Source organism: Gossypium hirsutum, chromosome D05 (genome assembly GCF_007990345.1).
Source record: "Gossypium hirsutum isolate 1008001.06 chromosome D05, Gossypium_hirsutum_v2.1, whole genome shotgun sequence".
Classification (NCBI taxonomy): Eukaryota; Viridiplantae; Streptophyta; class Magnoliopsida; order Malvales; family Malvaceae; genus Gossypium; species Gossypium hirsutum.
This window is the reverse complement of record NC_053441.1, coordinates 1,647-65,065: the sequence shown is the minus strand read 5'-3', so window position 1 is coordinate 65,065 and position 63,419 is coordinate 1,647. Positions and strand designations below refer to the sequence as shown.

Sequence of the window (63,419 nt, the reverse complement as noted above, 5' to 3'; positions counted from 1 at the left end):
TATATAACAGCATAATATTCTAATCGAAAAGTTAATTATATTAATTATTTGAATTAATTAAAAATATTATAAAAATATAGAGATCAATTTATGATAAAAATTAAAGTATATAGATCAAATCTCAAACTTAAGCATATTACAAGGACCAAATCTAATATTTAACCGTCTTAAAATACAAAAGAAAAAAATGGAGTTGTAGGCTTACCATGTGCTAGTAAACTAACATTTGTCACTCATGTTTCTGTGTTTGTTAATTTTCTTTCATTAAATTATAGAGTAAGAATTTAAATATTAAAATATATTTTAAGTCATTATACACTTTATACATTTAGAATTTAATCTCCTATTTTTACTTTAAGAATTTAATTTTTCTATTTTTTAAATTTAAAAATCTATTTTTAAAATATATATAATTACATAACATTTTAATTAAAAATTTATATTAAATATTCAAACTAATTAATAATATCATAAAAATATAAATATTATATTATATTAGAAATTAAATTTTAAATTTAAATATAATAAAGAGAATAAAATTAAAATTTAACCATTTCTTAATGCAAATGAAAAAAAGAACACCGTCGTGGTGCATCCAAGAAGAAAATCCCTTTGGACTTTCCTTCCATATAGAATTGTGTAGATTAATTTTTCAAACTTAATGGCGTTCGAAATTTTTTTTTAATTTAAAAATGATTTTTAGTGTTTGGTTTTGTAAAATAAAATGGCTTAAAGTAAAATATTTTACATGCGAATGGAGAGTTTTTTCTTGTAAAGTGACTTGAGAGTGTAAAATTTCGAAGACATTTTATACAATTTTAACTCTCTCTTCTTTGATTTTTTTTCTTTTAGAAATAAAAGCCCTCTATGGTTGCTAATTTCAATCTAGGTGCCACCCCTTCGATGGCCACTGAAGTTATTTTTTATTTTAACAAAAGTTAATAAATTAAGTATATAATTTGAATCCACATAAATTAAAATAGTAAAATTTTAAATTTATCATTCAACTAAAGTTTCATTTTGATATATTTTATAAATTTTTATTTTAATATAAACAATTTATTATTTCCATCAGTTGTATATTTACACTATTAATAAAATCACTAACCGAATTTGTGTTAAAAGTCAACTCAGTACTAACTCACAATGACAAAACCATAATAAATAATTGCAGCACATTTAGTATTGTTCGTCAAATGTATTTCTATGTTTAAATTTCATTTTATTTAAAATTTATTTTTTTTATTTTAATATCATACTTATTTCATGTGTTCTTATGTTTTTTTAGTTTTAAACCATACGTTTCATTGTTCATTATATGTTATTTTTAAACTCACATCTGTGTTCTAAATCTATAGTGTCCACACACATATGTGTATGATAACAATTTCTAAATATATGTAATTGCACTAGTGTCACAAGTCAACTTGATATTTAATTTTTAATAAATATATTTTTAATATTGAAATTTCTCTTTACTAATTTTATAACTTTTTGACGAGCTATAGGAAAATAACAATGTCGTGATAAACAATTGAAGTGCATTTAGTATTCCTTAATATGATGTATTTATCTATTTTGAATTCCTTTTACCCGTAAGTTAAACAATTTTTTATTTTAATTTAGTACATATTGAACATGTATTATTATTTTCATTATAACCGAGGAAACTTATAGCACAAAACATTACCATTCACACATAATTCACATTGTTTTTTACTAATAAACCTAAGTACATGTCAAACAAAATTCCAATATATATATACCAACGGCTTGAACCTGAAGTTGGTGGAGTGGGGCGATCCAAACTGAAATAACTGAAGTAGTAGTCCTCAATTATTTTCAAAATTTGTGTAATAACTCGTTTTCAGTGAAATCGAAACAGTAGTTTCGGGACCACAAATCCGAGTCAGAAATAAAATTTATTTTAATATTATTGGATGGTCTGCATTATGATAGGAAAGACATATGAAAATTTTGGTATAAAAATTTTACCGATTACATGTTTAATTATAAAAAATGACCAAATTGCATAAAATGCAAAAGTTGAGTTCTAGTAGCTATAGGTATTAAATAGCTATGAAATTCAAAACTTGAGGTCCTTATATGGCAATTAGACCATTAAATGGAGTTAGTATATAATTATAATGACTCATCCATGGAAATTCAAGAAAAGAAAAATGACTAAATTGGAAATTGAAATAATTAAAGATGATAAAAATCTAATATCATCTTATTTCATCATCTTCCCCAATTTACTTTTAATGAAACCCTAGCTAAGAGAAAAGACATCAAGCAAGCTTAATTAGGTAAGCAATCTTGTCCCGTTTTTAATAATTTTTACATTTTCGAGATTGTAATAACTTAATCTATATATTTTGGGATCAATTTGCAAAGCTATCAAAGTTTTAAAATTTTACCATGGATGAGTATGCTGAAATTTTGAAATTTATAGAGAAAATGAAAGGTTGTTGATAGATAAACAACTTTTGCAAAGATAATTTTGATGAAATTGAGATTTAGGGGCTAAATTGTAAATATGTAAAATTCATGGAAAAATTCTAAATTTTTATGAATTACATTGGCTGTAAATGTTATATGGAAAATTTGGCTAGGCTTGAAATAAGAATTAATTTGCATGAATTTCATTTCCTGGGCCTAGGGACGAAATTGGACTTAATTAAAAGTACAAGGGCAAAATGGTACTTTTGCCTAAGATGTAAAATGGATTGAATTGAATATGAAATGTGTTAAATTGATATTAAATTCATTTATATAGATCCAAAAAGATTAAATAAAGAGTTAGATCAATAAAAAGAAAAAGTATTGGATTAGTAGATTTCTTTATACAAGCAAATGACGAGGTAAGTTCATGTAACTAAATCATGTATATTAATATGTTTGAATTGAAAGTTTTATATGTGTGAATTATATAAATGTCTTATCTTATGTATGAAATGGATCACATGTTCAACAATGTCCGATAAGTAATAAGTCTCGTTTGAATAAATGAAACTCGATGGAGATGGTATTTCTCATATTGGTTGTGATCCTGCATATGTTGCGGACACACCATAGCTCGAAAAAGTATCTTGTTATAAGCCCTCTCGAGCTTCCTGTACATGGTTCCTGCGAGCATCCCGATCGGTATTGATCCTGCATATGTTGCGGACCTACCGCAGCTATTTGTGAACGTCCTATTATATGATCGATATGGATCCTACATATAATGCGAACATATCGTAGCTCTTTATGAACGTCCCGATATAGGCTCTTTATGAGCTTCCTAATATGGCTCGCTTGAACTTCCTGTTATATGGCTATTCGGAGCTCCCTGATAATAACACTTCGGAATTACCTGTTAAGCTTAATGAGCTTTCTGTTTTAAACTCTTATGAGTTTCTTGTTATAACTCGGATAAGCTTCCTGTTACATGGCTCACATGAGCTTCTTGTTACATGGCTCGAGAAAGTGCTTCTTGATTATGTGCTTTAAAGAGTACCCTTGAATATGAATTGATGGATTACAGTTTTGTACACTTTAAGTGTACTATATGTGTGTCCACCGATATTTCAAATAAATTCAACGGGCAAAGTTCTAGCATCACTAAAATGAACTTGAAATGATTTTTCATAGAAATGTACATGTTATATGGAAATATGATAAGAAAAGTATATGTATATGAAAATTATTACATGATGAGCTCATTCATGTTTCTTGACAATTGTGTGAATTACAATGACTAACATGTTTTGATGAAGTTGGATGTTTAGGCTATTAGCCAAATTTCTTGGATGCATTTTGTATGTTTACTTTAATAGAAATGAATGGTAAGTTAAATTTCCAGTTGTACGAACTTACTAAACATTAAATGCATACTTTGTTTTATTTTCCTTTGTTTTATAGTACTCGGAAGCTCGTAAAGGTTGGAACTTGGTCGAAGACACATCACATTATCTGTAACGCCCCTAACCCGAATTCATCACTGAAATAGGGTTATAGAGAATTACCGGAGTTTACAAATTAATTATCAGACATTTTATTTCCTCTATCATTCATATTTGAAACCAATCAAAATCATACATATTGTTCCTTAAACGATCCATCGAGGCCCAAATTTACACATTATAAACACATAAAGGGCTAAGTCAAAAACTTAGAAAATTTTTCAAAAATATTTAAAGTTTCCAACACTGCAGAGGTCACACGGCCATGTGGCCATGCCGTGTGACTCACGCGATTTGGAGGCACGCCCGTGTCTCAAGCCGTGTGGGTATAGGGACACACGACCGTGTTTCAGCCCATGTCCGTGCCCGTGTGAGCATACTGACTTAGGTCACACGGCCAAGTTACACGCCCGTGTGCTAGGCCGTGTGTGTAACACCTCAAACCCGGCCCAGACGTTATGGTCGGATCTAGCGATGTCACATGATAGGGTGTTTGAAAACTGTGTCATCACATTAAAACCATTTCCATTGAATTCCTTATCTTAATATCTTATTAGTTCCAAAATTGTGTAGCTCATTTAATCGATTTTTTTAAAACGTTATTTGTTTTCAGAAGCTTTTAAAACAGATTAAACAATCATGCGTTTAAGAAAAACATTTGTTTCTTTTTAAAACCGAGGTTTCCTACTACTAGTAGTTGTAATCCATAAGGTAAAGATAATTAAAACCCAAAACCAAAGTTCGAAAGTCCAATTACAACCCAAAAATTGAGCCAGTAAAAACAGAATAGAAATAAAACCAATTATCGTAAATATGGGTTAAAAACCATGATAGTCCAAAATCGTGGTCACCGCTGGGTCCTCTGTAGCACCGATCTGTCTATATCTGGGGATTACCTGTGCACATTTAAAAAAAAGGGTGAATTTACGAAAAACTCAATGTGTAATCCCACAAAAAATAAACAATAGCAAATCACAGTGCACAGTTTAATCAGTCCTGGGCCAACCCCATTTTCAGTATCAATAACAGTTTTGGCCTTAACCCATCTCAGTACATTATCAAATATGCAGTAGGGCCTTAGCCTATCACAGTATCAGTTGCATTCATGCAGTATTCAGTAACAAAGTCCTACCTAACCAACCTCTATACACCATCTCCGTCCAATCCAACACTCCATGTGGGGATCAAATCAACCCACCCATCCCTATAGTCCAGGTAGTACCAAATGCGGCAAAAAACAGTAATTTACAGCTGAGCTGCCAGTATGTTAGGCTTAAGAGCCTTTCAATACACTTCCTCCAAATATAATCAACCCAACCCCATGCAATGGAACATACAAGTCATAACATGCTATCTCATGACATCAGTACATGTAACCAGTTCAGTATACAAGCATACTATCATCATGCTCAACACATATATAAATCAAACAGTCAGTTCGTATAATTAAAGGTCTAACTAATGCTTACCGACACTACAGTAGGTTCACAATCGACTTGGGTGACCCGTGCAACCTTAGCAATCAATTCAATAAAAATGGGCTCACACGGCCATATGGTCTGCCCATGTGGGCCCACACGCCCGTGTGGCCCACTTGGCCCAAATTAGCCTTGGCCGTGTGGTCCATTTTTAATGTAATCCGTGCTAGCTAAATATTTATATATGTTTTCACTATTTACTTATATGTTCCTTCAAAGCTGTCTACTTGAGCCACAGTTACTAAATTATTTATATCTTGAGCTACAGAATTCCAAATTAAGATCCGCTTTATGTCTTTGAAACTAGACTCAAATACCTTTCTACCATAAAATTTTCAGAATTTTTGGTTCAGCCAATAAGTACAGTAAAATCTTCAAATTTACCCATGTTCTATTGTCTGACAGCTTCGACCTTTCTTTGCTAAAAATTAATTATCCCTCAGTAAAAAATTTGGATGATATTTCCATTTGTTTCTATTGAAAATAGACTCATTAATACACTACACCAAAATAGGCTTTTAGCGGCGCTTTTTTAGGCCTTTAGCGGCACTTTTTAGCGCCGATAAAAGTAAAGCGCCGTAAAAAACACCGCTAATGACAGCATCGCTAACTGTAGCAGCGTTTTTAAAAAAAACGCTGCTAAAGAACAAGACCTTTAGCTGCGCTTTTCCCACAAACGCCGCTAAAGACCATGACCTTTAGCGGCGCTTTTCCTACAAACACCGCTAAAGAACAAGACCTTTAGCGGCGCTTTTCCCACAAACGCCGCTAAAGAACCTGATCTTTAGCGGTGCTTTTTTGTCACAAATGCAGCTATAGATCGAACCTTTAGCGGCGCTTCTCACAAAAACGCCGCTAAAAACATAACCTTTAAAAAAATTATTTTAATCTAATTATATTTATTTTTATGATAAATATTGTATTATGTTTTATTTTCTAAATTTGAACTTTAAATATACTTTTAAGGATAAATAAAAAATATTATTTAAATTAAATTTTCTATGAAAATTTTAACTTTAAAACTAAATATAAAAATTAATAAATTTAGTTTTAGAATTTAAAATAATAAATTAATAACACAATTAAAATTCAAAAGTTAGAACTCAAGTTGTCGTAAATATTAAAGTAAAAATAAAAATTTAGAATCAAAACTAAAATAAATAATACATATGAGAAACTTGTATGGCTTCTTCCTTTTGGATTGTGCGTTTTGGAACAACTTCCTAATTACATTTCAAAATGGCGATGGTAGGCATGAGTCAGTACAACTTTAAACAACCTTAAATAGTTTTCCCATAATCCACTTAACGAATCCACCAAACAAACTCTGACAAGCACTACCTGAACCTTGCCTACAAAATATTTTTTAAAAATCAATAAATCATCAATTGAATTACAACTAAAATTCTTGCATCTCTATAAGTAAAAAAGGCCATACCTAGCTATAGCAGAAAGTTGACCCTCATCTTCACTGACATTCATAAGCTTTGCAAGTGCAAAAACTGCATCACACCCAAAACCATTAATCCTATAAACTATATTAAACAACAAAGTAAAAAAGAAAAAGAAGGTTAAAGGATCTGCACAAGGCTAGCTGAATTTATTCCACTGCTTAGCATGGTTTGTATTAACTTCATTGATCAGATTCAAAGAACAACATATAATCTGTAACTAATTGAATTTATTTCTTAAACACGGAAAGCTACAAACTGATATATGGTCGATATAAAACTCACCGTTAGGAACCAATAACGAGACCTTCCCGAGCGATGTAAAACTCACCGTTAGGAACCAAATCCTAAATTTATAATATTATAATATTATATATTAATTTTGCATTATAATATTATATATTTAATTTAATTTAATGTAAATTACATCACATATAAAATAAAACAATATATTATTAAATATAAAACAGACTAGGTTGGAGTCCAAATCTAACCCTACAGTACATATAAATTTAATATTTTAAAAATAAATAAATTTGGTTGATGTATCAAACTTAATATAAGAAATGTAAGGAATGAAGAGGTAATGGCAAGGAAGAGTGGGTTGGGTAATGAACAAATATCGGGATGGCATTAAGGAATAAGAAATTTATATTATTAACATTTATGCTATTCTATTTGATAAAAAAAAAACATCAGTTGTCAAAAATTATAACAATTAAGTATTAGTGACATACAACTAACGATTAAAATAAAATAAAACATATATGTAACAAATAAATTGTTGGTGAGAAAAAGTTGTAAAAATGAAAAAGAATTGCACTCAACTGGCTCATGTAAACTGCAGACTTTGAATATGCCTAAAAATGAAAAGGCCAACAACGTTATATATCGAATGGAGATAAAAAGGCTATTTTAGATGGATTGCAATTGAAAATTGGGAATTAGTATTAGTACCAAAATCTCAATATGCATGGCAAAGCTGATAAAATAGGCCAAGAAATAGCAACTTACTAGTTGGTGTCAAACCACTTGGTCATTTCCATGGCAGGCACAGAGGCATTTCCTCTCGCCATTGAGAAGTAATGATTTCATCATCAAAATAAGCAATTCAAATCCATTTTAACGACATTTCCTCTGGTTGTCCCTCTTGACGGGTGATCTACATTAGAAATATAAAGGTGTAAAGATTACAAACCCTCAAATTATAAATTACTTTATGTTGACTAGTTTTCAACAATATCTGTGAATTCAATAAACAAAATATAAAAGACAGTTTACTGTAATTTTTAAATTTTAATTTTTTTAAAAATTACGCCGCTAAAGCCCCATCAGGTAAGAAAACGACGCCGTTGGGCTTTGGTTTTTTGTGGTGTTTTTTTCTAAAAACGCCGCTAATGTTCATTTTTAGCTGTGCTTTTCAAAAAACTCCGCTAATGCTCGATCTTTAGTGGCGTTTTCCTTGAAGCGCCGCTAATGCTCGATTTTTATCGGCGTTTTTTTTCCAAGCGCCGCTAAAAGAGCCGCTAAAAGCCTGTTTTGGTGTAGTGATAATTTAAACATGTAAATTTTAACACCTAATTATTTTCTCCAATTTTCGATGATTTTCCAAAGTCAAAACAGGGGAACCCGAATTGATTCTGACCTTGTCTCACAAAATCTATTATATTTCATGTTTTAAAATTTCAATACTTACACTGTTTCTTCTATGAGAAACTAGACTCAATAAGCTTTAATTTCATATTTTGTTCATTCTCTAATTAAATTTCTACAATTTATGGTGATTTTTTAAAGTTAGCTTACTGTTGCTGTCCAAACAGCAAGCAATTTCAGCTTTTCGCCGAATCCCATTTTCTGCGTTTCGGGTACACACCTGGTTTCGTTTGATGCTAAAACAGTCTCCGAGCACTCCAAAGCCTATAACGTGATACTAAATTGAACTCGTATCGAGGTTTTAATCCAGAAGCGACTAAACATTACCTTCAACCGATGAACAGTAATTCCCATACAAACTAAGACTTCGATTGGTGATTACGAGTCCTTGAATCCTCCCCTAATTGGCATCAACAAAACACTTCACAAGAAAGTTAACAAACGAAGACAAATTACTTATCTAAAACTTACCGAACGATTGCGACAAATATGAAGCAACACGAGGCAGAGTGGCAAAAGAAAAATCAAGAAGATGAAAGGTGAAAAAAAGTAGAAATTCGGCAAAAATAAAGAGAAAAACGATAAGAGGGTGGAGGGATTTTAGGGAAAGTAAAAAAAGAGAAGAAAAAAAGAAAAATAGAATATTTGATAACTACCCCAATCCCTTATTTCTCTCCATCAAACTCCCCACTAAATTCACTACTTAGATTTTTAGTCAATTTCAAACTCTCCTGGACGCACGAGCAAAAATAATGCCTACTTCAAGATTCAAACACAGGACCTCCTTCACACCAACACTCCACTTATCCACCAGACCAACAGGCCCATTCTATTAATTATTTGCCAACTTTTATTTAAAAGCCTACTGACCAAATATAGGGTTTATTCATAAAAATACCAAAATTTACCCAAGTCCTGGCTTGAACTTGGGACCTCTCAAACACACCCAGAACACATAAACATTAAAGTAAACAGATATCTTGAGTCACACATTCACAATACCCAAAATTAAAATTTTGGGGCGTTATAGTGTGAGCATTCTGTTTTGTGCAAATTTAAGATACAGGGGACACATGGCCGTGTCACCTGGCCGTGTGTCACACACGGTTGAGACACACGCTCGTGTCTCTGCCCGTGTAAATGAAAATAGGTCATTTTACAAGCCATATTTCTCACCCAATTTATTGTCTATCTACAATCAACATTACACATATCAACAAGGCATAATTAGACATTTAAAACAAGCCAAAATAAGTGGCTAAACTCAACACACTACATATAAGCCATCATTAAACAAAATACTTATACATGCCATTATAACCAAAATCAAAACATTCGAAAATACCAATAGAATCAATGGATAGTGTGATATATCTCCAACAAGCTTCCAACCCAATCGAGCTTCTGATAATCTAAAAAGTAGAAGAAAACAAATACATAAACAATGAATACTTAGTAAGCTCGTATAAACTTCAATCATAATAATTCCTTTTCATATATGAAATTTATACTTAACAAGAATAATCTAATATTACTACCACAATACTCATGAAGTTATATTTAACAACTCACTAAGTGAATAAATCTATAGTATCACTTATACGTAATATTCCTAGCATAGTAGGATTTTAAACAACTTTAAATCTTCCAAAATTTATTTATTTTCATTTATGTTTCTTTACTTTTCACACTTATTCCATATGCATAACACACCATTCATAAGCATATCATTCAACCATAGATACAAGCTAGTGCATTTAAACATAAACCTTTTTTGAATTAAGCACACGATAACTCATTTTATAAGAAATTGCATAACTTAAAACTTACCACTCTTTCATGAGCACAAGTATATTTTCATTTGAGCACTTACCCTTTCAACACATCATATAATAAACATATTACCATTTAACTAGTAACTTGGTACTTGTCTAAGCGTCAACAACAACACTTGTTAGCATACTTGAACATATTTCATATTTAACATTGATAAACTTATTTTATCAACATATCACACTTGAGTTTATTACTCATCACAACTTACATAATTTCCATGTATCAACATATCAATATATTGATATATATACATATCATGACACATATCATCCTCTTACTGTTTCTTCATATACATATATCATCCAATAACAACTCCTGTTATTTTACCAATCGAAGAACGACTTACGGATATGAGTACATCATTTTCAGAAGCCTGAAGGCTAAACAGAAGCTCATGAGAGCTAAACAAAAAGTAAACACGAAAGTTCGCAACAAATGCTGAACCTCGATTTACTTAAGTAATTTACCGTCAATTCATCCTTTACATTCGTAGTGTCATAACCCAGTATGGTCTTATCATCAGAATGCCATAGCCCAGCTATGGTCTTACATATAAACACTGCCATAGTCCAACCATGGTCTTACGTTCATAGTGCCATAACCTAGAGATTGTATTATCATCAGAATGCCATAACTCAGTTATGGTCTTACATATAAACACTGCCATGGTCCAACCATGGTTTTACGTTCATAGTGTCATAACTTAGTTATGGTCTTATCTGTCAATTCATCATTTTCCATAGAACGATTGTACTCAATCCCGCGTTCCACTTGTTTTGAACATTTAATTCAATTTAATAATTTAACAATCATTTTGTTTTCAGTAATAGATATGAACAAATACATAATATCATTCATCAATTTGATAAATAAACATTAAAATTTAACCATACAAACTTACTTGAATTGAATTGTAATAATTGCAGGAGTTCAATGACTATTCCGCTATTTTTTCTTTTTTACGAGTATCTACAAAATCTTGATCTAAAATATAAAATTACACATTCATTAGTATATATTTCAGTTCCAATTCATTTCACTATTTATACCCTTCATTTTCTTTAATTTACATAATTACCCCAACTTTTACAACTTTTACAATTTAATCCCTTAACTAATTAATCTATCAAATCAACTAATTTTCATCAATTAATAATTTATCCAAATATTCTAGGCTATCAATAAACCCTTAATAAAATAGAAATTTAATACCAAACCCTAATATTTTAACCATTTTCACAATTTGATCCTAACATCAATATTTAACAAAATCATTTTATAATATCATCATACAACAAAATTAAAGCTCTAAACCCACTTGATATTAATGATTTCTTTCAATATATTAATTTAGACAATAAAATAATTCATTTCATTCAATTTGGTCATTTTTACAAAATTACTTTTAAAATTTTACTTTTATTAAATTTTGTCATTGAGCCTAAAACATGCAAATTAGCCATTTTTAATGAAAACCTATGCCAGTTGAATATTCATATATTTTCTTCCTCCTCCCATCCATTCCACATCCTTAATGTATATAACATGCTTATATGTAATATTATCTATAATTCTATTATTTACTTATGTTCATATCAAAGATGTCCACTTGAGTCATAGTCAATAAATCATTTATATCTTGAGCTACAGAATTCTAAATTAAGATTCACTTGATGTTTTTGAAACTAAACTCAAATATCTTTCTACCATAAAATTTTTAGAATTTATAATTTAGCCAATAAGTGCAGTAAAATCTTCAAATTTATCCCTGTTTTGTTGCTTGATAGCATTGACTTTTGCTTACTAAAAATTAATTATCTCTTAGTACGAGTTTTGGATGATGTTTCCGTTTGTTTCTCTTGAAAACAGACTCATCAAGAATTTAAACATATAAATTTAAACTCCTAATTATTTGTTTACAATTTTTTATGATTTTCCAAAGTCAGAATAGGGGAACCCAAAATCAATCTCACCCTGTCTCACAAAAATTCATATATCTCATAATATGAAATTGTTTTGCTTACACTCTAATTTAACATCATTTTCATACTTTTTCAATAATATCAAACTCAAAAATATATTGAAATCTTGATGTTCTTATCTTTTCTTATTGATTTCAATCCTTAACTTGATTTTCTCTCTCCTCCAGCTTCTATTTATTGAATCTAATTTGATATTCTAGCTCCCTATTGTTTCCTTATTATTTTTCTCTATTGGTAGCTATGGAAATTCTTTTGATTTCTAAGTGAAAATGGAGAACTTTTGGAAAAAGGACCAAATTGTAAAGAAAGAAAATTTTCTTTATTCTCTTTTCTTCCCACGTGGGTGTATGGAAAGATTATGAAAATTCTTCATCTTTCTTTCCTTTTATATTAAATAAAATAATAATAATATATCTCATTAAAATAATATTTATCTAATTATATAATTATAAAATATCATCAAAACATCTCTAATATCATCATTGCCTTCTAGAGTTCTCTCTCTTTCTAATTAACCATTTTTTCCTTTATAATATTTTAAAATTCCATCATTGAGTCATCACTTAGTTTGCTAAAATTGTGATTTAGTCCCACATAATTCTTCACCTATTCAATTTAGTCTTAATTCATCCAATTTCCTTATTTTCTAGATCATTCCACCCTTAAAATATTTGCACTATTAGTCCTTCAACTTTTTCATATTTACACTTTAACCCCTTAAATTTTAAGTATTTACTCTTGGGCAACAAAACTTTTCTCACTTTTACAATTTAATCCTTTCTTGAATTAATATGTCATAATATACTTCCCAATGTTAACATAATTCAAAATTTCCCTTTTTGTCACTTTATTTCCTTATTTTACTATATCAATGATACTATCTTACTTTCTTACTGTAGTAATTTTTGGGGTATTGCACTATCCTTTGAACTTCTCGGTATATTAAGCAAGCTAACTTTTGGTATAATGACATGTATAAGCTAAGTTAAGCATGATGAAGAAATATTTTGGTTGGAACTAGCCATTGGAATGACTTGTAATAGTTATATTTTGAAGTAAAAATATATATAATTGTGTGTAGCTTTTTCATGCTTGGTATATGTTTGAAATGGTTAAGTGATGCAAAGCATATCATTATATTGATGGCTAAATTGAGTTAGCACATTAAGTCAAATATGCATATAGGTGATATTATGTCATACTTAATACATGAAATTGGCTTGATTTAAATGGTTTGAACTGGTTGGTGAACATGTTTAAGTGTTTTTGTAGGTGGAAGGCAATTTGGGTGAGAAATAAGGCTTGGAAATGACCTTATTTTGTCCATACGGGCAAAGACACGAGCGTGTGTCTCAGTCGTGTGTGACACACGGCCATGCACACAGGCGAGTGGTTTGGCTGTGTGTTCCTTGCATCTTAAAATTTGAGAAACAGAATGCTTGGAATTGTTCCCATGGGCAGAGACACGGGCGTGTGTCTCAGCCGCATGTGTCATACGGCCTAGCACATGGGCGTGTGACTTGGTTGTGTGACCACTGCTCCTAATTTTTGAAAATTAAATTGTCCACACGAGCGTGTGTCCATTGCACCTAAGAAAATTTTTTAAAATTTCACAAAAAATTATCTAAGATCTCGATTTAGTCCCGACTTGTTTCAAATGCATAAATTGGACCTCGAGGGTTCATTTAAGGGACAGTATGATTAGTTTCAGATATGAATAGTAAATAACATGAATTAATTGTATTTGTTCTGTAAACTCCGGTAATACTCCATAACCCAATTCCGGCGACGGATATGGGTTAGGGGTGTTACAATTTGTCTAAAACCTACAAGTTTAAAACAAACGAGTTAAGCTACGTGAATAGTTTAGTAATTACTCAATTGAATTCAATCTTATTGTCACATCCCCAAATTTGAGGTTAGTATAATTGGGTTTGTGAGCTGAGAGTGAGAGGTCATGCCCTAATTTTTAAGACTATCTGTGCAATATTAGGGGAAAAAATGACTTACTAGTATGTTGGTTAAGTGTTGCTGAAATTGTCCTTGAAACTCAAGTTCAAATTCCTTCATTTACACCATTTTTATTTTTATTTTTTTTGCAAATTTTGCTTCAAACCTGTGACATCCCAAATTTTTTGTTTAAAGTTGATAAATTTATTTCAACAATAAGTAATTGGCCTAGTGGTTAAAAGAAAATAATGAGATAATGCAATTTGCTTAGAAATTTAAGTTTTATTTCCTTCTCTTGCAAAATAACTGAATTTTACTAATTTTTCTCCTTCCCCCTATTTTTGTACTGCCCATGCCTTTTAACCTAGGTATAAATATCACATTTTTCTCCTACCCTAGTCATTCACCTCTCCTAATTTGATTTCATCATAGTTGTTCCGCTCTATTGTTAGTTTTTATTTTCCAGTCACCCTATTGAACACCTAAACCTCCTAAACCAACCCTTGAAATTGTTCTTTTTGGTTTTCCAAAAATCCCTCCTTGTGCCGCCCCAGATATGCCTTTTCTATCACCTAAAGTGGTGTTGCCACCCTCCTTAGGACACCATTGTTTTGAGTTTCTCGTTTCTTTTCAGTTGTCGCCTTACTATTGTATTTTTTTGGATTTTCCATCTATTTGGATCTAATTTAGACGTTCCTAATTGAATAATTAACTAAGACGTTCATCCGACAACTCATATATGTGTAATGGGTAGTGCAAAGTGCAAACTTGTGCGAGGTGTTGCATTGCTTCACTTTGTTAATAATTTATCTTTTGGCCAATTGCTTTAAAGTTTGAATGGGGGGTTTTTGGTTACTAATTTTTGTGGATTAATTATGTTAAGGTGTTTATTTAAATTTCCCGGATCAATAGTGACTACATATCTTATTCGCGCGTACGTTTCACATCAAATCAGTGTAAGTAGCTTAGTCAATTTAGATCTGAAAATTATTATGGTAACATTGATTTTATTGAACCTTTAAGATAGTGTTTTAGGGCTGATTTGGAAACGTTTTGACTTGATAAATATTGTATTTTAATTTAGGTTCAGCTTAAGTCTAAAGGAGGAATAGTAGGTTTCACAAGTAGTGCTATGGTTGTGTGAAAATAAGGGTTCTAACCTATAAAATTTAACTGTTAAATAAAATTTTTAATACTTAGAACAATGGTTAAGCTTGTTGTCCAGACTTAGTTAAATGTCCACGTAAGTGATTTTAATGTGGACGAATTAGGTACATTTCGAGCCCTAGTTAAATAGCATGTTTGCAATGTTGCATGAGTGATTGAATGTTTGAATGTTTGGTACTGGTATGAATTAATGTGAATTGTTTTGTGATGTAATCCATGTTAGTTGTATGAGTAGTATGTATTAGTGTAACACCCTCAACCCGTATCCCTCACCGGAAAAGGGTTACGGAGTATTACTAGAGTTTACAAATCAAACAGACAGAAATTTCAAACATTTCATATCATCAAAACAAGTCATCAAAGTACCATTTTAATCCAAATTATAAACATACCAAATCCAAATCAATTTTGTCTAGTTCATGAGCACTTAAACATAGAATTAAATTCACATGCACCTATCTAGATTTAGTTCAATTTATCATGCCATAATATGGCTTCAAAAACAAACACATATTTATATGTATAAAACCAATCAAAATTAAAATTATAACCTCATTTACAATCAAACCACAAAATAACTATTCTTTAGACACCCTAAGTACATACCGACACAAATGATAAACATCACCACATTTGAGTTCTGGATCGTTGTTGGATGCTGAATCAGCGATCAAAATTTAAGTACCTAACCTACGCACGGGAAATAAAACCGTTCGCTGAGTATAAACTCAATGGTATTTCTATAATCTGAATATTTAAAGATAAGAAATTAAAAATATACAATTAAAATATAAACACATGTTAATATTTAATTATTACAACAATCATATCATATTTCATTTGTTTCATAAATATCTCAATTCTCATACTTGCTATATAAATAGCCTTTCACAATTTATTTCACATTTCATTATACAATTGCAATATCCATTCCATAGTCATTTCATGAGTATATAACTCATATATTCCATATATTTGCAATATATTTCACATTCTATTTTCAATTCACTGTTTCACTTCCATTTCTCATACCATACCATTTCAATATCAATTATAAAACTTTATCATTCATTTACCCCTTTTAATACAACTCGAACTCGGACGGATACACGAACCCAACCAAAACACACCAGTTTGGCACCTAGTGCCTCATCGGATAATTCGAAGTAATAAATTGACACCCAGTGTCTCATCTGCTAAACCGAAATAAATTGACACCCAGTGCCTCACCGAATTAATCCGAAGTAGTAAATTGACACCCAGTATTTCATCGACTCAAAGTCGAAGAAATCCTAGAACTCTTCCAATCCTATGGCATGGCATCTATATCCGACTCAGCCTGATACAATAAATAGGGTTTCAATTCACTTTTCAAATACTATCAATATTCATTTCAACTCCAATAATCAATATATTCAATATATATACTAATTCAATCAATATAAATTCAATGAATTCATCACATGCTAAATCAATCCATTTCAATTGCAAAACACAATAATTCTCACCTCAACATTAAATTGAATTATAACAATTAACAACTAAAGTTGGATTATATAAATAGAAACCAGAAATTCCGAGCTATTCCTCGTCAATTTTATCTTTCCCTTTTTTAGTCGAGGATTCCGGTACGACGTTAGCAATTGAACTTGGAACTTTGAAACCCTAGTTTTCCCCTTTCTTTCTTTTTCTCCTGCTTCGTTTTTGCTTCTCTGTTTCTTTCTCTATATCTTTTTCTTTTATTTATTTGTTTTATTATTATATAATATAATATATAAAATATATATACTTAAACATTAATATATAATATTATAATATTATAATATATATTTAACTTTAAATATTTTAATAATAAACACTTATGCCGCCTCATTTATGAGCAATGGCATATTTCTTTTTTAGTCCTTTTACTTTTTCTTTAATCTATAATTCAACTTTTACCCTATTTATAATTTAGTCCTTATACGTAATTACTTTTAATTCAAGCAAATTCACTTAATCAAAACCTAATTAACTACACAACTAGCTTCATAAATATTTATTAAAAATATTTACGAGTCTGATTTACGGGAACAGAGTCTCGGGAATGCATTTTTTTAATTTGATCCTTTTTAATTAATTAACCATCGAAACATTAAAATTTCTTAACGAAACTTTAATACCACCTTAACGACACTTCATAAATATTTATAAAAATATTTACGGCTCAGTTTATAAAAACAAGGTCCCGATACCTTATTTTCTAAAACCACTTAAACTTAATAATTCATTTATATAACATAAATTATCAAATCAAAAACCTTTTTAAAAATCACATTTGACTCATAAATATTAAATAATAATATTTACGAACTTACTCGTCGGATTTGGTGGCCCCAAAACCACTGTTTCCGACACCACTGAAAAACGGGCTGTTACAATTAGAATGAAAATGGAATATATATGTTTGGGTAAAATGCTGTGAAATATACTGAATGAAAGACTACTACACATGCACTGGAAAATTGCTCATGAATAATGGCATGTTGGAATGTCACCGTATTGATAGTGAAACTAAATGATTGATGTATGTTATTACCAAACGAAAGTGAATGTTGTTATTAAAGCATGTAAAACATGCTATTGAAATGGGAATGTAATGGAAACATGATTTTGATTGAAATTTGTATGACATATCGCATGTGCATGGGGTGGGATTATATGGATGACACAGGAGTTTCGTGGAGTAATGGCGGCATATTAAGTCCGCATATATGTTGTCAGTGCACTGTACTGGGAGTGTAATGGCCCAAATTCAAAGTTATCGAAATAGTGATTTCGTAACCACAAATCTGATTTAAAGATAAATTTATTTTAATATTTTTGCATGAATATTGATATGATAGGAAAATCGTATGAAAATATTGATAGAAAAATTTTACCGATTTAATGGTTAGTTAGAAAAAGAAATTATTGAAGAAATTGGGTAAAAATAAGGTATCGAGACCTCGATCTCGTAAAACTGAGTCAAAAATATTTTTATAAATATTTATGAAGTGTTAGTAATATGGTATTAAAATTTCGTTAGAAAATTTTAATATTTGGGTAGTCAATTAAGTGAAAAGGACTAAATTGAAAGAGGTGTAAAAGTTACTAGAAGGATTAAATAGCTTAATTGTTAAATGAAGAGGGACATAAATTGCAAATAAGCCCAAAAGAAGATATTTTGGGCGGCATACGTTGAGAAAAATCAGGAGAATTGAAGAATTAAGGGTAAAATTGGAATATTGCAAAAATTGCTTTAAAAGTTAGGACTAAAGTGGAATATCTAGAATTCTCTTCATATTTTCTGCATTATCATCAGCCAAAAATGTCCCAAGGGTTTCTTCAAGCTGGTTTTTCATAATTTTTGCACCAAGTGAGTTAATGCTTGCCTTTTTCTTGTAATTTTTGTGTTTCTAAGACTTTTACAACTAGGTCCTATTACTAAATTCATTAGCTTTTGATTTTATGAAAGAAATGGAAAGTTTCTATGAATATGTGCTGGAAGTTTATGATGAAAGAGGATGAAAGTGAAGCTTTAATTTGTTTATGAGATGATTTTATTAGGCGATTTCAATAGAAATTGATTTGTAGGACCTAATTGTGAAAAAGTTTGGAATTAAAGTCTAATGCTAAAATTCTGATTTCCAAAGGTTATAAAGTAGTTTAAAGTGATGGATAATGTGTTAATTTAGGAAAAATAAGCTCAATTAAGAGGTTAATTGAGCAAGGATGAAATTATCATTTATTGAAAGTTTAGGGAAAAATGGTAATTAACATCAAACACTAAAACAGTTTTGGACAGCAGGAGTAGGTTAACTTTGAAAAATCACCAAAAAGTGTATAAATTGAATTAGAGGATGAATAAAATATGAAATTAAAGCTTATTGAGTCTAGTTTCTTACAAAAGAAATGGTGTAAGCAATGGAATTATAAATCATGAGATATAATAGGTTTTGTGAGACAAGGTCAGAATGAATTGGGTTCCCCTGTTTTGACTTTGGAAAAATCATTAAAAATTGTACAAAAATGATTACGAGTTATAATTTATATGTTTAGAATCCTTAATGAGTATATTTTCAGATGAAATAAACAAAAACATTATCTAAATTCAGTACAATGAGATAATTATTTTTTAGTGAAGAGGGGTCGGAACTGTCAAACAATGAAACAGGGGAAACTTTAAAGAATAAACTGTACTTATTGGCTACACCAAAAATTCTGAAAATTTTATAGTAAGAATATATGTGAGTCTAGTTTCAGGGAAAATTAACGGATCTTGAGTTGGAGTTCCGTAGCTTAATATATAAATAATTTAGTGACTGTGACTAAGTGAGACAACTTTGAATGCACTATAAATAATAATGGAATTATAGAGAATCTTACACATGAACATGAAATGTATTAGATTAATGATTAAATTTATTTATTTAGATCTGGAAAATTCAAATACGAAGCTAGATCGAGGAAAAGAAAAAGTTCGGGATTAATAGATTTTTATTTACGAACAAGTATCGAGGTAAGTTCGTGTAACCTGAATTATATTCTTAAATGCTTGAAATGTTTGTTATTGATGTGAATATGATTTGGATGTTTATTGTATGGTAATTGATGAAATATTGATATTATTGATGAAAAGAGGAAATAAATCTCGGTTGAATGAAAGGAAAATTAGATGAATATCTAAAAAGGAATTGACGGTAAAAAGGATCTAGCCCGGACGGGTGATCCTATCCTGATATAGCCCTCCCGAAGAATATGTAGAAAATGGATTTAGCCCGGACGGGTAATCTGAATTAGGGTCTGAATTTAGCCTGGACTGGTAATTCAGATCCAAGCTCATTAGAGTAATTGTCGTTGCAGGGGATTTAGCCTGGACTGGTAATCCCGACAATACTCTATGAGTTTATATTACAGGGGATTTAGCCTGGACTGGTAATCCCGCTGTAAGGATGAGGTTCGCGGGAGTGTGCTTTTTGAAATGGAAATGTGAGCACATGAATATGAATTGACGGGCCCGGAATTTGTACACTTTGGTGTACCTCTGAAAATCCATCGAAATTCCAAGTAGTTCAACGGGATAAATATGGAAAAATAACAAGGAAATGGAAATCATGGAATTGATGAGCTCATCAATCATGATATAAATTATTGATACATGGAAATTATTGGACTAATTTGAATGTTGAGTTTGTGCATGATAGGGGAATAATGTATGGAATGGGTGTATGAATTGTTATTACATTGTATGGAAAATATTAGGTAAGTATAATTCTTATTACATGAGCTTACTAAGCACAAAGTGCTTATTCTATTTCTTTTTCCTCTGTTTTGTAGTGTTAAGAGCTCAGAGGTCGGATTTGGTCGGAGAAGCATCACACTATCAACCTCAAGATCTCGGTACATAAAGAAACTTATTTTGGAAATCAATGGCATGTATAAGCTAGTAAAGTAGATGTTAATATGGAATGAATGTATGGTTAGCCATTGGTATGGCTAACAAATTTTGGTTTTGGCATGTGATGAGATTATCTTATGAATACAATAAATCTATCTTGAAAATATGTTGAAATGGATTGGTTGTGTTGGCTTGGTATCGGTTTAAAATTTGCAGGGAGGATTAGATATTTATAAAAGGGGTCATATTGAGTTTTTTTAAAAAAATCAGTAAAATCTGGTAATACCTCGCATCCTATTCCGGCGACGGATACGGGTAAGGGGTGTTACAGGAAGTAATGAGGAGAATAACGATTATATCGCATTTATTTTGAATGGCAGTATATGTGCATTTCATATAATGGTGGTTTAACCACATCAAGCTCAGCTTGCAATGTATGGTGTTTGGCAGACGAGTTTTTTGGAACTCGTGGTGTGTAATGGATGGTTGGGGTAGGAAATAATTATGCATTATGTTATGTCCATGACACTTTCGAATGATAATAATTAGACTATGGTTGTGTTACAATGTTATTAACGATGAATGATATTTGAATGAATATTTGAATTTTCTTATTGTTTAGACTCACACTGGGCTATTTAGCTCACCCCATATTTTCAACTATCTTAGATAATGCTCAAGACTAAGATCGGACATAGCATTCAGATATACGACAGACTTCGAACTTATAAATTATTTTGCTTACGATTTTCCTGAATTTATTTGGTTTTTGGATTGTAAAGTTATTTGGTCTGCGGTTTGGGCTTTTCTATTTGTTTGGGGGCTTTTATGCATGCATGTTCGACTTAAATTAAATTCATTGTATTTTTTCGTTGCAAAATTCATACTTAAATTCTTGAAAAGTAAATTATAAGTCAAATATGTTTCCAAAATTAATAAGAAATTTGGTTTAATTGAATCTTATTTTAAACTCGGTAACATTAACGCTTTTATAAAATAAAGCCACTGCAATTTTCTAAAAATAAGCAAGCACTTTAAAAATAAAATTTTGAAGGTTTGATCTTTTCTACTTGACTATTTCAGTGGTCAATGTGACCTCCAGAATCTGGTCGTAACGTCTAAGTTGGGTTTGGGGTGTTACACTTACCTTATATGTATTATTTAATTTTAATAATATTTATTCACACAATTTCTTTCACTAGAATGCTTAAACTTTTAATTTATTTCCAAAACATAAAATCGTTTAAATTAACTTTATAACTCACAGTTTTTTATTTTAACACATATTGTCACTAATCAACTTTCATATTCACATATTAAAATCTTTTTCTCATATCACAAACATAACATAAACATTTAATTCACATATTTCATTTAACACTTAATTCAAATGTATTACTAAAACACATATATCACCATAACATTTTTACTTTCATATATCATTTTTACAGTCATTAGTGAATCTTAGAGGAGTTCAATAATTTCGATACATTGCAAATATCCATGCCAAATATGAACTTTCGACCTATAACGAAACTCCGATAACGGGAAGTCCAAAAAAATATACAGGAACTCTAGTAAACACATCATATAACTGAATACTCCTCTCCTAATCCGCTTCAAACCCCCGTATCACCAACCCTGTTCCCATTTGATCTCCCGCCCCTCTCAACTCCAAAATCATTTCATTATCTTATATCATATTTCCTCTAAGTTCACTAAGGCATTTATTCACATATCTCTTTCATATAACATACTTGATATATATCACTTTGTATCATATTACTTATTCACTTTCAATCATATAAACACATTTAGTATATTTTTATTTCACATATTCACTTTATTCACAATTCACTATTTTAACACACTTAGTAATTTTGAAATATTTTATAATTCAGTCCCTAAGTTCATGAAAATTCAATACTTATTTTATAACACCTTAATATCATTATTCACTTTATTTAAACCTTTAATCACAATATTTATTTCGCATATCAAAATTTAAATTATTTACAATTTAGTCCATAGTAATTTCACCATTCTACATCTATTCACGTATCGATCAATGACAAATAAAAAATTTTTCACTCCTTATAACTTAATCATTAGTTTCATAAATTTCACTAATCACTAAATTATCACTTTATCACTTCTTACATTACTAAGAAACCTTTAATTACATATTCACTATTAAATTCAATATACATATTCAATAATATTAATAATATATTATTTAATTATTTCATATTAAAATTTAAATACTCAAATATTCAAATCAAAATAAACTAACTTGAATTCAATTGAGTACTTACCTATTTCTTCACTTGAAATTAACCTTTCTCCTCACTTTCTCAATCTTTCCATCCACTTTCATCTTCATCTAAGTTGCTTCCATGATTTTTTTTTTCATAACACTCTAGGTGACTGCCACCTCTACGTGCGTGCGTCGGGGCTTAAAAATGTGCAATTAAATGTGGAAGTGAAACTGTGGTATCTGCAAGCGAATATGTCAAATTGTAATATAGTTATGTGTCAATGGAATACCAGAAAGTATTCCGAGGATCCTACCCAATGGATCGCAAGATTGGAGAAAATTCCTATTAAATTAATTACCCAAAAATAATTACTAATCAAATCAATTTACGAGTTAGTAGTGTCGAATAATCAATATTAAATTAAAGTAGAAATAATAATTAAAACTAAAAAATATATTGAATTAAGTTATCGGAAATTCCTATTCCTAGTTTTGACAATGCGAGCTACTTAGTCTAAAATCAATTGAAGCCCTAGTTATTAACTAAGGAATACCCTTTCGGTATTATCTTCACTAAGGATTATCACCTAAGAAACCATTTTGGTCTCACATAAGTAAACATATATCCTTTTAGTCTTATTGCTTGGTACAAGTCTACTTAATAGGATACCCTTTCGGTTTCACTTGTCTAAATATTCTACCATGGTCATCAATCCTACTATACTAAGTTCTCTTCAATAAATACTCAATTTTAGATAATTATTTACTTAGTTAATTAATAAGGTTTAACAATTTAATCATGCGAAATATGTATAAAACACGAGTTTGTTCTAATATTACACAAACATTCAATTAACAAAATTAACGAAAGAAATATAAATAAAAGAATAAGAAAAGAGAATGCTCATATATATGGCAATAAAGCACGTGTTTGAAACACTCTTTGCTCACGATTGTCTAACTTTGAAATAGAAATCACCGATTAAGCAAACATGAAAAGATAAACTAAAAACTAAAATTTAAAGTGTGAAGTATGAAAGTTGATCCAGGTCTGAATCCCCTTATTTGTGGTTACAAAATGAATTGTATGAAGTGATAAAATGCCCCTCTAATTAGTATGCCAATTAAGGCTTTAAACTCGAAAAAACCCCTAAATTGCCTCTGTAAAACGCAGTTGCTGCATTTAGGATTTTTTCGCGACGTCGCGGTTTAAAGCACTTGCTCATTGTGACATCTAACACTGTTTGTGGATTTTTCTCGTTTCGATGTTTGGTGTCGCGACGTCAATATCTTGGTGTTATGCCATTCACTCCCGTGTCAATCCAAAAGCTATTTTCAATTCGATCTTTGATGTTGCGACTTCCATGCTTCATTGTCGTGACATTGGTAGTAAATTCAACCCAAAGTTACATCAGCTCCCAAATCAACCTATGTGACCACATAACCTTATTAACTATCAAAGTAGAATAAAAAACTATTAAAAAGCGTAACATACTACTTCAACTGCAAAGTCATAAATAAATGCTAAAATGACTTATTCAATTTCTTAAACAATCTAAAATTATGTGAAAAGTGATGTAAATAATAATCTAATTCGTGGCAGATCACTAGGATATGAAATTAAGCTAGGAATAACTCAAGAATAATGCATGAGTGATTTTACTTTTCTCTCTCTCTCTCACTCACTCACTCTCTCTCTTTTTCTTTTTCCTTTTCTTTCTTTTCTTTCTCATTTTCTTTCTTTTTTTTTCCCTTCTTTCCCTTCTATTTTCTTATGCCCTAAGCTGCTGCTATTCAGCCTTCCAATTATGTAAAAAATTCAACACTTTTTTTTTTCAATTTACTCCATTTATTCCATCATCCAATCAAATTTCAATACATTTCAACCTTAATTTCCATAAATTTTCTCTCTCATTTACGTCTTATAGCTTAGAATTTTTTTATCTCATCATTATGTCTTTGGATATCAATTAGCTTTATACGAACTTACGGAAGCTCTCTTAACGATAAATAATTGAGTAATGACTAAATTATAAAGTTTTTAATCTATCGGGTTTAAGTCGTGACGTTACTCACCGTCTATATCTCGTCGCGACATGAAGAATTCGACATCGTGACGTGTGTTATGTTTCCATGAAAACAATATATTTCAATTCACGACACTTAAAACAATGTCCAATAAGTACCTTTAAACCAAACCAGCCAACATACCATTCATATATACCTATTTCCAAAGTTAAACATCACAAAATTCAACTTAAAACTCAATCAAATATAACTAAATTTGCAAGGTTAAAAAAGGTGTTCAAAATCCATCAAAAGTTTCTATTAGAATTCTTTCATATACATACTTGGTTTAACCTATATACATGCCATAAACTATTGCCAAAAATCAAAACCGTACTATCTTCCAAGCTTCGGTATGTGATAAGATGAGTAGGGGTTGATCTTCACTCTAGAACTTCAAGTCTAGCCTTCACCTATGCGTTGGAAAAATAATATGCATTAAGTTTATAAAAGCTTAGTAAGTACCTCAAGAATTAAACTTACTATTACCTTAATTAAATTTAACATGCCAATTCTCTAAATATAACATAATGAAATTAATTAAATGATCATTTCCACTTACAATCTTACCATATTTCATTTTTTGATTCACTATTGATTTCACTTAATACCGTTTGTTTAGCCCACAGTAGACTCAACTAAATAATTAAGATGTGAAAAGAGCACGTAAATGTACCGAAGTGTGCAGAATCAATGAAATGCTCCGAAGAGCCACTATCACCGAATTGCGTTGAGGTGCCACTATCACTGAATTGCACCAAAGTGCCACAATCGTTAATTTGCACCAAAGTGTCGTTTGCACTATGCACGTTGAAAGTTTCCTAATGGCATGCCATCTATATTGTCATTTTCATTACCATTACTTATTAATTTTTTTTTTTTGAAAAAGGTTGCAGATTGGGCTTCTATTAAATAAAACACACTAACATAAAATAGTTTTTAAAAATAAAGAAAAGAAAGACCAGACATGGGACTTGGCCCATTCAAAAGAAACTAAATCATAAAAACTAAAGCTCCTAGGAAACCGTAAAAATCAAAACAAATCTAAAGCATTTATTGTTGCTTGCTCACTTGCCCAATCAGTGTCAGATCCATCGTCTTTTCATTTCAAATCTTCATTTTCTTTTTCAAGACGATTTCAATCTAGCAGACTTTAATTAATCTGTTTCTGCCCTCTCATATTCTCCTTATCTGCCTTCCTCCTCATTTTCGATTCAATCTGGTTCTCTTACCCTTTCACTTGCCGCTTGTTCTTCCGCCACTTCAGGGACCCCTACGACCAGGTAAACTCCTATCTTTCTCTTCAGCGTTTCCTTTGCTAGGATATGTGCAAGGCTATTTGCTGATCTCGGGATATATTCAAATCTGCATTCTTTAATTTTTAGCTTAAGTTAGTGAATATCATAGATATATGCACTTACCAAGGATTTATCTGGACTTTTTGCCTTGCATTTTCTTATAATTGAAAAAGAGTCACCTTCTATAATAACACTTTCCCATTTCATGTCAATGGCGAGTTGGAGAGCTTTCCGACATGCGACTGCTTCCGCCTCAAAAGCTGATGATATTCGGTGGTGATTCTTCGCACATGAGAGAAGAACTGTACCCTCTCTATCTCTGGCCACTATACCCACTGCCGATCTATTTTGTATATCGTCATAAGCTCCATCGAAGTTGATCTTAACAATCCGGTCAGGTGGCTTCCTCCATTTTTTGACAGTTATGGTAACTTTTGGTCTTCTTTTATCAACCTCATTTAACTCTGTTATGTAACTCTGAACATATCTTGCCATTTCTTTTCCAGATTTGCCCCCGTTCTTATGAACCCTAGCATTCCTATCTCCCCAGATAGCCCATAGTGCGCAGCAGAAGATCCGGCACTGGGATGTCGAACTCTTCGAGAAAACTCAGGTAAGCCATTGAGAGAATTAATTAATAGCATATAAAACTTCACATTCTTTACAATTTATTTATTATTTTCATGAAAATCAATATTCATTAAATTATCACTTTTATTTCACTTAGAACTAATTTCACAATCATAAACTATTCATTCAAACTCTCAATTCAAGTATTTTTATTTCACACTTTTAATTTTTATGCTATTTGCAAATTAGTTCTCTTTACATTAATTTCGCGACACTTAACTTTTGAACTTTTGCAATCTTTCCAATTTAATTATTGCTAACATATAATTCAATAATCAGTTTATCAATAACTATAAAAAAATTAGAGTAGCTCCCCCACCCCATTAGCAATTGTATGTAACTATGCATCAAAGTTTTTAGGCTTTTATCGCCGTCTTTCTGCTTCTATATCTCTCGCAACCATCGGTTCCATTTCCCATATTTGTTGGAAAACTCACTGGATGCGACGAACCGATGACGAACGGCCACCAGAGGCGGGAACAAAGAGGCGCTTGATTTTCTTGCTAAGGAATTTAAGCATGGTTGATAAGCGGGCGTTGAACAAAATGGGTTCTAATTTCTAAAGCTGTTGAAGATTGCATGTGAGAAGAGTTGCATGGTGTTTAGGATTTATTTTTTTAATATTTTTTTTCTGTATTTCCTTTTTTTTAATAAACTTTTGAAATTTTTAATAATTTCCTTTATTTTTATTTTTTAATATTTTTAAAAATTGTAATTAATTAATTATGCGACATATAAAACAAAATCCATCAATGCTTGAATGCTACATCTTCACATTTTCTATCTTTTTTCCGATAATTTGAAAAAAACACAAAATTCAAAGATTAAATAAAGTGCATAAAAATAAAAAGTGCTAACATTTTTGTATAGTATGTGGGTTAAAAGTGTTATATACCTTTAACCCGGGTAGGACTTCCACCAAAAGAGCCCGTCTAGGGCCCGACGGAGAAAGAAGTAGATTCCATTTGTGCAGCCCAAATATTCTTAGCCTAATGGCGTAGGATTCTTTGTTGTTTGGGCTGCTTAGGGAAGACATGATTACGCCGATATTATTAAATGACTGGACGGTGCAGTTGTAACATGAGATCTTATAAATATAATTATGCTTGTTTATTATATATATTAAATTTTGATTATGTTAATAATTTATGAGAATTGAATAAAAAAATAGTGTATAATATTAATTTTTTATGCTTTTTAAGATTTTAGTTTTTTAATAAATATTATATGCGAGTATATTTATCTAAGTGGTATGCTACGTCTCATTGATTTTATCAATTGCATTGATAAATAAAAATTTTTATTATTGAAAATGTCTAGTTAATTTTTTTGGTCATTTAGGGTTCAACTAAATTCATTCTTTTAATGCTTTAATTGACTTTTTTTACTAAAAATTTTTTTATCCTTAAGCTTAAATATAGTATTTTCTATATTTAAAATTTATAAATAAAATAAAATTATTCAAATGTAAATTTAATAATATAATAAATAATCTTTATATGCGAATCATATAATAAAAGATATTACATACAAATTTATATACATATTCTATAATAATATTAATTATGTTTATAAATTTTTATATATTAGATAATCACAAATGTTATCTATAAAAAGCACTTTTTAATTATATTATCTAAAGAAAATCAGTTGATACCAGAATTAAAATTATGCCAAAAGTTTTCAAACACGATACATATTAAATGATGCGGTACCTATACAGCATTGAAGTTCGAAATTCATCAATAACCATATGATAAATTTTTATAAACAAAAATAAATTAAATCATGAAATAAGAATTTATTTATATGTATTTCCATTTATTTTACCGTCTCAAAGAGTTATACCTCCGAAATCTCAACCGGGTTGCACTTCTTTCAAATGAATTAAGAATTAAGCGTAAGAACTAAGAATCTTTGTCAAGAATATCATTAAAAAACTTCTTTCCGGACGGGAAAGCCAAGTTGTCAGTCCTGCTGAATGCCCAATAATATAAAATGATAAAATATTATTGAAGAATTATAGTATATTTGTGCTATTTTCTTTGGATTCCTTTTCCATGGTTGGTTAAACAAAATCAAATGCAAATATTTTAATTCAAGAAAGGGGACCCCACTTTACTCGTTTTCAATAAAAAATTCCTGACCCATGCTCAAATTGGAATCAGATCCCGCTACGCTGTAAATATTTCAAACAATTCATATAATATTGGATAAATTAAAGGGAATACGATTTTTGGACTAAATTTTACAACAAAATCTATTTTGGTACAAATTTTTTCACTCTAGTTCTTAAATTTGATAATTAGGTCTATTTTAGTCCCTGAACTTGGACTATGTTAAGATTTGATGATTTAACTAATGTTACTGGCCATGACCAAATTCGACGAACCAAGAACTAATCGATATAATGGTCCAAACAAAGGAGCTGAACCGATTGACTCGAATATTGCTTGAAATTGATGAAAAAAATATGTCAAAAATGAACAGTTGATCATGTTGAACTGATTTAGTAAAAAGAATATTTTTCAATATTTTTAGATGTTATGAATTTTAAATAATTTATTTAATTATTGTTGGTCCGAGGATTGAACCATTCGAACTGATTCAATCAGAAACTAGTGGTCTGACTAGTTTTATCAGCTAAAATACTGAATGTGACATTCTAAAAATATATCACATCGTCACCTAAAATTTTATATAATAATTATTATTATTTTCAAGTGGCTATGCAACATAAACTCTGAGTGTCATATTGTCAAACTTTTTATGATTTTCAAATTTAGGGATTGAAATGGACTTAATTGTCAAATCTCAACACCAAAGTGGATCAATAAAGAGTATAGGTAATATAGGTCCATACCTACCATTTCAGTCTTCAACCAGTACTAAGTAGTCTAGGTTTCATTCTAGATAAAATCTCAGTACGTTTTAGCTGTTTTGATGTATTTCGACTTGTTTTGGCCAATATCAACTTGTATTGGTCTATATTGATTGATACAATATTTTGTTATTTTAAATCGAACTTTTAATTTTTTTATCTTAAAGAATTTAATTTTTATAATTGTATTTAAAATTAAACTACACTTATTTAATTAAATTATTGAATCTAATTAATTTTTTTTCTTTTCTAGGAAATCTGATTAACTATTTTAAAGTTTATATTTACATATAAATATATTTATATACACTTAATTAAAATATATTTACACGTTTATATAATAATATAATATGATATGATATATATTTATAATATCCAAAAGAAAAAATTACGATATAACAGTTGAATATTTGAGTGTTTTTTAAAGTTAATATTTGGGTTAATATTTTATATGTATCATGCGAGGATCAAGCATTTTTTTTTGTAAAAATGTTTATTTCTTTTAAGAAATCAAATATCATCTAATTTTTTTAAAAACAATACATATGAGTAAATTATGTTTATGATCACTTCAAAATAAAATTTGTTTTTATCTTAATCACTTTAAAATTTTATTTTTAATTTAAACATTCAAAGTAAAATAATGCTCGAAATAATCACTCGTTAAAAATTCAATTTTCCACCAACTATTGCTGACTTTGCATTCCACGTTTTTCACTTTTCAACAAAATAGTGTTTCAGAGTAAAACATGTCCAATAAAAAATACCATTTTTGAAACTCAAAAAGCTTTACACTGTTCCCCTGAATCTCAACGCGATTTCATCGTAGGCTCTTGTGGCGGCTTCAGCTGTATTGAATGTACCAAGCCAAACCCTCTTTGCTTTGTTAGGGTCGCGTATTTCCGCCGCCCATTTTCCCCACGGCCTTTGCCTAACCCCTCAATATCTTCTTCTCGGCTCACCTGCTTCAACTGAAGTCTCCATTGATGTGGTTGCCACCGTTGCAGCTTCTTCAATTATCGTTAAAAAATGGATTCATAAATTGGATAAATAAAATTGTTAAAGCTAATTGTTTCATTGCAGTTTTGACTTTTTACATGTTCTTCCCAAGCTGCTCTAATGGAAACTTGTTGAATTACACAAAAGTTTTACACTAATTCAAGTTGCTTGGACCGCATTCTGCTAGTGTTGTGACATTACCAATTATGTAATTTATATTTAATAAAAAAGGGTTTTGATAGAAAATAATAATAGATACCAGAAGTTGCAGGGGATGATGAAAGGGCATGAGAGCTTCTTTGAACCAAATGAGCAGTAACGTCGTCTTCACAACCTCTTTCTTCTTTTTTTTTTCAACAAAACTGTGTTTTACAGTCTGCCCAAAAAAAATACTATTTTTGAAACTCAAAAAGCTTCTATCTCTATCGTTGTTTACTCTGCAATCCATTATCAAATGGTTAAATTGAAAAAAAAATGTTTAAATGATCAAAATAAGATAAATTTTATTTTTCGAGTGACTAATGTAAAAAATTATATTTTGTAGTGAAATATGAGTATTAAATATTTTTAAAAGTAATTATGAAAAGTAAAAATGATCAATAAAAAAATAGAAATAAGTTTAAAACATAAATTTTTTTATCAAATTGGTATAAATAAATATTGATTCGAGAATAGTGTATAGAATTAATTTGTCATGAATTACACTATTATTTACATTTTTTTACATATAGATTTAGCTTGTTTAATAGTTAAACCAAAGCATTTTAATCTATATTTAAGTTTTCATGCTTAAAGTAGTAGTTTGTGTTTTTTTTAGTAGTTTTTATTACATTTTATATATCTAAACAATATTACATCGTATTGTAGAAAAAATCGGGAGCTAAAAATACATTTTCGAGCCGAAACTAATGTTTATGTTGTGGCACAAAGACACTAATGTTGCAACATCAAAGATAGAAGCAAAAACAAGTTCTAAAACGAAACTGCTTGGTATATCGCGACATAGTCGCGACACTATATTCGATATTGCAACACTGTAGGCTTATGTTGTAACATTGCTTCTGCGCGGCTCAAAAAATCCTTACACATAAAAGCTACGTTTTTTAGGGAAACTAAGAGTATATTTCTTAATAGAACTTTAAGTATTTAAAGGATAGTTTAGGCACTTTAATATTTCAAGTTTAGCCTATATAAAAGTCATTATAATTAGTTTAAACAGACAATTTGAGGGATTGATTCTTAAGTTTTTATTTCGTTCTTGATTTCTACTTAATTTATTTTGTGTTCTTATAATCAGAAGATCCTATTCCAAATGGAGACTTTTGCGAGCGATATTGTTTCAAAGCCACGCTTTTATCGGTAAATCTATGAACATCTCTTTCCTTTATTCTATTTTTTATATTTCTTTCTTTAACATTGTTAATTAAATGTTTGTGTAACTATTAGAATTAATTTATTGTAACACCCCTAACCCTTAATCGTCGTCAGAACAGGGTTACGGAGCATTACCAGACTTTACGAACATTTCATATCATTTAATACACATATCAGAAACCAATCACAATTCACTCACATTATCCCTTATATGAGCCCTCGAGGCCCAAAATATGCATTAGAAACAAGTTTGGACTAAACCAGAAACTCAGAGACTTTTTCTCAAAATTTCAAATTTTTGCCTAGGTGCAGAGGACGCACGCCCGTGTGGCCAGACCATGTGACTCACACGGCCAAGAGACACGCCCGTGTCTTAGACCGTGTAACTCTTTGACTTAGATCACGCGGCCAAGTCACACGCCTGTGTGCTAGGTCGTGTGCAAAAACCTGGGCATTCTATTTCTAAATTTTAAGATACAGAGAACTCACAGCCAGAACACACGCCCATATGCTAGGCATGTGTGTAACAGCCCGATTTTTGGGTCTAGTTGGAATAGTGGTTTCAGGACCACAAATATGATGAGGAAAATTTTATTTTAAAATTATGACATGGGTTGCATTATGATAGGAAGGTTGCAAGAAAATACTGATATGAAAATTTTATCGATTTAGTGATTAATTAAGGAAAGGACCTATTTGTATTAAATGTAGAAATTGAATTCTAGAAGTTAGAAGGGTTAAATAGTTATGAAATTCAAAACTAGAGGTCCTTATATGGTAAACAGACTATAAACCAAAAGATGGTAGATTTTTATGGATGAATCATCCATGGAATTTGAGAAAAAGAAAAGGACTAAACTGGAATTTGGGGAAATTAAAAGATGATAATTAATTACATGGACATATCATCTTTTTCTATCATCTTCTTCCCCAATATTTACATAGAAACCCTAGGAGACAGAGAAGAGACTTTCTTGGCATAAATTGGTAAGTAATCATGTCTCGTTTTTAATAATTTTTATATTTTTGAGATCGAGATAACATGTTCTCTTTATTTTGAGGATTTACTTGAAAAGTTGTCAAGGCATGGAAATTGTGTCATGGATGAACATGCTGAAAATTGAAAATTTATGGTGGAAATTGAAAGGTTGTTAGTAAATAAACAACTTTTACAAAGTGATTTTGGGTGAAATTGAGATTTAGGGACTAAATGATAAACTTGTGAAATTCAAAGGAAAAATTATGATTTTTGTGAAATCTATGAACTGTTATAAATACATATGAATTTTTTTTAGGATTGAAAAGGGGATTGAATTCCATGAATTTCATTTTTTGAGCCTAGGGACGAAATAGGAATTAATGAAAAGTTTAGGGGTGAAAATGTAATTTTTCCAAATAGTGATTTTTGAACTAAATTGAATAATGTGAGTGTTAAATAAGTTAAATGTATTGTTATAAATCAATAAAGACGAGAAATTGACCTTGATCGATAAAAAGAAAAGTGAGAAAAAGTGAAATTATGAAAGAGTACATTTAGCAACAAAACAGTTTAGACAGCAATAGGTGTGTGACTTTGAAAATTTACCAAAAATGATGGAAATTGAATTAGAGGCTGAATAATATATTAAATTGAAGCTGAATGAGTCTATTTTCACATAAAAGAAACAAAGCAAGCAAAAGAGTTATATATTTTGGGATATTTGAAGTTTAGTTAGACAGAGTCAGAATGAGTTTAGAATCTCCTGTTCTGACTTTGGAAAATTGTCAAAAATTGTACAAAAATAATTATGGGATAAATTTTATATGTTTAGAATACTCATTGAAACTATTTTCAATAGAAACAAACATAAACAATATCCTAAATCTTTATAATGAGATAATTAATTTTTAGTGAAGAAAGGTCAGAACTATCGAGCAGTGAAACAGGGGAAACTTTAAAGAATAAACCGTACTATTTGGATAAACCAAAAATTCTGAAAATTTTGTGGTAAAAAGATATGTGAATGTAGTTTCAGAAAAAATTAACGGATCTTAATTTGGAGCTTTTTAGCTCGAGATATAAATAAATTAGTGATTTTGACTCAGATGGAAAACTTGAATTTACATACAAGAAAATAGTGATAGTATGGAAAATGTTGTTTAAATGTGTTATACACATTAAGGATGTGGAATGGAGAGGAGGAGGAGGAAAATTGGGAAAATATATGAATGATTTGTGTATAATTGGTCATATGCTTGATTATAATTGATAAACGATGAAATAGAAATGATGCTTATAATTGTGCATTATTGGTCATGGTTTAAGCTCTTGTGTGAAAATAAAGTTTCATAGTATGTATGTGCATCAAACCATAACGAGTTTTAGATAGAATTACTATATTCTATTGCTTATAAGTAAATATTTCACAGTCAAATATTTTGCTTTCAATCCCTTAATGGCAATGAGGACAAAAGATCACAAAAATAGTCACAATCAATTCAATTTAATAACAAGAGTAACCAATAACTCAACCTCCCTTTTTTCATCCATTCAAAATAGATATTTATAGCAACAGTGATTTATATGAAATATAATCTTTTCTTCATTCACAATCTCAATATGATATCCATTATAAAGAGTATCTTTTAAAACTAATACATTAACCATCACAAATTTTGTGCTTTTTAGATATTGATATATTAGCTCTATTGGATCTTTCAACTAATTTTGTACTATCAAATATTGAAATAATATTTGTTTGTTTCAGAACCAAATAAGATAAATATTTTCTATCTATAATGATAGAATTCATTACTACATTCTCATATCCTTCCTTTGAATATTAACAGAAACAAAATATTTGGTCATATGCCACATATGTGGTCAATAATCTTTCATATCACATTGATAACATAGGTTATCTTTACCCTTTGAAGAGTTATTGAGAACTCTCATTGTTCTTACTGGTCCATGATTATATCTTTTATTTTTTTATCTTTGCATTTACTTCGGGGAATGCAACAAATCTGGTAGGACAGACGTCCAACGCCTCCATTGATTATTTATTTTTTAATCACCATCGCAAAACATGTATGGATTTCAAATCAAAATCTATCTATTATAATTAGTCTCAAATTATAATAAACATGATATAATAAATCATAATAAAATATACCTGAGATTCTTTAACATCATTATTATCACCCTAGCTATTATTATGAGCACTATTACAAGTAGTAAAAGAACTTTGTTTTTGTAATAATATTTATAATCTAATAGAAAAAAATCATTTAATAAGAAAAATTAAAATTTTCGTGTACGATGCTTGAAAGTTATCCCTACACATTGTACCAAATTTTAATACCACATATATGTTTTAAAATCTTTTGATGCTCTAATCAAATATTTATAAATTCAATTTAAAAGGTATAATACAATAATTTCAAGCATATTTAATAACAATAATTTAATCATCAAAATTTAGATACTTTGACAAAAAAATGAGTTGGAAATTTGTTGGTAAAAGTATCACAGATGCCCCTGTATATTATGAGTTAGATTGCATTTTATTTTTGTACTTAAAAATGAATAAATTAATTCATGTATGTTAGATAAAAGAGCAAACATATCATTTTTTGTTAAAAATTTCATCTATTTTTATTTTTATAAATTGACATGATAAAATAATTAGATAGTTATGTGTCACGTGTACCTAAAATGACTAATTTTTAATAGTATAAATAAATAAAATTTTTAATTAAATGATTAACTTACTATTTAATTTTTAATTAGATAGTGACTAATTTATCAATTTCTAAATAGAAATAAAATATAATATGATTTTTAATATAAAATTCCCGTGATACTTTTATCAAATTTATTTGTTTGCATATGAAATGGAAAAAGATAATGATGTGTACCAATTTAATTGACTTGTGAGAAATGTTTATATAATAAAATTTCCCATTTTTGTAGTTTAAAAAGAAAAAAACATCAATATACATTGATTATAATATTTTCAGAATCCATTATCATCCCTATCATGGGACTTAAGACACATGGTTTCTCTCTGTTATTGCCTCAGTGTAATTAGGGAGAAAAAGGCCGAGTATCTGGACAATTGTGGACCTGACTATCCTTTCAAAAACGACAAACGATGCTCGTGTGCCTACAGTAGTCCCCTTTGAAAATTGTTTTTGTCTCACTATTTCCATCACTTTTTTCACCACTTTCCCACAAATTTTTTCTTCCCCTAAAATCCAAAATTCTAAAAGTATTGCTTAAAAAAAAGCCTTGGGAGGAGAATACTAACACCCCCCCCCCCCAAAAAAAAATGTAATATTTGATTTTCAATTGGGAGAATTTCAAGAAAAGGTGCCAAAAAGTGTTGTAGTTATCTTATCTCTTTTTTTTTAAGTTATCACGGTCCAGAATAATTGTAAGGTAATAACAATTTGTATAGTTAGTATATAAATGAAACGAAAATTATTTTAATGCTTCTACCGTTCAATGATTATAGAATCACCACTGGTAGAGTTTATGTGAGAAATCTGTTTATAAAAAATTAAATAAAAATTTAAAATATTTCTTTTAGTTTCTCTATATATTTATTAGAGTGAATTTAGTAATTGATTTTTTATATTTGATAAGCTCGATAAATATTTATTATAAATTTTAAAATTGCTCCAAATTTAAAATAATTTTCTATTAAGGTAAAAAAGACTTATGTCATTTCATTTAAGTTATAAAATAAAAAAATTTAAAATTATTTTATTTTAAGTTTAAATTTTATTATGTGTTAAATTTTATTTATTTTATAAAAAATAAAAAAATTAAAAATAAAAAAAATTATAACTTATTTCATAAAAATATAATCTTTTAATCGTTTATTGAATTAAGTAATATCGAATTAACTCATAAAAATCAAAATTTTATTCATTATGAACATATATTCATAATCTTTTAAAAAATCAAAATTTTTATTCATAAAAAATGTTGATTATCAATATATTATATGAAGACAAATACGAATAAAAAAAAAGCGAATAACATAAGCGGGTACTTACTAAATTTTTGTTGGCAGCAGAAACATGGTTCAAATCCTTCTTGTTATTCCATTCCTCATTTGTTATATGTGAAAAAATTTAAAAACGATATAAACTTTTAGGTTTTATAAAAATATTAAATAAAATCAATATTTAATAATTTTTTAGTAAATTTCTTAAATAATCTTTTAGTAAATAAAATCCATTCAAATGACAAGTTAAAAAATGATAATACCATCATAATTGAGTAAACTCAAATATGTGATATTCAAAATCCTATTGAAATCATAAAAGTGAATAAAAAATATTGATTCTAAAGATTGATTGTATAGTACTAATTTTTAAAATTATTCTATTACCTTTTTATTTATTTATTCATTGACATCTGGTTTTTGAGAGAGAGAAACCATAAGCTGGTGGGGGAGAGAGGAAAATGAAGGAAAAAAAAAAAAAGGTGGGGAGAGGGTGTGAAGAGAGAGAAATAATTTAATTTGGATTCTAGTGGAAAGTCAGGAAAAATCACTTCTTCAAAGTTTAAGGGACTTTTAAGGGTTCAATTCAGCTCCAACTTTCTCCTTCGCTGCTTTTGGTTTATGGTTGTCGATACCGCTGCTTGAAATCTAACCACCCTACACTGCACGAGGGGTGCTTAGGATATCGAGCATTAGACCATACAGAAAAGAGGAAAATAGTTTGGGTTTTTAGCAAAAAAAAAAAATGGGGGATGTGCATTTTAGCAGAGAGAGGGCAGGAAAAGTAGTGGTGCTAATTTTTTTCTGGATGCTGAGTTTGATCTCACTATCTTGCGCGGCTAGGCTAAGTGTGTCGAGACAGAAGCTCCAAGTGCAAAACCACTTGAACCGCTTGAACAAACCGGCTGTTAAAACCATCCAGGTAAACTTTTCTTCCATTATTGTTGGTTTGGTTCAAGGCCTTTTCGAAAATGAGCCCTAAAATCACTTAAGGGAAATGCTTCTTTCTGTTTTGATCTAATCTTCTGCCCCCCTTTTTTTTTTACAAAAAAAGCAAGCCATTTGGGGTCTTTAAAAGTAATTTCATGTTAATCCTGTGAACCAGCCTTGATTTATTCTTTTCTTTAGCAAATTTGACAGCTACCAAACGGGAAATAAATACAGATGTTTGTTGGTTTTCCGTGAAAATCAAGTGTTTTTTGGAGCTACCATTCTATCCGTGCATTACAAACAATGTCTTATTTATCCAAACTCTTTTGTGCATAAATTAGTAGTAGTAAAAATAGTATGTGTTGAGAATTTTAACAAATGGTGTAGTTTTGTTTTGAATGGTGGTGTACAGAGTCCGGATGGGGATATTATAGACTGTGTTCACCTCGCTCGTCAGCCAGCTTTTGATCATCCTTTTCTCAAAGACCACAAAATTCAGGTCCGTTCTTTGGCTCCTTTTTCCATTGTTGTTGTGCAATGGGCAGCTTTTCCATGTAGTTGGTATTAGGAAGGATTGAATTTTGTGTTTTGCGTTTTGATGCATTAGATGAGGCCTAGTTACCACCCAGAGGGTCTTTTTGACGAGAACAAGGTCTCTGACACTGAGAAACCCAAAAAGGGCTCGAACCCCATAACTCAGTTGTGGCACATGAATGGTAAATGTCCTGAAGGAACCATTCCCATCAGAAGAACTAAGGAAGAAGATGTTCTGAGGGCAAGCTCAGTTAAAAGTTATGGTAGGAAGAAGCATAGGGCCACCCCTCAGCCCAGGTCTGCAGATCCCGATCTCATCAATGAAAGTGGTCATCAGGTAATATACAGGTGTTTCTTTTATCCGCTTAACAATTTAACTCATTCATGTTTATTATCATTTTTATTTTTACTTCTGTTATGATTGTCTTGTTGGGGGCGATTAGCATGCAATAGCATATGTGGAAGGGGATAAGTATTATGGAGCTAAAGCAACCATAAACGTTTGGGAACCCAAAATACAACAGCCTAACGAGTTCAGCTTATCCCAGTTGTGGATTCTTGGAGGTTCTTTTGGTGAAGATCTTAATAGTATTGAAGCTGGTTGGCAGGTAAGTACTATAGTCGTTTTGCTCTGAACAATTGGTCTACCTGGTTTCAATTTTTTATGTGCCAGCCATTCATTTTAATTCTTATAAAAGGTGTATGCATGTCAATACAAACAGGTTAGCCCAGATCTCTATGGTGACAACAATACAAGACTTTTCACCTATTGGACCGTGAGTCTACTGCTTATAGTTTTTCACATTTTCCCTTAGATTAATGGTCATATTTCTCAGTATTTATTAGGATTTCCTCACACCGTTTCATGGTTAATGTGTGTTACAGAGTGATGCATATCAAGCTACAGGCTGCTACAATCTCCTCTGTTCTGGTTTCATTCAAATTAACAGTGAAATAGCAATGGGGGCAAGCATATCTCCTGTTTCTGCTTATCGAAATTCCCAATATGACATCAGTATACTTGTATGGAAGGTAAAAGGGAAAAAAAGGTTCAATTATTAAGATTCTGAACACTGATGATAGTTCATTATTATGATTTTAAAAACTAGCCAAAGGAGGATTGGTACTGCCAACTATGCATGTGAGCATGAATGGAATTTGTCCTTTGAAACGAGCTAACTTCGCCTTATGAAATGCATTATTATATTTTTGCAATACTAGCAGCCAAAACAGTGCCTCTCTCTCGCTCTCTCTATATATATATAATTGAGGGTTAGGAGACCAGAAGAAACACAGTGGCGATTCAGAGGTTCTATAATCTTTTGCGTGATCTTTCTGGTTCGTTTGTAAACTTTATGTGATTGGTTGGGATTGCTTGCGCCTACCCATTTATTTTACTGCCACAACATCTCTTGCATCCTTATTTTTGGTTTTTTACATAATAAATGTGCTTATTGGCGCGGTTTTCTTAAAAACAGTGGCTTTACAAGTAAACTGCCCTTGCTTCTGCTATGCATCTAAATCTATGTTATGAACATGACGTATTTAACTGTGTGGGAAACTGCTTTGTAGGATCCTAAGGAAGGGCATTGGTGGATGCAGTTCGGTAATGACTATGTGTTGGGTTATTGGCCTTCCTTCTTATTCTCCTACTTGGCAGACAGTGCTTCGATGATTGAGTGGGGAGGTGAGGTTGTGAATTCAGAACCAGATGGTCGTCACACTTCCACTCAAATGGGCAGTGGCCGTTTCCCCGAAGAAGGTTTTGGCAAATCTAGTTATTTCAGGAACATACAGGTTGTCGATGACTCCAATAATCTCAAGGCTCCCAAAGGGCTTGGCACCTTTACAGAACAATCAAACTGCTATGATGTACAAACAGGGAGCAACGGGGATTGGGGCCATTACTTTTATTATGGGGGCCCTGGTAAAAACCCCAATTGTCCTTAAGAGCAAGAGGGAAAAGCACCTTTTTCTTTTTGGCGTTGTGTTTTCTACCCTTGTTCCCGTGTATCATTCAAACCGTAGTGTACTGTCTCCTCTTCTATATCTTTTTGGTTTTTACTATTAGGTTGGGTTAGTAACCTCTCTAGCGGGAAAATTAGTTTTGACTCTGGTTGTTTTACTTGAAAAAGATCCCATCCCATGTAAGTGGTCTGGAATTCGGCCAAGTTTCTGAAAAAGCCAAAGAGGAACTGGCCTTTGTTGTTACTCTTTGTAATTCTATTTCTTTGTTTACTACTTTCTCGGAGCGGTTTGGTTTGTTATTGTTAATGAATGGAGCTCTTTAAAATATTGCTCTCGCCTCACCACAAATAATACTTGAATCCATTTCCATTCTATGAATTACATTCACTGTTAAGAAGCTTGACGTGTTACTCAAAGCCAACAATTATTTCGGGTTGAGAACCATAGTGATGGGATGGTGGGTCCCGCGTACGTTACCTGTAATTTTTTTAGCTCATCAGAATTTGGTACTATTTGAAAAAGCTCGTTTGTAATTGTATTGATAATGGGAGGTGCTGCATGTGAGTGGATGACAGTGCTTTTTCCATCCCATCACTGATGATGACCCGGCCTTTTTCTTTTGTAAAGCTAGCCAACCCCACCCAACTTCCCAAAAAGCCCCCATCACGGTCACTAATGCATTAAATCCTATTGTCTATTCCTTTAAATTAGGCTAGCTGCGGTTTGGATTCCTTTCATCATATTTATGAGTACAATAACCACTTAAACTTTTCCTTTTTTTTTTTCTTTCAAAATTTACTCGAATAAATTAATTATTTAAGAAAATAATTTAGATGTAAAATCTTGTATAAAAATGACAATTTTTTTATAATGCATATTAGTATCGACAATCTCACCGTCAGTATCACCTGCCATCATCCCGTAGTAATTATCCGGTCTATTAAAAATGAACTTTTTTTGGGCCGACATTGTGTTCTCTGGCATTACTATGTATTTTTTTTCAACTACACCTAAAAATACGAGTATTTCAGTATTAAAAAAAGAAAAAAATATATATATTTTTTCATGTTGCTGGCACTGGTGAGTTTAATTTTTTTTTGTGTCGAAGTTGTCCTTGCCAACACCTTTTTTCAATTTTTTTTTTGGGTACCGGTGTTGAATTGAATGAGAAGAGAGATTTGAAGAAAAAACACAATATCAATAGAGAAGAAGCACTAAATATTTGAGAAGAAAAAGAAAATATTTTTAAATTTAATTTATTTATCATAGTACTTAGTAAACAAAAAATGTAGTGCAACCTTCCATTTTCTTCTTCACTGTTGGATTTTTTTTTTCATCTTCTTCTTCTCTTGTTTTCTTTGCCTACTAGTACTATTATAAGTAAACTAAATTCAAAAGCTTTTTCTTTTTCTTCTTAAATATTCAATGCTTTTATCTTTACAGGCAGTGTGTTATTTTCTTCAAATATATTTTCTCATGCAACTGAAGGTGTAAGAGTCACATTATCTAAAACTTAAAGAAGAACCAAGTTGGTTTTGGTAGAAGGAATATATACCCAATATTATAACATTTAATTTGGCTAAACAAACAAACCTCCCAAACTAGCCTACTTGAAACAGAAACCTTAGAAATTCTGGGCAAGTTGTGACAATTTTAAATGTTTTAAGCCCCAAGTTCTTAGGTATTTGGTTACTCTTCTTAATGAAACGAAGTTGCTTTTTTTCAAAATTACATTTGAACTTTAAATTAATATCCTTAAAATCACCCAATTTTTGAAAGAGCATAGAGTTTGGATGGCTTGAAATGAGATAAAAAGTTAACAAAATTCTTATATATAGAATAAAATTATTTTTGATTTTATTTTATTTTAATATTATTGTTGGTCATATTATGTTTTATTAAGTTAAAAATCATATTAAATTAATTTCCAATTTTTAAAATTTTTAAATTTATATATATTATAAAATTGTAGAATTATCACACTTGTTTAATTACTCAGGAAATTACCGCACAACTGAAATGTTTTGGAATCGAAACCTTAAATTGAAATTGAAATCGAAAGTCTAAACTAAAGTTGAATCTAAAACACTAAACTGAATCCCTTAACTGAAATCTAAGTCGAGACCCAAACCAAAAGGCTTTCAACATACTTGGGTAATTAAATTTAAGGCATTTTAACCATCTATTGTTGTTCATTCTAGTCCAACTTTAATTAGTTTCTATTGTATGAAATGAGATTTTTCCATTGTTATGTTTATGTAGCCAAATTGAGTTCTATGTTAAAAGAACTAAGTTCCAAAAATAGTCTACTTGAAACTGAAAATTTAGAAATTCTGTACAAGTTGAGACGATTTTCAATGTTTTAACCCCCAAAATCATAGGCTTTTGGTTACCCTTTTCAATGAAACTAAATTTATTGTTTTAGAATTACATTTGAGCTTTAAATTATTATTCTTATAACCACCAAATTTTTGAAAGAGGATAAAGTTTTGATGGCTTTAAATGAGTCAAAAGTTATGGAAGTTCTGAAATATAGAATACAGACATATTCGATTTTATTTCATTGTAAAACTATTGTTGGCCAAGATATGTTTTAATAAGTTAAATATCTTATTAAATTAATTTTCAAAATTTCTTGTTTAATTTTTATATTTATACATATTACAAAACTATAGAATTACCGCACTTATTTAGTTACTCAAGAGGTTATCGCACAATCGAAATGTCTTGGAATCAATATCCAAAATTGAAACCAACACCAAACCCCCAAACAGAAATTGAAATTAATACAGCAAACCAAAACCCAATATGAACCTAAATTGAAACACCAAACTTAAGGCTTTCAACATATTTGGGTAACTAAATTTTAGTATTTTTAAAAACATCTATTGTTGATCATTTGTAACACCCCTTACCCGAGACCGTCGCCAGAATCGAGTACGAGATGTTATTCAATTTAACTTACCAATTCGGAGTATAAAAATTTGCTTTTAAAATTAAATTCACTGTTTACAACAAAACTGTCCACCTGCGCGACCGTCACTAATTTAATTATAACTCAAGTTACTAAACTTGAAATTTAAATCCGTAAATTTTCTCTGAAACTAGACTCATATTCCTACTTATCATAAAATTTTCAGAATTTTTGACTTATCCAATTAGTACAGTTTATTCATTAAATTATCCCCTGTTTCACAGCTCGACAGATCTGACCTCTTTCCACTAAAAATCAATTATCTCTTTGTACAAAATTCATATAAGGTTACCGTTTATTTCTTTTGAAAATAGACTCACTAAGGAATCTATACATATAAATTATGACCTATAATTATTTCTTTAAAATTTATAATAATTTTCCAAAGTCAGAACAGGGGACTTCAAAAACCATTCTAACCCTGTCTCACTAAAATTAAAATATCTCAGACTATAGAATTCCTTTTCCTACACCGTTTCTTCCATGTAAAAATAGACTTGATAAGCTTTAATTCTATATATCATTCACTCTCTAATTCCATTCCTACTATTTATGGTGATTTTTCACATCATGTCACTGCTGCTGTCAAAGAAACTGCTTCTTTGAATTAATTACCATTTTAACATACATAACACCAAAACATAATCTTTACTAACCATTTCAATAGCTACTCTTAGCCATATCATATGAACATACTCAAAATGATTAAGACTCTATACATGCCATAGTTTAAACATTTTGAAAAGCACATAATATCGAGATGATTATGATAGTGTGATACGAGCTCCGACGATCCCCAATTCGATCAAGTTCAAATCACTATAAAACAAAGGAAAGAAAGAAAGGTGTAAGCTATAAATAGCTTAGTAAGTTACATGTAAATAATAGGTACTCATTTAATAAATAACACTTTTAGCATATAACTAATCAAAACATTCCTTAGCAATTTCAATCTCTTACACATGCACAATCTTACCAATTCACTTTCATATACATTTTCACACTTAACATTTATCACATATGTTCATTCTTTCAATTGTACCTGCATACACACTTCATTTCATATTCACTTTAACTCATTATTAATCCCGTTGAACACTCGGAATATACACAGATACGTAGAGATTTAGCACATAAGTGCAACACTAATATGTAGCCGAAGCTACCACTGTTATGTAGCCGAAGCTACCACTGAAACGTAGCCGAAGCTACCACTGATCAATAACACTGGAAATGTCCACGGGCCTGCTCACACAAGCTGTCAGGTGTCTGCAACACATGCTAGATCACCCAGCACCCGGGACTCACTGTAACACTGTAACACTGATCTCTAGTGACATGTCACTTGTATCCACTTCTATTCCTAAGTTCAACCGGGAATTTACACTTAACACTTTATTTTAAACACTTTATCACTTGAATAATTCATGAACAATTTTCCTTCCACATTCAATAATGATTCACATATCAAATAAAATTCACAATTTATAAAATATATTACTATTATTTACACATAACTTACCTCGGATGCAAAACGACTATTTTTGTAATTTAGTCGATAACTTTCTCTTTTCCCCGATCACTTGCACTATTTCTTCTTTCTTGATCTATATTAACACAATTTAATACATTTTATCAACATTTCATTCAAATACAATTCATACACAACATTTTGGCAAATTTACATTTTCCCAAAACTTTTCAAAATTCCATTTTTGTCCCTAAGCTCGTAAAAATAAAATTCACTAAATTCTTAAATTTCAAACTTCACTAAATCATATTTCATGCTCATAACAGCCCTCAATTTCACAAAATCACAACTTTATGCACACTTTACCATCTTTCACAATTTAGCCCTTTTTCAACATTTTCATTGAAATTCATCTAGTAAAACTTGTAATTAACACTTCAAACATTCATTACCTAACATCACTAATCAATTTACAATTATATCATGAATGAGTCAATTTTTAAACTTCAATTTCATTTAAATTAAATAGTAGAAACATGAAATTCAAGCATCAATAAGCATAGAAATACGAAAATAATTAAAAACGGGGCAAGAAATCACTTACAATTGAGTTTAGAAAAATCAAGAACCCTAGCTATGGTAACATGAAAATTTCGGCAGCAAGCTTCAACTTTTTAAGAAGATGAACACTTATTTTCACTTTATGTTGTCTTTTATTCAATTTGGACAAAAATGCCCTTGACCCATTACTTAGATATTTTTCTAGAAATACCCTTTTGTGTCCATAACACTAATTTATGGTCTAATTGCCACATAAGCACTTCCAATTTCATGCAATAATTCAATTAAGTCATTTAATCACTAATTAGACACACTTTTCATTTTTCTCGATTTAGTCCTAAAAATTCAATTAGGCACTAAATCATTAAAATTTTCTATTCATATTTTCACACAATATTTCAATCAATCAGTAACTAATAAAAATTTATAAAATAAAACTATTTCACTTTGGATTTGTGGTTACGAAACCACTATTCCGATTAGGCCCTATTTCGGGCTATCACATCATTCTAGCCTAACTTTAAGTAATTTCTATTGTATGAAATTTGATCTTTCCATTGGAATGTTTTGCTTGCCAAATTGAGTTCTGTGTTTAAAAAACTAATCTCCTAAAGTAGCCTACTTGAAACAGAAAACTTAGAAATTCAGGGCAAGTTGTGACGATTTTCAATATTTTGAGCCCAAAAACTTAGGCTTTTGATTACTCTTTTTGATGAAACAAAACTTCTTGTTTTAGAATGGAGAAGGAAGAAAATGAGTAAATCGTGAAATATAAAAAAAATAAAAAAGGAATCGTGATTTCGATTTGACTCATATCAACTCATTTAAGCATGGTTAGGCATTTTTCTAGTCTCACTCGAACAAGAGGCCTGAGATATTACTCCCATTGTGCAACGACCCAATTTAATCGTTGTCTGAAAATATTAGCTCCAAATCGAATTTCTTAAATTGAATTAATGGGAATACTAATCGACGAATTTATGTATCGAGTATGAAGTTATAATATCGAATTATTAAATAATTAAATTGAGAAAGTTGTTAATTATAGTAGAAGGATCACAAGTGAAATTCGATTGAGGAAATGTTTGAGATGTTAAGTGGCAATTGAACCAAGGACCAAATAATTATTTAACCATCCTTAATTCATTATTAGTGGAATGGAATGATATTTCCCATCCATGTACACGATGCTAGTTAACTTTAGATCATGTCCATCCATTATCGTACCATAATTCACTAAGATAAGTGAATTTTATTTGATTTTTTTTTGTGGATTCTTGATCATTCAAGCTAATTAGCATATTCAACCCAAGTGTTAATTTCTCATTTGTGGAGTTATTTCAAGGTGACATGGTTGAGTTTTTAGTGAAATTGACACTTGAAGTGAAGAATTGATGAATGCTATACTTAGATTATATTAAGATCGTGTTGAAACACACTGGAAGTGTTGAGTTAAGCTTGAATTTAAGATAAGTTTTTTAGTTAATTATATGTTATTAGGGATCAAATTGTAGAGAATGAAAGTTATTGGACATAAGTGTCGTGAATTGATAGCTTGAAGTCCCTAAAGCATGAGTTAAGAAAATAATAAATAATGAGTTACGAAAATTTTGGACATTGAAGTCGGGACTTAATTCTAAAAGTGTGCAATTATTCTTGGTTGTTGGCTATACATTTATTGAATGTAAATAATATCATTTTTGAAAACAAAATATCGTATGTAGTGGAGACGAGATTGGATTGTCGAGGGGCAAAGGCGAAAATATTGATGTTAATTATTGCTTTGTGTAACATCCGCAAAATCTCCTTAATCGTAACAGTGTTATTTTGAGCAAGTACGAGTCTTATTTTTTAAAATAAATAAAATGTGATTTATTATTGCTAGTAGAGAAGATAGTAGAAGATTAGAGAAAATTCAAAAAACTGATATATTGAGAAATATTAATTTAGGGTATAGGCTAAATTATAAGGTTTTCCAAGCTGTATGGTCAAAGTGAGAAAATTAGACTATGAAAAGAATTAAATTGAATTAGTAGTGCGATGTGTAAGGATAAAGAGTAAGTGGATAAGTAACATGGATAGATCTTTATTATTAAGTTATAATATTTTATTATCTATAATTATTATTACATTACAACAATTATTAAAGGTTATTACAAGCTAAAAATCACCAAATTTTCATAGCAAACATTAGTTAAATCAAGTTACTCATAGACTAGAAAATATAGATAGTGTGAGAAACACAAATTCTAAGATAAAATTTTCATGATTTAAAATTAGTATCATGTTTATTTTAGTTTCTTGAGCATGAAAGTGAAATTATGCATATGTAAACAAATTACACAAAAGAAGTTGTAAGGAGTGTAGAAAAGGGGGAAAAAAAGCAAATAAAGCTTGAAAGAAATAAAGCCTAGATAAAATTTGTAAATACATTTTGAATTCTTTTTATCATGTAAACAAATTAGATGTAAAATAAAAACTAATTTGATAGCTATGTGAATTTGAGATGTAAATGATGAGAAGTTAATTATTGATAAAAATTGTAACACCCCTAATTCGTATCTATCGTCATAATAGGGTTATAGAGCATTACTGGAGTTTACAAATTAATTTACAAACATTTCATTTCATCAAGCATTCATATTTATAACCAATAAAAATTAAAACATTAATGAGCTAAAGTTGGCCAATTTAACTTTTTGACATTTTTACAAATTTACCCTTAAAATTATACTTTTATTCAATTTAGTCCCTGAACTTAAAACATGCAAATTAGCCATTTTAAATGAAAACTCATGCTAGTTGAATAATTATATATTTTCCTCCTCCTCCTCTCCATTCCACATCCTTAATGTATATAACATGCTTATATGTAACATTATCTATAATTTCACTATTTATTTATATGTTCATTCAAAGCTGTCCACTTGAGTCATAGTCACTAAATTATTTATATCTTGAACTACCGAACTCCGAATTAAGATCATATAAATTTATATGAAACTAGACTCACATATCTTCTTACCATAAAATTTTCAGAATTTATGGTTTATCCAATAAGTGCATTTTATTCTTTAAAGTCATCCCTATTCTGCAGTCTAACAGTTTCGACCCTTCTTCAATAAAAATTAACTATCTCCTCGTACGGGATTCAGATGATGTTACCGTTTGTTTCTATTGAAAATATACTCATTAAGGATTTAAAAATATAAATTTAAGCCCCTAATTATTTTTCTCAAATTTTTAATGATTTTCTAAATTCAGAACAGGGGAACCCGAAATCATTCTGACATTGTCTCACAAAATTTATTATATCTCATGATTTACAACTCCATTGCTTACACCGTTTCTTCTATGAGAAACTAGACTCATTAAGATTTAATTTCATATTTTATTCATATTCTAATTTGATTCCCAATATTTTTGGTGATTTTTTAAAGTTAGACTACTGCTGCTGTCTAAAACTGTTTTAATGCAAGATGTTGATTACTAAGTTTAAAACTCCCTTATTCTTTTTTTCTATAATATTTCCTGTAATACCCGATTTTTACCCCGGGTACAAATAAAAATGCCCCCAAAAGAAATAGCCCAATTACAACCAAATAAGCCCAAACCCAGACATGATTTTCGAGGCCCAAATACAGTGGTCCAAAACAGATGAATAAACCCTAGGGTTTCTATAGAGTTCATCAGCGCTGTAGCCACCAAGCCCCGCGCGATCTTCACCTGCAAGAAACAAACAGCAAAAAAGGAAAGAAAATCAAAGATTTGCAGATCAAATAAGATCAAACAAATTTTCTTTTTGATTTTTTATTCTTATTTCGGCTATAAAAAGCCACTGAATATACTGTAAGAGGGATCCCGAAAAAATCAATAAAAAAAAGCATTTCCACACAAAAAGAGCAACTGAAATACAAATCAGAAAATCAATCGAAAACACAAAAAGGTTGATATATTTTCTCGTTTCGTTATCTATTTTCTTTTTATTTTTGTACTTACTAAAATAAAACAAAGTAAAAGGTAAAGAGACTCACCATGATTTGCTTCTGAAACGCCGCAGGCGATTGAGGTAACCGTCTCCGAGGATAGACGGTCGGAAGCTGAAGATTTTCTCGAAGTTAGGGGCTTTTCCGGCCATATTTCAAAAGATTTGAACCCAAATTTGGGGTTTAAAGGGTTAGAAGGGCCAATAAGGGAGTTTTCCCCTTTTTCGGCCACCGTAGACGGCGGTGCCAGCGTCGAAGATCGACAGCCGATACGGTGGCCAGTGACCGGCCGATGACCGGACCCCTGGCCAGACGAATGGGGGAGGAGAGTTTTTTGGGAAAGGTTTTTGTTTTTGTTTTTTTTTAAACAGGCTTAAAATGATTTTTTTGATGAGTAGGGGGCTTTTATAGGGTACCAAAACGGTACCGTTTTGGAGAGCCCCCCAGACGCCCAAAACAGCGTCGTTTTGGGGAGGCCGACCCGACTCTGACCCGACCCGATCTAGGATCCACCTGTTATTGAGTGGAGGGGTAAATTGCACTTTTAGCCCCTCCACCTTTTAATATTTTTACAATTAAGTTTATTTTATTTTTAAAATTCGCCTTTAATCTATTTTCAATTTCAATTTGGTCCATGTGGAACGACGCCGTTTGGAGGAAAAGGGAAAATTGCTCTTGCAGTCCGTCCATGATTATTTGTGCTTCAATATGGTCCTTTTGGCTTTATTTATTTGCGGATTTACCCCAGATTTTTTATTTGCAGTTCAATTTAGTCCTTTTTATATCTTTCTTAAAATTAGTTAATTTTAATAATGTAATTATTATTATTTTTATTATTTATTGTTTTCTAATGTACATTTTTTATTTTTTTCAACTAATATTTTTCTCATATTTATATATATACATATATTTTTTTAATGTAGATATTATCTAATTATTTTTTCGAATATGCTATTATATTTACATATATATACGTACATATTTTTTTTTATATATTTTCGAAAATGCTTAAATACATATTTATATTTTCAACACATATATTTTAAAAATTTTATATATGTATATTTATATATTTTTCTTTATTTTCATAAATGCATTATATATTTATAGAAATTTTATAATTCAAAATTTTATATGTAAATCATGTGTCTGTTGTTTTTATTCCTCGTAATTTCAATGAATATATTATGTACCTTTTTATTCTTTATGTAATTTGTTTAATTCCTTCTTTTGTTTATCGATTTATGTTTTCATTTATATTTTAAAAGCATGTTTTTTTATTTTGCTCATTTATTTGATGCTTTGCATGTCATTGATTGATTTTTATTTATTTATATTATTTCTATACAATTGTCGTATTTATTATTGTTATTTGTTATTGCGACATTTATACATGCATTCAATATAACATTACATCACTTTTTTTTACTCGAGTTTAAAAATAGAAAATTTTTAAAATTGAGATAATACTCGTATTTAGGATTTTCAAGGAAATTGAGCCCTAACGCATTGGGTTCCAATTTTCTTCATTAAATCTAACAATCGAGAATTGCTCATTAATCAAAAAAATAAAATGAAAAGCTTGTTGTTGGAAATTTAATATGTTGTATCCTAACGTATTGGATGTGACGTATTGATTTCTCGAGACAAAGATTTTTTTTAAAAAATTGTGCCCTAACGTATTGGATCGCGATTTCTTTATAAACCTTAAACAAATTAATGTTCCTTTAAATTTTATTACACGAGTATTTTGGACTAATTCATTTTCGAGGAATTAGAATGTCGTGCCCTAACGTATTGGGTGTGACATTTTCTTTCTCTGAAATGATAAGAGTCTTAATAAGTAACGTTTTTTAAGTTTTTATTAAGGATCATATTTTTAAAATTTTGACATGAAGACACTAATTAATTAACTAGGTACCAATTTTGGGCGTTACGAGGGTGTTAATTTTTCCTCGTACGTAACAGACTCCCGGATCCATTTTTCTAAAACTCGTAGATCAAAGCTATTTTTTTAGGTGATCCAATCTCACCTCAATAAAAGATTGGTGGTGACTCCCAAATTTTGATTTTTTAAGTCGACAACTAAAATATTTGTTTTCAAAAAAGTTGGTTTCGACAGCTTGGCGACTCCGCTAGGGACTTTTTAAAAAAAATAAGAGAGTCGAGCCACAAAGTTGATTAATTTTTGTCTTATGGTCGAAAAATAAATTTTAAAAATTCATGATATTTTTTTTGCATTCATTATTTTCTTGCTTAATTGATCTAAGTATTGTTTGCATTACACATTACATGAATTGAATTATCTTACCCTTCTAAGTGGGAGTGAGAAACTCTTCCTTCGTGAGGTTTTCGCCTCCGTATAGGATAGTGGATCGCTTTCGGAATACATCGGTACCTATGCCTTCGTGAGATTTTCATCTCCGTATAGTCGTAGGGAAAATGTATTCCCCTGAACTTGATCTATATGAGCCTATAGTGGGTGAAGATCGAGGAATCTGCTGGTTCGGATACCTTTGCCCTAGAAGCCGAACTTCATATAGTGAACATTAGGAATCCACCTTAGGTAGAACTACACTGAACCCTAGTAGATATCCAAATAGGTGTTTTACTATTTCTTGATTATGTTTGTATGATACTGGCTTTTTTTTATTTTGATTGCATGACATGGCATCTCATTTCATTATAAAAGGCGTTGGTTCATATTCAGTTGCTAGATAGAAAGCTTATCATGGAAAAAGAGTTTCTTGATAAAGTGATGGATAATGCGGTTGTCCGAACTTGGTCTGAAACGACACAGCAAGAGAAAGGCGATAGTTTGGCTGACGGATATGTATCAAAATTGTGGGACTTTACTCGCATCAGTGTAACTCAAAATAGTTTGCAAGAGTTGAAGGAAATCTGAGATAAGTGGAATGACGAGGTTAGACAGCTATTTTATGATAATTATGGGGATTTACCTTATTTGCTTAACGTGAAGGTAGACAAGCGTTTGTTTTGAGCCCTCACCCAGTTTTGGAATCCTACTTACAGTTGTTTCGCATTTGGGAAGGTCGATTTGGTGCCTACGATAGAAGAATATACGACTTTACTCCGATGTTCAAAGTTTCAAGTAGACAAGGTCTACTCGAAAGCGATAAATGTGCTAACCTTTTCGAAAAAGTTGATGAGTATAACAGGGATGAATGAGCAGTGTGTTGCTGCACGGATTAAGCAAAAAGGGGATAGTAAGTGCATTCCTTGGAGGAGTTTGAAAGATGCAATTTTAACACACCCAGACGCGAAGAAGAGGTTAGATGTCTTTGCTTTAAGTATATATGGCTTGGTTGTCTTTCTCAAAGCTTTGGGGCATGTTGATGAAGTAGTTACCGATTTATTCGACCGGCTTGATAAGAGGGTTACACCAATTCCGGCAATTTTGGCAGAAACTTTCAGATCATTGAGTGCATGCCGGAAAGCGGGAGAGGGGAGATTCATTGGATGTGCACAGCTTCTCCTCGAATGGTTTCATAGTCACTTTTGGAAGGTGGATAAAGTTTCATATCGGGTTTTCTCTTAAAATTATTCACCACTAAAGGAGATAGTAGCTACGCCAGGAGAGATGACTTTTCGAAGGAAAAGTGGATGGCAATGCAAGTTCTCCGACAGTCATGGCTTGGCCATTTGCCGAAACTTGAGGGCATACCGGATATTTGACATTCGCAAGGAAGTGTTTCTTGAAAAAAAAAACTCTTTAACAAGTTGCAATCAATTCAAACACTGAGTTTTCATCCTGCTATTATGATTGATTCTTTGCTCACTCAATGACACATTCTTGAGTATTCACTTTACAAGTTTTCATCCTATTTTTGGCCTGGTTTTAAATCACTGTTGTGAGTTTAACATTGTCCAAGTTCAGGTCAAACCAGGCCTACAGGTATCATAGTCCCTTTTGATGATGAAATGATACATTAAACAGCTTCCAACGTCTCTCTAAATTCTTGATGAGAGACCCTTCTTTCTCCTGTAAATTGTGTCTACTCTGTCTCCATTTATTATGATTTTTACTGTAACAGCCCGATTCTGGGCCTAGTCGGAATAGTGGTTTCGGGACCACAAATCCGACGAGGGAAAATATGGTTATTATTATATTTTTATGATCTACAATTTCACGGAAAGTTTTCGTAAAAATTTCGTTCGAAAATTTCGACGTTTGGGCACTCAATTTAGTCAAAAGGACTAAATTGTAAATAGTGCAAAAGTTGAGTTCTATATGTAGAAGTATCTAATTGATATGAAATTTTAAATTGGAGGTCTTTATGTGGTAATTAGACCATTAGTTAGTTGATGGACAAAAATAGACATAAGAAATGAGAGAAATAGATTTTTTTAAGTGGGGGCATATTAGTCATTTGGTAATAAAAAAAATAAAATGGGAAAAAGATGACAAAAATCATCATCTTCCTCATTAGTTGCTGCCGAAATTTGAAGGAAGCCATAGCTAAGGTTTCTTTGCTTTCTCAAGCTCATAGTAAGTGCATCCTAGCCCCGTTTTTAATGTTCTTCGCATTTTTGGAATCCTCGTAACTCGGTTTAGCTTATTCTAGCAATAATTCGTGTTAGGGCTCATATTTGGAAAAATACCCATAGGTGAAATGTGTTTATTTTGCTGTTTTATGGTGGAATATGAAGCTATAAATTATGTTAAACAACTTTTGCTAAGCAATTTTAAGCGAAAACGGGTAAATAGACATAATCGGTAAAAATAATTAATATTCAAAAGTATGTGTTGGAGTGGGAATTTGATGTTTCCATAGAAGGGAAAAATGTTCAGCATGTTATAAAACTTAAGAATAAGTGATGAAGTTTAATTTCCGAGCTTGGGGACAAAAGTGTAATTACGCAAAAGTTTGGGGGCAAAATTGTAATTTTTCAAAAAGTTGGGTGGTGGATTATTTTAATGAGTGTGAACATTAAATGAGTTAAATTTGCTATTATAGATCAAGAAAGACGTGAAGAGTATATCAAACGGGGAAAAGAAAAGATAGGGGAGTAAAGTGCAAAATTACGATATTTTGCACCGAGGTAAGTAAACACGTGACTTAATGTATTATTTTGATATTATTTGATATATGTTGAGATTTATTTGGAATTAAAATAAATGTTTGGCCATATCCTAAAAATGTTGTTAAATCGGGAAAGGTGGTAAAGGGTTGCAATATATGGTTTATGGGTTGAACACTCGGAATAAGCCGGAGTATGTTGTATATAAAGGGGTTGCTGTGTGCTGATTCCCCGATTCATTGGTGGTGCTATGTGCGTGATCCACCATATCTTTGAAATGTGAAAAGGGGGTTGCTATGTGCTGATTCCCCCGAGGGGTTGCTAAGTGCTGATTCCCCGGTTCATTGGTGGTGCTAAGTGCGATATCCACCATATCTTTGAAATGTGAAAGGGGGTTGCTATGTGCTGATTCCCCCGAGGGGTTGCTAAGTGCTGATTCCCCGATTCAGCGGTGGTGCTAAGTGCGAGATCCACCAATAACGGTTAACATTCCGAGTGTTCAACGAAAAAGTGTGGAAGGTGAATATTGCCATATGGTGGAAAATTTTATGGGGTAAATATTGAGTTGGACACTAAATCGATCCATGTATGAGATGGGAGAAAATATCAAAAACGAAAAAGGAACGATTTAATTATAAACTGTGTTGAACAACAGCAGTTGGGTAAATTTGAAAAATCACCATAAATGGTGGAAAATGAATAGGAAGCTGAATAATATATGAAATTGAAGCTGGATGTGTCTGTTTTCATATGAAAGAAATAGAATAAGCAAAAGAGTTGTATTTTTGGAGATATCTGAATTTTACTAAAACAGGGCTGGATTGATTTCGAGATCCCCTGTTCTAACTTTGGAAAATTACCAAAAATTGTAAAAAAATAATTATGGCATGAAATTTATATCCCTGGAATCCTTATTGAGTCTATTTTTATTAGAAACAAGAAAACCCATTTTTCAAATTTTGTACAGAGAGTTAAGTAAATTTTAGTGAGGAAGGGTCAGAACCATTGGGCAGTGAAACAGGGGAAGGTTTAATGAATAAACTGTACTAATTTGCTGGGTTAAAAATTCTGAAATTTTTATGGTGAAATGGTATATGAGTCTAGTTTCAGGGAAAATTTACGAAACTCAATTTGGAGCCCTGTAGCTCCAGATAAAAATAAATTAGCGACTATGACGCAGAAAAACAGCTTGCTGGAAATTGCCTAAACAATAAAGTTATTCATGAATAAGTTTATATTTTGGTGTAGTTATGGGAGTAATTACTTATTTATCATGTGTTTACTTACTAAGCTATATGCTTACTCGATTTTATTTTCTCTTGGTTATAGTGACTTCCAACAACTCGGAAATTGGAACGAAGTCAGACAATCATCTACACTATCCTTCACATTTGGGGTATTTTACTACTAGTGTTCCGAAATTTTATGGCATGTATAGACACTTTATGTAATGTGGGATCATCATGTAAATATATGTTATGGTTCCCTTTTAAATGCAGTGTTTATTAATAGTTAAACTATATGTGTGTTTATACAAATGAAATTGGTTGGTATATTGGAATGTGTTCTAAATTTGCAGGAGGTTTAAGCAAAAATAAGTAGGAATGCTGTCGAAAATTTTTAAAAATTTAGTAATACCTCATACTCTGTTCCGGTAAGGAATACGGGTAAGGGGTGTTACATTTACCTTCTTTTTCTTTTGTTTTTATTTATTTTCTCTTCCTCCCTTTCTTTACTACAGCAGGACATTGAAATCCACTTCTTCATCGGATTGCAATTTCAGGTATGATTTTCAATTTTACTAACTTTTTCTTTTCACGTCTTTTTTAGTTTCAGACCTATGCTTATCTTCTTTTATTTATGTGGGTATTGTGGTTTTCATCTCTGCTTTAGTTTTCAGATTTATGCTTCTTCTTTTTTTCAGTGTGTTTTTGTTATCAGTTTTGGTGTTCAGCCTTTTGAAACACTGCTTATATTCGTCTTTTTAAATCTTGTGATGTCGTCATTTTTTTGATAGTTTATCGCCTGTTATGTGTTTATTTTTTTTCGATTGTTTGTTTTCTGCACTTAAGGACATTTTCTTGCAAATCTTTTGAGTCCTATTTATGAGATTTTACAGTGAAGATATGTTTCTAACAACTATATAAGTATCTACCCTAAAACCCTAACTGATTAGCAGAAAATAAATGGAAATATTTTCTTGTTTCTTTCCCTTTATCGTCTCCTCATGTTCCCTTTTTCAACAAGTAAAAGCATTATATTTGTTGAAGGAATAAGAAAACAGTAATTAAATCATACTGAGTTTTTAAATATTTTTAGAGAAATTGACATTAAATACTGGGTTAATTTTCATTCTCATTCTAGTCCGCGGATATCCGGTCTTATCTTGATCCGGGATAAGCTATTCCAAGAATATTCCCATCATATCCCGTCCCGGTTCATTATTTTTAGTGCCCGTTTCCGCTATTTTGGCATCCGATTCAGATTTTTTTAGTGTTTGGACCGGGATACTGTCGTACTTATTCCAGCAAGGGATATCCTATTCTAGGGATATCCTGGATGAGGGATATTCTTTTGATGGATTCCCCGGCATAGGTATATCCAATTCTAGGGATATCTCCGTGTTTTTAAGTTTGCCTTTATGTTATGGACAGCTGTATAAGCGGTGCTGATACCCAATTTCTATGAAACCCAACAGTAACTTTAAAATAGCCCCAAATACCAATAAACAATAAATGCAAACACCAATATTACTGGTATTTAAAAAACAGAAACAATTTCAAAAATTTATTCTTTTGAAAATAAAATAATAATAAAAAAGTCTAGTCCAGAATGTAATTTTTGAAAATAAACAATGCCCCTTTATTTTTTATGCGTCTCTATCTATAGTTTCAGATATATGCTTCCTTTTACTAATATTTTAAGTTAGCTTTTGTCATGGTTTTCGGTTTTCAGATTAAAAGAATCAGGCCACTTTTGGTTGGTTCCCTCTTTATTCTTGGAAGAATATCAATGCTTTTGTTTGGTTGGTTCCCTCAAATGCGTAATAGGGATTCAGTGCTGAATGCTTTGAATGGCCATTCCGATCATGGCCGAATAGAAATAAAGAAAATTCTTCCCAAAATCTCCTTCACACTTTCTCTGCAAATGCGTTCAAAGTTGCTTCTTTTATCACAGCGTTACACTTTCAGGTTAGCAGATTTTTCTTTTCAAGTTTAATTTCATTTGGTTTCTGTTCTTGCAATAATCAAATTTTGTTTTAGAAGGGTTTTTGGTGATGAGTTTTCTTTAAATTTTTCTAAAAATATAAGCTACAACTCAACTCCCGAATCTCTGTCTTTTGAGGGAGATAATGTTTCATTCTCTTATGGGAAACCTATGGACTAGAATTGAATTGCTTGGAGTCAATTGTAATCACCACATCGATCTCTTCCTCTTAATCCTTGTTTTATTATTTCGATTTTGCTGCTGGAGACGACAAAAATAAACTAATTAATGGAAGAGATAACTCAAAATTTGATGAATTTATGTTGTCTGTAATACTCACGCATATCTCTTTTGCAATATTTGTCCTTCTTTAAATTAGAATTTTATTCCCAAATTTCTTACTAATAATCACTTAGTCTTCATTATCGTATTTTACAGTATTTCAGATTTGTTTCAGGTTTGGAGATATGGTGCAACAGATGAAAATTTATTAAGAAATATACGTTATAGTGCTTTGGAGCAGACAAGCTGATGTCCAGACACTAGAGGGTCAAATGGAAACAGAAGTTATGGTAGCGGGCAGTATAGACGGCTCCTTCAGGTATAAATGGAGTTGGAAATAGATATAGATGTATCTGCAACCTCTTCCAAGTACAAGATGTCTCCGATTCCCTATTATTGTAGTATAAGTTCTACTAGTTTAGGTGGATCTACAATTTATTAACATGGGGCATTACTTGTTGGCATTTCTTTGCGTTTATCACATTTATTGGTGTCAAAATACAATATGCTGAAGTGTGTATTCTGTTACTCTGTTCGGAGTAATAACCTCTAGTTTGAAATGGTTGTGTCAGTTCTTCTAGTGGTCATGTATCAGGGTGGGGTGACCTAAACATGCCATACTTCTTGCAACTTGCAGTCAAGTGCGATAACAATTTGGTCTCCTTTCTAATTTTGTTGTGACATTGGAACCTCTACATGTCTTGCTCATCTTTTTGTTCTGCCAATGATCTGGTATTCTTTTTGGCGTTACCATCTAACATTACATATCCCTTCCTATTGTTGTATTGGAGCTATTACTTGTTGTGATGCATGGTGCATTCTCCTCCCACTGCAACATACATGCAGATGCACTTGTTCTTTCTCACTTCTATTTTTCCGTTCACTGTCTGTTACATTGTATTTCTAAGCATTTGTCTTGTTGATTTGTTATTTTCTACTGGTTGCTATTGTGACATATGTTTAGCTTCTTTCGATGGAATTGCAAAGGAACTTATACTGTTTCGATGGCACATATATATTATTAATTATTGGATAGGCGGAGTATTTTTTAAATTTAGGTCTTCCTTTTTAAAAATTCCTAATAATAACCAACTGATCAAATAAACATCATAAATATGAAACTAAATCAGAATGATAGAAAATTTCAATCAAAATAGGAAAGGATTCTCAAGATTAAACAGTGAACAAAGACAAGAAATGATGTTACAAATTCTACCTCTTTCATATCATCAACAGTTTGTGACCTTAAAGGGATATTAGCAAACGCTCTCATATTCAGCTTCAGCAAATCTTCAACTTTGACATAACCATCACTTCGCATATTCAAATTCAGTTCAGTAACCATATGTCGCAGAGTTCGTGTCCTAAAAGAGATTAAACCAAAAAAAAAACACTAATGAATAAAATAAATTTAATCGTATATAAAATAAATAAATAAAAAGAATTGGTAAAATGTTTTAATTTGATGAAAATGGCTTCTTTAAAAACTATTTGTTGTTTACTTATAAGCGATCTTTGAGCTGTTACCAGTAGTAATTTAGATTCTTGGTCTCCAAAATGTTGGTGTATAAACAATCATGAGAAGGAAAATGTTCATTTTGCAGCCAAAAAAAATTTCATGATTTTTATGTTTATTGATTGTATGCTGTCAGAAAAGATAATAAGCAACGTTTTAGCCTTCTTGAGGAAAATGGGGAGCTTCTGATTCGTGCAAACCAAGGCCACACCGTCATGGTGATGAATCTTTCTTAAAAATTTATCAATTTCTTCATGCTTTATCTTAATTTTCACCTTAGATTATTTTTAGCTGTTGTCTTGAGCATTTTTATTTATGTCTATGCACTTCTAAGGAAGATATTGTATGTCACTTTGGCAGACAGTTGAGTCTGAAAGATTATTGAAACAAATCCTTTCAGCTGATGAAGTGCAATGTAAGAACATCATGTCTCTTAGATTTATGGACTTCCTTTATGCCTTTTATTTTGCATAATCCTCTTGATTTTCCTTGAGATGATAGTTTGCGTACATGGAACCTATAAGAGGAATTTGGAATCAATTTTGGAGTTGGGTTTGAAGCACATGAAAAGATTGCATGTTCACTTCTCAAGTGGCTTGTTGACTGATGGTGAAGTGATAAGTGGTGAGATATCATGAAATTTCTCTTTACTGGTCCTCTGAACTTTGACATACGAACTCCTTCATTTTACTCTTTATTTTCAATATGCTAGCTCTGTATACGTGTCAAACTGCATAGCGGTGTTATTATGCTTGTTATCTGCATTTCACCATAGGATTCATGCTAAAGATTATGAAAGGGGATTACTAAGACACCGATATATAACGTGAATTTTAAGCGATAATGGAAAATGACAAGCACTAATCGGCATAAATTGAGTTTTAGTGAATCTAAATGCTGTAGAGGGCTTATGATGATTTGTATCTTTTACCCTCTTTAGGTATGGGATGAGATGTTACCGTTTTGATCTATCTTGATGTTAGAAAAGCTTTGGAAGGTAAGCATGCTTGCTTCTTTCAAGTTTCAGTCCGGTGATGATTCTATGAACCGAAGCAATAACTGCAAGTCATGTCTTTCTCACTTTTCTTTAAGAGTCGTGGCCGAACATATATTGATCTGTTCTTGCCAAGCTATGATTCTTAAGTTGTCTTCGCTTGTTTTCTTGATGACTGCAGAAGGCATGAAGCTTTACATTTCAGACAATAAAGTGATATTGACTGAGGGTTTTGATGGGGTGGTACCTGTCAAGTGCTTTGAGAAAATAAAATCATGGCCAGATAGAAAACCTATACCTTTCTCAAATGTTTAAAATTGGATGATGAAATGATCAGTTTTTTTTTCTCTCTTTTAAACCTGTGTGATGACAAATTTGTATTGGATCTTATAAAATTCATTTAGTTTGATATTACATCATTGGCATCTATTTCCCTCCAACTTTCCATGATGTTTATTGTGTGTTTGATGTATTCAAGAAGGTATCCAGCAGGTCATGGAGGAAAATGAAGATTCTTCTAAAGTACAGCAAGAAGGCAGTACTGATAAAAATTCAACTTGATGGCTGATAAGTGCGTAATCGGAGATGCATGTGAATACTTCTCCAGCATACCTATTGTAGATACAAGTTTAGAGATTTGGAGGAGCTGGCCTGGCATGAAATCACAAGAATGATACATGTCCTGAGAATTTTCCTGTATTGAGAAAGTGACCTTTAGAAACTACAAATATAATGGGTATCTCCATTGACAATGTTGACGCCCTTTTCCTATTTATATGCATATATATATTAATGAATTTTGGTCTTCCTGGTATTCTAGGTGATAGTTTATTCTTAATGGAACTTTGGATATGTGGTAAATATTTTCGTTTTGTGGAGTGAGTAAATTTTGGTACAAAAATTGCATATTAGTCCAACATCATCTGTGTATTCAATTGAATGTGTTTTTCGTATTTTAAGGATATTGCTTATGGATTCCTTAATGAAGATATCTTTCAATCGCTGCATTAGAGATGGAGATTTGATTATTGTAAATGAGAGGCATGATACTATGAAAGCTGTTAAAGTGTGCGAGAATTTGGTTATTCAAAATCGTGTCGGTGTATTTAAACATTCAAATTGGATCGGGAAGCCATTTGGTTCCATAATTTTCAGCAACAAAGGTGGATTCGTTTACCTATTAGCTCTGACACCGGAGTTATGGACTTTGGTTCTAAGTCATAGGACTCAGATTCTTTAAATTGCGGATATTAGCTTTGTGATTATGTACTTGGAAGTAGTTCCTGGTTGTTTGGTTCTTGAATCTGAGACCAGTAGTGGCTCTAACGGGTAAAGAGTAAAGAGTTTTTTTGCCTTGTCCCACTCAGTTTTGATGACGTTACAGCGTCCGGCATGTGATAGGCTAGTTTAGGATTATTCTAGTTCAGGAAAAGACCCTTTCAGGAGTTTTGGAGAAATCTCCTCGAATAACCAAGCTTTTGAAGCTTTCAAGTCAATAATCCGTTAAACTAATGAATGGAGGGCTTTAAACAAAGCCAACAGTTGTTTCGGGTTTACCTATTTATTTTAAATATATGTTCAATGCTAAGTGATAAAGAAAAAGTGGAATGGAACAATCGCTGCAATTTTGTCCTATGTTCTTTTCTTCTTTTCCTTTTTCTTGTATAAAAAATTGTTCAAAATATAACTTTCTTTCCTAAATTTCTTTGCAAAATTGATCTAGATAGCCTTATCTTGTACAGGGGATTTTCAACTTTCCATGCTTTAATTGCAGCATGAGCCTCTCTCTACCTCCTCCTATTCTCAGATCTTTTTGACGAGGATTCCAGTAATGACTTGATAGTTAATAGAAGCTCTATTATATCGAACATGATCTTAGGGGTAAGCTACAATTTTATCAATATGTGAACTGATTGTCTGGGTTTATTCTTTTCCTTTGATTAACATAGCCTTGGGAGTTCAAATTAGTCTATAAGATGCACTAATATTTGAACTACCAATTTCTATAATTTAATGGTATGTGGTTTGCAAGATATGTTCAATGCTGCTTTACAATTTGCTACACTTTGATCATGATGACTTTCTTTTCCTTCAAATTTGCCTGTAACATGCTTGGTATTATTTGTTGATGGTTAACTTCAAACATATTTCTTATTGTTTTTTAATAATCATTCTCTTGTACGGTTCTCTATTGGTTATTTTCTATCAGACTTGGCAATGGTGTTTTGGCATTTCCCAGCTTTAGGAGGTCTGGAGTATGTAAGTAGAGAACCATGCCTGATGTTATTTATATTACTGCTCTGAATTGGTCCCAGTTCCCAGAAGCAATTTGATTTAAAGCATCTGCTTAACCAATAATTGTGTTTCTTCATATAAGCTTTTGGTATTTTGCTGCTCTCTCCTTGAAATATTGGATCAACTGACATGTTCGTTTTAAAATTGGATGCTTAGGATTTGTTTGGTATTTTGGTTGACTTGTGCTACTGATGTTTTAATTCTACATATTGGTTCTGAAATGTCTTTGTCCTTTGTTTGCTTTTGTGAGTGTTGTCAGTTATTACTGAAAG

At 31.0% G+C, this 63,419-nt stretch overlaps 1 protein-coding gene, 1 long non-coding RNA gene and 1 pseudogene across 4 annotated transcripts; all 3 read left to right on the top strand.

Moving 5' to 3' along the window:
* The first annotated feature begins 26,091 nt into the window (after positions 1-26,091).
* LOC107907391 (uncharacterized) lies at positions 26,092-27,896 on the top strand. 3 transcript variants are annotated; one of them, XR_001686896.2, is made up of 3 exons: positions 26,119-26,932; positions 27,012-27,118; positions 27,496-27,896. It is a non-coding gene; the product is annotated as an uncharacterized lncRNA (long non-coding RNA). The 3 variants fall into 3 exon arrangements; XR_005913494.1 differs by having other exon boundaries at positions 26,241-26,490; positions 26,725-26,932; positions 27,012-27,896; XR_001686895.2 differs by having other exon boundaries at positions 26,092-26,932; positions 27,012-27,896.
* A 9,851-nt stretch (positions 27,897-37,747) lies between these two features.
* LOC121217390 (uncharacterized) lies at positions 37,748-41,091 on the top strand. Its single transcript, XM_041092932.1, has 7 exons — positions 37,748-38,308; positions 38,729-38,815; positions 38,924-39,187; positions 39,294-39,458; positions 39,573-39,626; positions 39,736-39,882; positions 40,423-41,091. Exons 1-7 carry the CDS (start codon positions 38,132-38,134, stop codon positions 40,798-40,800), a joined length of 1,272 nt encoding a protein of 423 aa, XP_040948866.1. The 5' UTR covers positions 37,748-38,131; the 3' UTR covers positions 40,801-41,091.
* A 15,459-nt stretch (positions 41,092-56,550) lies between these two features.
* On the top strand, positions 56,551-61,649 carry LOC121217070 (putative tRNA 2'-phosphotransferase; annotated as a pseudogene).
* The last annotated feature ends 1,770 nt before the right edge of the window (positions 61,650-63,419 follow it).

Bases quoted from the DNA above. Each gene is read 5' to 3' on its own strand.
- LOC121217390 (XM_041092932.1), top strand. From the start codon at position 38,132: ATGGGGGATGTGCATTTTAGCAGAGAGAGGGCAGGAAAAGTAGTGGTG. The intron at 38,309-38,728 runs GTAAACTTTTCT...GGTGGTGTACAG, and splicing joins CGGCTGTTAAAACCATCCAG to AGTCCGGATGGGGATATTAT. The intron at 39,883-40,422 runs GTAAAAGGGAAA...ACTGCTTTGTAG, and splicing joins TCAGTATACTTGTATGGAAG to GATCCTAAGGAAGGGCATTG.